General features: G+C 43.5%; 3 protein-coding genes across 4 annotated transcripts in view; 2 read left to right on the top strand and 1 right to left on the bottom strand.

The window, feature by feature from the left end:
* Positions 1–6,493: 6,493 nt before the first annotated feature.
* LOC133139360 (DOMON domain-containing protein FRRS1L) lies at positions 6,494–14,039 on the top strand. Its single transcript, XM_061258842.1, has 5 exons — positions 6,494–6,875; positions 8,320–8,404; positions 10,712–10,850; positions 11,314–11,560; positions 12,177–14,039. The coding sequence occupies exons 1-5, from the start codon at positions 6,665–6,667 to the stop codon at positions 12,347–12,349; spliced, it is 855 nt and encodes a 284-aa protein (XP_061114826.1). The 5' UTR covers positions 6,494–6,664; the 3' UTR covers positions 12,350–14,039.
* A 2,123-nt stretch (positions 14,040–16,162) lies between these two features.
* tmem245 (transmembrane protein 245) lies at positions 16,163–50,229 on the top strand. 2 transcript variants are annotated; one of them, XM_061252691.1, is made up of 18 exons: positions 16,163–16,845; positions 20,644–20,761; positions 22,528–22,626; positions 23,273–23,386; positions 23,803–23,967; positions 24,536–24,705; positions 26,564–26,587; positions 28,630–28,734; positions 29,821–29,903; positions 31,431–31,521; positions 32,111–32,209; positions 33,181–33,312; positions 35,249–35,371; positions 36,001–36,146; positions 39,643–39,743; positions 42,580–42,754; positions 44,623–44,817; positions 46,826–50,229. In XM_061252691.1, exons 1-18 carry the CDS (start codon positions 16,234–16,236, stop codon positions 46,869–46,871), a joined length of 2,598 nt encoding a protein of 865 aa, XP_061108675.1. In that variant the 5' UTR covers positions 16,163–16,233; the 3' UTR covers positions 46,872–50,229. The 2 variants fall into 2 exon arrangements, with proteins under 2 accessions (XP_061108675.1, XP_061108683.1); XM_061252699.1 differs by lacking the exon at positions 26,564–26,587 and having other exon boundaries at positions 16,164–16,845.
* Positions 50,230–59,924: 9,695 nt separating this feature from the next.
* galnt1 (UDP-N-acetyl-alpha-D-galactosamine:polypeptide N-acetylgalactosaminyltransferase 1) overlaps positions 59,925–72,089 on the bottom strand; it is a 180,932-nt gene continuing 168,767 nt past the window's right edge. Inside the window, exons 11-13 of the mRNA XM_061262141.1 lie at positions 71,357–71,455; positions 69,907–70,041; positions 59,925–62,195 (exon numbers count right to left, since the gene is read on the bottom strand). Coding sequence (XP_061118125.1) covers positions 62,049–62,195; positions 69,907–70,041; positions 71,357–71,455 — 381 coding nt within the window. The 3' untranslated portion in view covers positions 59,925–62,048. The remainder of the gene's footprint in view (positions 62,196–69,906; positions 70,042–71,356; positions 71,456–72,089) is intronic.

Raw genomic sequence — 72,089 nt, 5'->3', positions numbered from 1 at the left:
TGTGTCTGTTCACTATGTGATGCCAAGTCGCAAGAACATAATTTCATAAAATTAATGATACATTTTAGTCTTTAGACAGCTTTATTTCTAAAAATCAGTTTCCAAAACAATATACTTGTGCGTGTGTGTGTGTGTGTGTGGTGTGCACATGTGTGAGAGTGGATGTGTCACCTGATTACCAATGTACATACAAGAGTGCTTTAGTGTGTCTACTGGGGCACCACTGTCAGTTTTTCTCTTCCTAGGCACACGGAGAAATAAATGAATGCCAAAAACAATCGGGTTCAATCAGAATTACAGTAAGTGTCAGAACCATCCCCAACCCGGGTAACCATTACCTAGGCAGCTATTTTGGCATGTGAGTTTGAAGCTTGCATGAATTTTAAGCACACTTCACTAGAGAAACTATTTTACCTTCAATATTTTATTTTACCCCTCCAACTTATCCAACCTTCCCAAACACTTGCATGTCACCGCCCTGCTTACTTCCCTCCACTGGCTGCCTGTCATGGCTCGCATCAAATTCAAAACATTGGTGCTAGCCTTCCAAGCAGTTAGGGGGTCAGCTCCAGCTTACCTCCAAAAAATCATCAAACCCTACACCCCTGCCAGACCTCTTCGTTCGGCCACCACAGGCCTCTTGGTGCCTCCCCCTCTCCGAACCTCCACCTCCAGTTCACGAGTACTTTCTGTTCTGGCTCCACAGTGGTGGAACGAACTCCCCGTGGAGGTCAGAACAGCAGAATCTCTTGCCATCTTCAAGTACAGACTGAAGACACACCTCCCTGTCCCTCCCTACCTCCCTGTAAATCTTAATTGTTGTCTTTACCTGTGACATTTACTTGTGTATTAGGATGTTTTATTTGGCTAGGTAAGCATTGTTTGGCTAGGTAAGTGGTTGATACATTGTTCATGCGTTTGCGTGTTGCGGTACTACAATTAAAAAAAATTCTGATGATCAAATAAGCCCTGGTCCTTATCTTCGTTGTGCAGGTAGCACTTGAAATTGTACTTCCCTCTAGGATCTTTCAGCGCACTTATCCCTGGTATGGGTATGCACTTTGCACTTTGTTGTACGTCGCTCTGGATAAGGGCGTCTGCCAAATGCCATTAATGTAATGTAATGTAATGTAATATTGGGACTGCTAAACCAAAAATAGCTGAGATGAGAATTATTACTTTTGTACCTCTAAATAATTGTTTGTCTTAAAACTGTAAAATACTGTAGAGTTGTCAAACTTCTCTGAGCTCAAAGGGGAACATGGGTCTGGACCATAGTGATCATATGACCACAACTCATCCCTTACTGGTCAAACTGATGGTGTTGCAGCTAACCCAATGTTTCAACCCTCCCAAGTCTCCCCGACAGAGGCCATACTGCAAAATGCAATCCAATAGTTTGTTACAAAAACAGGATGGCCAGGTTATACTTTGCAAAGAAGTATCTAATTCATATGAGGAAATGTTTTTTGGCCAGTTCACGTGAATATTTAGGAATTGTGATTTTCCAGTAAAAAGGCTAATTTCACAAGGATTTTTTCATAAGGGAAGAGGCTCCCATCATAAATTGATGTTTGGCTTTCAGGCCCTCAACAGCTGTCACCCTCCTCACTCCTCAGGAATATGCCCCTTCAGACTTCAGGCACACATTTATAATGGCACCCTTGACACTTGACACCAATGGAGAGAATAGCCATATTAACAATGGAACAGTCCAGAGACCATAAATAAAGTTGTATGGAAATGTATCTATATCTAGTAGCACTATAATGAGTTTTATTTTTCCTTTTCATGCAACTAAATTTAATACAGTGTTATTATTTATAGAACTAATAGGCTCATATGGCAAGTGGCCATATTGAAAACCAAAAGGAGTTAGCGGATGGCTAGCTACCTGGTAGTTTGTGGTAATTAGTTACAACTGTGCCTAGCAATAAATAACTAGATGGGTGCATTTCCTGAAGAGAATACAATGTCAGTGGACACCATTCCTAAGCAGTGGCCAGGTCATGTAATTTGACCAATAGGTTCCAAATTGAGTGTGAGATGACCATAATGATTGGCCACACCCCCTTGGACTTATAAGCCATGCCCGCTTTGACTTTTTTTTTGTTTTTTACTAATATGTGTCCCATAATCACGTGTACCTACTTTTGTTTCATTAGGATGTTAGGTTTCCCTAATCTGAATTTTTAGCACCCCCTATTGGATGATTTCAAAATTACTTTACTTGTGGTGTGGGGAGTCAATATTTATCAAGTTTCATGATAAAAAACTGTTCAAACAAGTTCATTGCTCAATACCCATGTTGTCTAACTGGATCCAGTAAAGATATACAGCAAATTTGGTGCACATTGGTCCCAAACAAAAGATGTTTGTTGTGTAGCAAATACAATTTCTTATTTTGAATGCACTGTTTTTAAAAGAAAATAAAGTTGTAATGTGTTCTAAATATGTATAATGCTGTGAAAAAGTATTTGATTTCCTTTATTATTGTATATTTGTCACACTGAATGGTTTGACATTTAGACAAAATATAATTTTAGACAGGCAGCACGGATGGTGCAGTGAGTAGCACTGCCGCCTCACAGCAAGGAGGTCCTGGGTTCGAATCCCGGTCGGCCGGGGCCTCTCTGTGCGGAGTTTGTATGTTCTCCCCGTGTTTGCGTGGGTTTCCTCAGGGTACTCCGGTTTCCTCCCACAGTCCAAAGACATGCAGGTTAGGCTGATTGGAGAGTCTAAATTGCCCGTGGGTATGAGTGTATGAGTATGAGTATGAGTATGAGTATGAGTATGAGTATGAGTATGAGTATGAGTATGTGAGTGTATGGTGTATGGTGTATGTGCCCTGTGATGGACTGGCGACCTGTCCAGGGTGTATTCCTGCCTTTCGCCCAATGTATGCTGGGATAGGCTCCAGCCCCCCTGCGACCCTGTTCAGGATAAGTGGGTTAAGATAATGGATGGATGGATAATATTAGACTCAGGGAACCTGAGTAATCACAAATCGTTTACTAGGTTATCCTGTTATCATTAAACCTTTTTGAATGTATATATTTTTATGTATATATTGTATCTCTGCAATATCATATTCAAAACAAATGCATTTATGTTTATTGTGCAAAATTACAGTGCCATGTAAAAGTATGTGCCCCCTTCCTGATTTCGTCTATTATATTTGTATATTTGTGAATGGTTTCATATCTTTAAACAAAATATAATATTAGTACAAATATAGACCAAAAAAATGTTCAGATAGAATGGCCCAAGACCTGGTGAGAAATGCTCAGAAGAACCCACACATCACTGCAAAGTAGCATACACAGGTCTAGCTGTTCACAGGACAACAATGCAACATGGCAGAGTTGCCACAAAGAACAACCTCAACAGATTTTTTTTTTTGCATACGACTGTATTTAATAAAAAAGTAATTAAACACTGATATCACTCATGAAAACATAATTGCCACCTTAATTACTCAATCAACCAATTCATGTAATTGATCATTTAGATTCAAAGGAGAGAAAAACAAAATACATTGTTATACATATTTTGTATTTATAATCATTTTTTTAATAAAAACCTTTGATCACAAAAAGATAATTTAGATTCAACAGGCTCATAAGGCCCCCATTGGTCACCTGCTTCCTGTAGAGGTTAGACCAGCAGAGACTCTGAACACCTTCAAGACTGAAGACTGAAGATGCACCTCTTCAGACTGCACCTCTCTGCACCCCTCCCTACCGCCCTGTTCTTACTGGCTATGTAAGCTGTTTGTTGTAGTTACCATACTTGTGTATACTTGCTTTATTATTGCTAGCATAATGTTTGCTAAGATGATTTTCTTGCTACTTTAATCTGTTTGTCTCATCAGAGCAATCTACAAGGTCCAAGTTTGTATCTGCAGTATATGGTCACTCCTAACATTTGGAACTGTATTTTCCTCAAGGGTTTTTCAGTGCACTTGTCCCTGATTATGGTTATGGACTTTGTTGTATGTCACTCTGGACCAGGGGTGCACTGGTTTTTGTTCCAACCAATTGCCTTGTTTATAATTTGCTGACAGCTCTATAGATTACCCTGGTTCAAGCCTGTACTTGAGCACAGTTAAATCATTAGGATACCCGTGCAGTCTGCAGCTGTAGCCGGTACTCATACACAAGATATGATTGAGTCAATTAAATAATTGAGACCAGAAGTTGGCGCAAAATCCTGAAATGAATTAACCCTTGTTGTGCACCCCAGCTCTGGATAAAAGACACTGCCAAATGCCTATAATGTATTGATTGCAGCCAGCCCTGTTGAATCTAAGAATTCCAGAAGAGGTGAGAAAAAAGTTGTTGAAATATATCACAGACATTTCTAAGGCTCTGGAACACCCTCAACACCATAATGAAAGCCATTTTCTCCACATGGTGAATGTTCCCAAGAGTGGCCGGCCAGCCAAAGTTTCCCCAAGGGTGTGTGACTTCCCGGCGTAACTATCCGAGAAGTCGTAAAAAATCTCAGAAGAACTGCAGGCCTCTCTAGTCTCAGCTAAGGTCAATGTTCCTGACAATAAGAAAGAAACTGGGCAAAATGGAGAGTAGCAAATCAAGAGAAGCATCAATGCTCGTGTCACCTCGATCTGGATGACTTCCCATTATTGAAGTAACCATGAATTCTGCTCTGTCTGTGAGCTGAAGCTGAAGTGTAATTGGGGTTATGCAGCAAGACAATGTCCAGTTTAGGGGGGTCATATGGTTATTAGAAAACCTTTTTTGTTAGTTAAAGAGTGACCATATACTGAAGATACAAACTTGGACCTTGTAGATTGCTCTGATGAGACAAAAAGATTAAAGTAGCAAGAAAATCATCTTAGCAAACATTATGCTAGCAATAATAAAGCAAGTATACACAAGTACAGCAAACAAAACAGCTTACATAGCCAGTTAGAACAGGGCGGTAGGGAGGGGTGTAGAGAGGTGCAGTCTGAAGAGGTGCGTCTTCAGTCTTCGCTTGAAGGTGTTCAGAGTCTCTGCTGGTCTGACCTCTACAGGAAGCAGGTGACCAATGGGAGCCTTATGAGCCTGTTGAATCTAAATGATCTTTTTGTGATCAAAGGTTTTTATTTTAAAAAATGATTATAAATACAAAATATGTATAACAATGTATTTTGTTTTTCTCTCCTTTGAATCTAAATGATCAATTACATGAATTGGTTGATTGAGTAATTAAGGTGGCAATTATGTTTTCATGAGTGATATGGGTGTTTAATTACTTTTTTATTAAATACAGTCGTATGCAAAATAAAAATCTGTTGAGGTTGTTCTTTGTGGCAACTCTGCCATGTTGCATTGTTGTCCTGTGAACAGCTAGACCTGTGTATGCTACTTTGCAGTGATGTGTGGGTTCTTCTGAGCATTTCTCACCAGGTCTTGGGCCATTCTATCTGAACATTTTCTTGGTCTATATTTGTCTAATATTATATTTCATAGTTTAAAGATATGAAACCATTCACAAATACAGAAATATAATAGACAAAAACAGGAAGGGAGCACATACTTTCATGGCACTGTAATATTGCACAATAAACATAAATGCATTTGTTTTGAATGTGATATTGCAGAGATACAATATATACATAAAAATAAATGTCTTAAAAAAGGATTCATGATAACAGGATAATCTAGTGTACATTAATAATGATCTATGAGAATCATTATGGTACCTTTCTGGGGCCATGCAGGATTAGAGGAATACACACGTTTGGTAAACATACTGCTGCCCAATGCCCATACAAGATTGGGGGAGGGGGCAATTTGGATCTCATCCAAAATAGGCCAACATAATACCGAACAGAAAGCAAACCAGGAGCAATGATGTCTTGTTGCATAGTAACCCATTTATTAGATGTTATATGGGTACATGCATCATGGTTTTAGCAGCACCTAGTAAAATATGGCTCAAATTTTAAATCTCAAATTCTAAAACATTGTATGATTCGCCTCAAGGCTCCAGATTTAGCTTTACACATCACTTTTTATAATTATCGGCAATTATTATCATCGTAGTCATAATAGCCTGCTGAAAAAGCTAACCTTTATTTTTAAAAGAGACGAGTAGATAAAACGTAGGCCTAATTCTAGCGATTAATTGGTTAACCAACGTCTCCTCCTATTGGAACGTTGTCCATCCCGTGTTGGTTGATACGAGTACCGCTACACTACGACACAAGGAGAGGGAAAGGACGAAACCAATGTTTGACACGGATTTATTTACAAAGGAAACGGCACCGCTACAACTGAGATCATCCCGTAATTGGCATAAATAGATGTTGTTAAATAAAAAGCGGGCTTGTCGCTAGATTCCCACGAAGATTAAGAGCTGACCGAAAACAAATGGGTCCTGTCACAAATCCCTCTAATTCCAGATTGGTTTAACCGCATTCGTCTGAATGGATTCGGTGTCTCTGACCCCCTCACGCAGCCCTCATATTGCATTTTGGTGTGAATAAGCTCACTAGTGCTAAATGAGCTGTTTACATTTACCGGGCGGTTTATGCCTAATATAATCTACCAATGAAGTGATGCCTTGCAGAGATAATCAAATGCGACCGTTAATACAATTGTTGGATCTTTCTAAAAAAATATAGACAATTTTCTCGTCACACGCGCATCCTGGCATGTTTGCCATGTTATCATTGTCGAAGCTACCGCAGCTGCTTCTCCTGTTAAACCCGGGCTGTTGGCGAGTTGTTTCCAGCCCCACCGATGACAACGCTGCGCGGGGCGGCCATGGAGACCACGGGGAGCCCGGTCATAAAGAGACCCACCAGGATTCATACAGTACATTTGCCTCAGAATTCCTAGAGTCAAGATATCTCACAGATGAGGGTAAGCTTGATTAATCCGAACAATATTCAGTTTGATCTCATGAATGCTTAGTTAGGTTCGACAGTAAAGAGAAACTGCGTAGCCAATTTCGTCTTTTTATTTACAGTGACAATGTAATACCTAATAAAAAGGATGTAGTTATTTCGCCTATACTGGTTCTATGTTGATGTCAGCAGCCTATGTGTCTGTGATTCTCGTTGCAGTTCAAAGAAAAGGCTAGGAAATTACACGGCACTGCATCTCTCCTTGAATTATGTTTAGCGATTGGTACAGTAGCCTACTCTTAATAAATTACCCTACCTTTTCATTTTTATAGTTTTTCACGACTTCATTTGTTTGTGTTATTTATGTGTCGCACTCCCATTCAGAATGATAGTTGTTATGTTTTGCGCAGCCTTTTGTCAGCACCCTGGCCAGCAACCGGCTGCTTGACATCGACGACTACCCGTTCAGCAGTTACTCCTACGCAGTAGCCAACAGTGTCCATCGCCACATAGCTTTTGGAGTTTGGCTGCGCAACGTTTTAATACGTGATCGAGTGCTCGATTAATGAATGCAAGCATTTTAATCGCAATGCACACGTGCCACATAGGCCTATTACAATGTTCTTGTCCCAAGAATTGTGCAGAATATGGAATAACTAATTTAACCTTATTACTAAGGACATTCAGTGTACTCGAGTACATTAGTCTGGGTTCAATTACACGCACAATACACCGTGTAGTGCATTGGGCGTTAAGGTCTATAACCGTGTTTCTATTCCCATTTGTGACTGTGACTGACTGACTGACTGAGGCTGCGGGAAGATAAAATGTGGTGCTGGTGCCCATCACAGCAGTTGCAGTCCTAGAGTGATGCCATGTTAAGTCCTTTTTTTGGGAGGAAAAATGTTGAATAGCACATTGCGGCTCTTGGGTAACTGCTATAGCCTACCACCTGCACACACACAAGGTGAAGTTTGTAGTCTCATTTAAACACTGGCTTGTGGCAGTTCTTACACAACAAACTGAATAGCATACAAGTCACCAGGTACAGACCAACAGAAGAGAGGCACGTATCTCCCAGTGATGACATCTAGCCTGCATGTACCTGCCGTGAATTTGGGAAAAACCTATGCAGCAGTAACCCTGGTCAGCTTTAACCAATTATACCTCTGTTTTTTCACCATGCAGTCTGCTAAAGACATTTACCCAACTCAAACCTTAGCTTGAGCTTGTGGAATGTGCTGTGACCAAATTTACCATAAAAATAATTGACCTCATAGTTTACACTGAGATAATAAACAACAGTTAAACAATCCATTAGCTGTGAGATCCACCACCAGTTTTCTGAGATAATGTACTGCCAGATAACCCCCATCCCCCGTCATGTAGTCCTGTATTCTGTACCAACTGGATATCACTCCCATGGGGATGTGCTTTGTTGACAGATCTTGTTTTTTCAGGTTATCCCTTCCCTACTGCCCCTCCTGTAGACCCATTTGCCAAAATCAAAGTGAGTGACTGTGGAATAACCAAGGGTTGCATCAGGTAAGATATAAGGTGTCCTGTAAGGATAAAAAATGTGACATGTTTTTATGTGTCTGTGTAATTAGTTTCTCTGGAGTTATTTTTCAAATACTTCAACTGAAAATGTTCAGGAGGATTTAAAGATTAAAAAGATTGAAACTTTTCAAATGTCAATTAGATTTAATTATAACTAAAAGGAATTATAAAAAAAAAAAAGCTATTATAGCAGTTCCATAGCCGTAGCAGTTCTTTAATATCACTTCACAATTTTAAATTAAAAAAAAATATTGCTCTAAAATGAGTTAATTTTTTTTTTTTTTTTACTTGGACATACATTACATTGTTCCTCATGTTAGTGTCAATTTTGAAGATGGTTCACAGAAGATGGTTCACAGTGACCATCGGTGGCACTAAGTGAGAAATGTCCGGGTTGTCTTTTCTACACAGTCTTTCTAAATGCAGTGTCTAAGCGCTGATATTCTGGGCTGCTTCACAGACATCCCCTATAACTTGAGTCACATTGTCCCAGATGTGTCCAAGATGTGCATGCACTACTGGCAAATCATCTGCTGCAGGGGTCCTTCCTGCATCACCACTGAAGCAAACAAAACAGAAGAACTGTCTGGCTCTATCGTGTGTAACTATTAGACTTATCACAGTAGTTTTTCCATGACTGCCACACATGATATTGCACGGCAGAATGTGTTTGCAGTATTTAACTCCACTCATTGCACCCACATAAGCCTCCTCTAATGCATGATGATGTTACCAGGCATTTGTGTTTTATTGACTAAGGATTTTATGTCACATTACTCTGTTGCTGTGGTTTAAAGAGTGCTGTTTGAATGCCCAATTTTTCTTGGAGGAGTACTGCTGCTGTACCCTTGATGAAGGTCTATTCTTAACATGAGTTTCATCAGTAAATATAAAGCTGTTGAAATGGTCAGTGTTAGCTCTGTAAGTCAGCCTGAAGAACACGGTCTCATGAGTTAGCTGCAGACAGACATGTCTTGGAGACAGATGTGCTTTGTAGCGTGACAGCAAGTCATTATTTACTGTATTGTAAATCAAGAGAAGTCTTGGCGTTTTATTGGCTGCAATCCCAGAGCACAATCCCATTATGTGACTGACAGCAGACTAACTACTTGCAGAGGACACTAAAGACATTTAAAGGACCAAACTACTATAGATCTGTCAAAATATCACAAAATAATAGTGATTTTATTCAATCCTAAAACAATGCTACCTAATGCTTTACGTAATTGGTAGCTAAAAAAGCTACCAATATAATAACTATCACTAATGTAAATGTGTTTTCCCATGATGAATTGCAAGGAATAGATGCAGTTTCTCATAGAGAGCATGGTGCAAATACAGGATAATTGGCTGATTTCTTGGTAATAGGAAAATATCCATTGGCCAATAGACATTTAGTATATAATACATGTACAGTGAGCACCATAATGTGACAAATTTTTTTGTTATTTTGGTTTTGTACTCTAGCACTTTGAGTTTGAAAGAATACAAAGATAATGAATTAAATGCAGACTGTCAACTTTAATTTGAGGGTATTTTCATCCATAGCAGATGAACTGTTCAGAAATGACAGGTCCCCATTTTAAGGTACTACAAATATTTCTTGAATTGGCTTCACAGATGTGTTGTGTTCAGCTGTATTAATTTGTGTCGTTAGTGAATGCAGAAGAGTGCTGCTGATGTATAATCTTGATTCTAGACTTTGCGATTGCCTTTGGAGATTGTTGTTGTTGTATGACAACACGAGGAAGACAGCAGTGTCAATGCAAATTAAGCTGGCTGCTCAGAATCAGGAACATTGCAAAAACTGTAAGCATGCCAAAGTCAACAGTTTGGTTCATTATTAACATGAACAAAAACAACTGGTGAACTCAATTATGTCTACCATATGTAGAAGACTACACCAACAGAGGGTGCACTACAAGATGTAAACCACTGATAAGCCTGAAGAACAGAAAGGCAAGATTACGGTTTGCTAAAAAGCGCCTTGAGTCTTGTGGACAGGTGAGACAAAGATTAACTTGTACCAGAGTGATGGAAAGAGGAAAGTTTGGAGAAAAAAGGAAATGGCCATGATCCAAACCATACACATTTGTCCTGCGTTACATGTGTCAACAGTTCCACATAATCACGACAGACAAACATAACGCTGTGTAACACATAAGGTGTGTGGCATTCTGCTTGTTTGCATGCTGGGGTGCTGCTGGGGTGCTGCTGGGGAGGGGAACCAGGGCACTGAGGGGATTATGGGGAACAGAGGCTCAACGTGGCACATGCGCTTCCCTTTTCCAGGTATGGGAAGCCAGGCTGCGATGCGGAGACGTGCGACTACTTCCTCAGCTATCGCAGGATTGGTGCTGACGTGGAGTACGAAATGAGTGCGGACACTGATGGATGGGTGGCCGTGGGGTTCTCCTCAGACAAGAAGATGGTGAGGGGGCTACCAGGGGGCAAAATGATTTTGGTCATATGCCAGAATTTGAGCTGGGTGTCATGTGTATGTGACTGGGACCCGCAAGTTCAGTGGTCCCCCATCCCGGTGTAGCCACAATAAGATCCGCACAGCCGTTGGGTCCTTGAGCAAGGCCCTTAACCCTGCATTGCTCCAGGGGAGGATTGTCTCCTGCTTAGTCTAATCAACTGTACGTTGCTCTGGATAAGGGCGTCTGTCAAATACCATTAATGTAATGTAATCTCAGGGAACAGGGTCAGAGAGCCCTGATTTACACACATAGGGCTTTATTTTGATGTTGATGCACTATTTAACGTTTGTGAAAATGAGATGCTAGACCCAAGTCATTGCTGCATTTCTATTCATGTTATTTGCAGGTAGTGGTCCAAGTACTAAAACTTTCAGCCTGGAATTCTCAGTGTCTTTCTCGTCCTCCATCCAGGGAGGGGATGATGTCATGGGCTGTGTCCATGATGACAATGGGCGAGTTCGAATACACCACTTCTACAACGTGGGCCAGTGGGCCAAGGAGATCAAGAGGAACCCGGCCCGTGACGAGGAGGGCATCTTCGAGAACAATCGGGTGACCTGTCGCTTCAAGCGGCCGCTCTATGTGCCTAGAGAGGAGACGCTGGTGGACCTGCACCTGAGCTGGTACTACCTGTTCGCATGGGGCCCCGCCATCCAAGGTGAGAGTCCACACCAGCATGGGTTTTAGGACCCCTGAGGGTCAGATCATGGACCTCTTTCTCCTATTTTGGAATTGGCAGTTGTATTGTGCTCTCACATCACCTGTATTCTCTCTATATCTGGCTCAAATACTTTTGTGTGCTCGATTGAACTTGCCTGGTGCGATTGAGCTGAGCAAGAGGACCAGAACGTGGGGTTTGCACTCTTTGAGAGTATTTCACAGGTTCCACCGAACAGGAAGCAATGCTGTTGAGACACACACAAACATTCTTCCAATACATATGCCGACAATTGAATGACTATTTTTGCATGGGGAAAAGTTCTGGGGATCCAAAGTACAGATAGATTTTGAGCTTTCAGAAACCATAATGCATATATCCGACATTTTCTGTGAACAGGGATCTCTAAGACAGAAACAAACCAGTTTTCACCAAACTGCAGATTCAAATGCTATCCTGTTCAAATAGTAATACAACCAAAGTGGCAGAGACACAATAGAAAGAGTGACCTAGACTGTGAGACCTGTTGCAAAGGCTTCTAAAAAGTTAATCGACAAAATGTTTTGTTGATGAAGATACTGACCAACCGATACTTCTCTCCTGCTGCTTCAAACAGGATCCATCACCCGGCACGACATTGACTCGCCCCCAGTCTCCGATCACATGATCAGCATCTATAAGTATGAAGACATCTTCATGCCCTCCACCGCCTACCAGACTTTCTCCTCCCCCTTCTGCCTGCTGCTCATTGTAGCGCTCACCTTTTACCTGCTCATGGGAACCCCATAGCCCCTCAAAGTGGAGAGAGTGCTGTTGGAATGAGGGGATCAGCAATAATCAAAGACACTGGGAAACACCAGTGCATCACTGTCAGAGACCACACAAAAAGGGTGCGTCATGCGTAGATATACAGAACACATATAAATCTAAAACTCAAGATGGAGCCTGCACTGCAGATCATTAAGCAAATGATTGTAGTGTTTCACCAAAATCCACTCAATGAAAATGTTGGTTAGCCTTACATCTTACAGTGATTCAGAAACAGGTGTTTCTCAATAGTAGAATTACTATTAGTGTTATATAATTTATGGAGTATTTATTATATTTTAAGATTATGAGCATTAGTAATTAGTTGCCAGAATTGCATGTGCCATTTCAGCCTCCCAGTGAACAGACCTGGGGCCTACACAATGTGAAGAACACTGGAACCAGCCAGTAAGACAAAACTGCACAGTAAAATGTTGTGCCATTGCTTCCAATGGGAGGTTGTTGCTGCTGCCGTGAACAGTGATTATAGACGTACCTGATACTCAGCTCCTAAAGACCTTTTGTCCTCTGCTTTACAGCAGAAGGTTCTGTTTAGTATCAATAGTATCAGTGGTACATTACAGTGCAGAAAATCCATTGCCACATAAGTGAATGTGGTACATTTTCAGAAGATCAATCAAATTACTTTTTATCTTCAAGGACTGGGAGACAGAAATTTCAGTGTTAAGAGCACAGCATTGACCATTTGTTGAGTCTAATAAGTATTCTGTCAGTCAGCCCATACCTTTGCTAGAGCTAGAGAAGTAGGTACTGTATGTTTCACCATGGAAAATGTATGTTGACATAATACTCTATTTCTTACATCATTGCTTCCTTTCTGTTGTTTTAGGAAATGTTCTGGCATCTTGTAAACAAGGGCTGTTTTCTGAAAGAAAGTTAATTTAGTAGTTTAACTGATTTAATTGTCACTTAATTGTCGTTAATCTGAACACCAAAACGAGCCTATAGCTATTATAACGTGAACCCCAGAGAAAGAATTTAGTTAGATATCCCAAATGTACAGCTGGTCAGTGGCCCATAGCTGATTTACCAACGCTTGGCAAGTTGAACAAAATACTTCCCCTGGGGTTTCTTACACAACCGAACAACACTTGGATTCCATTCAATTGTTTCAGCTCTGAAGGAAAGGAAGCATTTCATTACATGGAAAACATCTATTTGCAGTTCTTAAGCCATGTTTTTTTAAGCCTTTTTTCTGCATCAAAATTAAATTAAGTTTGAAGACAATGAATATAAAACTTTCCATCCAGCTTTGATCTGAGTCTTTGATTACAAGGTCAAATCTGTTTATAAATACTGTGAAACCAATGCAGTACACGTAGGGCTGCATGATAATATCGAGGTCGTATCGATGTCAGCCAAGAATATCTTCAAACAAACTTACTGGTATTGACCCATTGCTAAGGTTATGGCCAATATCATGAGGCAACATGCAGCAGAGAGTGTACACATTTGATATGTTGCTGATATTTTAAAGTAAGTAAAAATGTCATGCTCAAAATGTAACCAATTATTCACCTTTGTTATTATCATTCATCATCATTTTCAACGAGCCAAACCCAAAAGCAAAGCTATACAGGGACTCAGTAACTCTTTACTCATGTTATCTGCTTAATAATAAAGTAAGCAAGTTGATATTTTTGGCATAAAACTCAAATTTACATTGACATTTTCTCATCATAAGTTGATTTCTTTGCTCATCTACCTCTTCAATGAATGTGGACATTTGGCTGCAGCTTGCATTTGTACTATAATGTGAAACAAAACAGCATCAGTGTTAGTCCATATGGCCAGACAAATACTGGTACAGATTCTAATTCCATTCAGCAATTTAATTTAAGCATACTGGCCAGAAGAGTTTTAATAAGTTACACTATTATGTGCATGATGGCATTATCACAGTAGTGACAAATGGTAACACGTTAGTTATTTTGTTATGTTTATTTGTCTCCATTAGCAGTGTTCCAGTTTGAGACAAACGTGTCAATCAGATGAATTGAAGTGAAAACATGCACTGCTTGCGTAATACATTCCCCTCTACATCACGTTGTGCATGGAACCTCATTCAAATCAGAGACAAAAACATGGACTTTTCAAGTAGTTGCTTAATCATGAACTTATATTCAAAATAACAACTCCCAGGTACTTAGGAGTGGGGAGGGGAGGGTGAAGATTGAACATTTCCTGGATATCCCCCCAATGTTTGGGAATGAATAGTGATATCAGAGCATTATTTATTTTATCTATTTTATTAAAAGTGCACAGCAGCTCTCTAGACCACAGAGAAATGCATAGATATGTGTGAAAATCTGCACTAAGAGAGAGTGTTGAGAGGTTGCATAAAACAAAGTACTGTACTAGTGGGAGGGGATGATGGACTCCAGCAAGAATGGTAATCAGATGATATGCAACAACACCTATTTATAGGTGAGAAGGAGAAAGCCATTTCTAAGGAGAGAAAGGCAGAGGGGTAAAATATTTTAACAAAAAGGCTTTTTTGTTTTACACTTTCATTGATAAGTTCTGGACTTTCTTCAATGCATCACTCACATGGGCAAAGTTTTTCAAATAATTAACATTTTTTACCCAGACTCTTGCTGTGGGAGACTAATGTAAAGAGCAGTTTGAAAGTGATCACAACCCAAGTTTATCCCTGTATGTACCTGCTCCTTCTGGAACAACACCCCCTCAAACAATGTTATTTACCTTTACTATATGTGTTCTTAATTAAAATGTTATTAAGAAAATAGTTTATTGTATTGTGCTCTCTACCAAATATGCCAAACATATAATACACATAATTATATTATGGAGACATGGTTCACAAGGAGGCCAAGAGTATGGCTTTTCAGACATAGGAACAGAGCCTTGGTCTCCCACTCCACAGTGCACTGACATGATCATTTCCAAATATGATGCCTAGTACTTTATGAGCTAGTATATCGGTACGATTGTGTGTTGTGTAAAGTATTACACAAAGCACAATACATGGATATTCTATTATTTATCACACAAAGTATGCTTAAGAGGGTACAGTAAATAATCGATCTAAACATTAAAAGTAATTAACAGAAAAATACGTCTGGTTAAAATGCTCGGATTGCAATTTTGGTTGAAACAAAAACCAGCATGGACAAGGGGGACGTTGGGAACCACCGCACGAGACCTCTATTACTTTCAATTGCCAGTGGTGATTGTTATACCAGCATTGGAATGTTCAATTAAGAGTAGAAAGAGTATCACCGTATGGAGCTCCTGTGGTGTTCAGCAGCTGCATAGGCCAACCGAGAGCAACCTTCCCTTCGGCATACAGACTCTTATTTTTTCAAATTGAACAATACTAAAACAGTAGCTAGGGCATGTTTTACAGAACGAAATATGTACCTTATTTGTCCTCTAGGTGTTAGCAGAGATCCGCCAGTGTTAAATATGTCCATTCAGCCATGTACAAGCGTTATTACTGTAAAAACGGAGAAAACACGACACGGTAATACAGTCTCTGTGACAGTTCTGAATGTTACCATGTCACAACGCACGAATGTGTTTACATACCACGTTTTGTGAAAATAATTCATTCGTTGAGATTCTCGACAAAAGTACAAACAAAAACAAGCTAAATTAAAGACCTATACGTACTCAGAATAAATTACCACAGGTCACGTGTGCATTTATGAAATAGTCAATCGGTGGAATACTACTGGGGTTCTCGCATTGAACTGTAATGGTTCGTCGCCATACTTCTGGATAAGAACTACGTGTCCCATAACGCTTTGCGTCATCCCTCGATTCTCAACCTCAGTGTGGTGGTGGTGGTGGTAACCACAGAAGCAGAGTAGTCTGTGAAAATGGCAGATGAAGGGGACACCGGGCAGGAGACGCCCATGGATCTAGCTTCATCACCAGATAGCCCGCAAAATGCCCGCCAACCTTTCGTGACTTTCAACGAGACCGTGCACCCGGCGGTGTCAGGCATGGTCAGCCAGCTGTTCGGTCAGCAACCGCTGACCCTCAAATTTGACAAAAACATTAAACAGGCCTTTTACAACACAGGGGCTATGATCTTCGTTGCTATATGCTGTGGAGCTGCCGTGTTGGTTTATTTCATCTTGGAGGCCTTTCTACGCCCGCTTCTTTGGGCCGTTCTTTGTGGCACTTTTCTACACCCTTTCAAATATTCTCTAGCTCGAATCGGTCGTTCATGGCTCAATGGCTTGCAAGATACTGGGACGCCGATAGTGTTGGGCACCTTGTTGCTTCCCGTGTGGTTCGTGAATTACGGTGTAGAGACGCTGGGGGCTTTAGTCATGGAACGTCTCAAGGTGCTGCTGGCGATCGGGGCAGGGGTTCCTCTCCTCTGTTTTGTGTACTACTTCTGGAGCGTTATTGGTATGCAGGTGATAATCGGACACGCCTGTGCTATCATTAGCTACACGCTGGATTACTTCAGTGCTATGTGGGTGAGTACCCGATTGTCACGCCCCCATTTCAGCAAAACAATGGTGTCTATTCAGGAACATAATATAGAAATATCTTCGAATGGTCTTATTACAAGAACGATATTGTTAGTCACCGAACGTTAAGAAGCATATATGTATAGATGTGTATATACTATTGAGTTGTTGACTTGCTTTGTTATCAGCAGTGCTGACAAAACGTTTTGGCTGTGTTATGACGTTAACACACCACAATGTCAGAAAATTCCAAAAGTTCGTGTTGTGGTACATGACGCTTTCTGGTATTACTTTACATACCTCGAAATGTAAACATTTCTAGCGCTTTAAGATTTCTCTAATGCAAACACTTTTGTGACGCATTGTGACTAACTGGAGGTTGTGAGAAAGTATTGAAGCTGAAGTGAAAGATATGTTAAGCGGAACTGGCTAAACTTCGAAAAGGAAGGGATTATTTCAGTCATTCGATCTAGGCCGTTCAGTTGACTAAAAATAGAAAGCGGAGATCACGCTCAACTGTTACTGTAAATTCCGTAATGAGCATAAAAAATAAAATAAATGACAGCTAGTTAACAGTTGCACGAGTCATGGCAACGAACAAAACGCATTCGATTATTTGACCACTTGAAAAGTAGGCCTAGGTTTTTTTGTTAGTTTATTTATGATCTTTTATTGTATTTTTTTTCGAAATACAAAATCTCACAAGAGTCATGCGACCTGTCTGCCTGTCATCATCGTGAAGTCGTTGATTCCTGTAACCCCATAAAATAATAATTTGTGATTCACAGAAAGCAAAATGTTATTTTATATCATATTAATTGCTTGTTTGTGTTGTTTATTTAGCTGAATAATTACTTATGTCTTGATGTTTTGTGATTGAAGGTTTCAATCATTTTAATTTCAAGGCCCCACTGACAGCTTCCTGAGCCCCCCCCTTTTTCAAAGTTTGGCTTAAACAACATGAATCCATGTTGGATCCATTCTTATGTCAACGGTTGAGGTGGGCCTTGGTGGTGCAATGGTGTGGGGAATAGTTTCTTGGAAAATATTAGGCTCCTTAATACAAATAGATCATCATTTAAATGCCACAGCCTATCTGAGTATTGTTGCTGACCATGTACATCCCTTCATGGCCACAATATACCCATCTTCTGAAAGCTATTTCCAGCATCATAATACACCATGTCACAAAGCATGTCATCTCAAATCACGTTCCACAACCAGATCTCAATCCAGTACTGCACCTTTGGGTTGTGGTTGAACGGGACACTCGTAGCATGGATGTACAGCTGACAATTTTGCAGATCTTATCAATATAGACCAGAATCGCTAAGGAATGTTTTCTGCACCTTCAAATCCATGCCATGAATAATTCAAGGTGGAGGGGAGGTCCTACCCAGGACTAGAAAAGTGTGCTTAATAAAGGGGTCACTGAGTATATTTGTGATTTCACACCTAGAACAAGAGAACAAGTTATGAACTGATTGGTCAACCGAAGCTGTGAGACTGTGAGGCAGTCAAAGTCGGCTTTATTGTCAATCCAATATATGTAGACATACAAAGGGCTGAAATTGCGTTTCCCTCTCATCCACGGTGAATAATAAATAAACAGCAAATGACAACATAACACGACAAAAACAATTCAAGATTAAAAAAACAAAACTATATATAAATAATAAATAGGCAGTGATGTAATGATAAAATTGCGGCGGATCGATATATCAAGCCTGTTGAAATTTAGACTATCGAGACTGAAGGAAATTGCAAGCATTCACCAAAATTGGTCACACTTCCATTTATTCAATTCTCAATAGTATGAAGTTTAGACAAATGTGCAATGTTTAATGCTCGGTGGGACATTTGACTTCTGGGAGGATAAAAGGTCAGTGATCATAGGAAACCCCTTCTAAAGTGGTTATAGAAATAAATGTTCTAATGTGATGCTGATTACCCGGTTTTATTAAATATTATTTTAAACTTAAAATGGCTCTACATTCATGCAAGTAATAGCCTCTTTCTATGTAATGAAGGATTGCAGTTCATTTGTGAATATTTTAATGTCACTTTGTAACATTTAATAATTCCTAACCAGCTCTGTTACAGAGCCATTCATATATCGGAGGTTCTATTACAGTATAATCAGTTTGAAGGTTTTTACAGTTTCTGATTAAATGGCCGTCTAATAGTTATAAGAATAAAAGACTCCTTGTGGAGGAGGGCACCTGGAGGAAGAGGATGTTGTAAATTGTGTGTCAAGCCATCACGTTGCTTGGCTGCATTGCACCTTGAAAGTAGGCTACACCTTCTCTCAGAAAATAGAGGTGTTTAAATGGTGTGTTTAATGGCTCTTAATAATGAGATGGCTTTGTTGGGCATTCCTTATAAGGACTTCTATACCTACCTCAGAGTCTCAATGATGTACACTCAGTGAGTTGACTTTATTAGGTATTTATTAGACTCGTTTTTTAGACGTATCTAAAGTCTTCTGCTGCTGTAGCCTATCCACTGAGAGGTTTGATGCATTGTGTCTTCATTGATGCTGTTCTGCATACCTCTGTTGTAATGTGTGGTTATTTGCATAACTGTCGCCTTCCTGTTAGCTTTGACCCATCTGGTCTCCTCGGACCTCTCTCGTTAACAAGACGTTTCTGTCTGCAGAACTGCTGCTCACTGGATGTTTTTCCACACCATTCTCTGCAAAGTCTAGAGGCTGTTATGCATGGAAATCCCAGGAGATCAGCAGTTTCTGAGATACTCAAACCACCCTGTCTGACACCAACAATCTTTCCACAGTCAAAATCACTTTTTATCCCCCTTCTGAGGGTTGATGTGAACATTCACTGAAGCTCCGGACCCGTATCTGCATGATTTTATGCATTGCACTGTTGCCACACAATCGGCTGATTTGATAATCACATTAGCTCTAGCTCCCCAATGGTGGCACTACACATTTTCCACCACTGTCTGAAGACTGATCTCTTCACACTGTACTGCTCTGCAGGAGTACTCTGGTCTATTGCTACTTGTTTCACCTGTGTGGGACTGTTGCAGCTGTATTTGTGTCTGCTATATTGTATTTACATTTGTATTATTTTGCTACTCTGGTTACTGGGCACATTTTTTTACTTACTTGGCCTATTTGCCATGTGTACCGGACTTAATGTTCCTGGGGTTGTTCTGATTCTTTGTGAATTGTATCTTATCCAACCTGTTCTGTAGTTTGTCGCAATGACCATGATGCGGCAAATGACACACTTTTTTGTACATAACTTTGGATAAAAACGTCTACTAAATAAAATGTAATGTCATGTAATAAACATTGTTAATTTGGTTTTGTAAATCTTAAACTGAGCTATGGTCAAAGTTGTGTTTGCCATCTTATTGCCTTTATTTTAAGCAGTTTCTTCATTTTGGAACACGTGTTGTGTGAATGGCAGTTAAAACTGTGAAAGTGTGTGGCTCCTTGCAGAACTGTGAAATTTTTTTTTTCCTGCTGTGACTTTGGTGTCGACTAGCTCTGAGTCGGGACTCAAACATTGTGTGCTTGAGTGTATGCTTTTTAGAAGGATAAATATCCCACATGCAGTGACATTTATTAGCTGCATGAGAAAGGCAACATATCCGGTGAGGTAGGATACTTGAAGACCTAATTTTTCAGAACATGTCTGTGCCATGCAGCCATTGAAGTCCACGTGAGAATTGAAGTGCTTGTGTCATATCCCTCCATTCATTTTCCACCTCTCACCTGGCGCCAGTGCTGACCTGTGATGTTCCTGCATTGTAAACGTATGCTCACTCCCCTAGGTTGGCACTCTCGTCCTGGGCTTTGTGCTGGCGGTGGCTTTCAAATGGACCCCCGGAATGGAGGGCTATCTGCGGGCTATGTCAGTGCCTGTGTGGATCGCACTTCTGTTCTACATGGGTGAGTGAGGGGGGTGGAGCGGTTCACCCATCCTCTTGGCCTGGTGCTATCTGACCACCATCAGCTCTACGTGATCATACTTGGACTAAGCAGAGTGTTGCTCACTCGCTGACTGACCACAGTGGCCATACACTGACCGCGCTCATAGCAACCGCACATTCACATTAACGTTTTACACTAACGTCTAGGCATTTGGCAGATGTTCTTATCCAGAGTGACTCAGAAGTGCGTTCAGGCAGGTTTAGGCAATGAACAGTGCTGATGCAAAGTCATCAGGGTCTCAACTGATAGCAGCTGTCAATACATAGACTGATCTTACACTATAATGTTCGATTTCAGAGTAAGTGCAAGAAGGCTTATCGAGAATAGCGTCATAACAAAGCAAAATCTAAAATGTTCACTAATAACAAAGTTCTCATGCTAAATACTAAAGAGTAAGGAGAAGCTGGAAATGGAGTCCAAGTAGCAAAAATAAAAAAATATGAAAGCCGCATTTTTTTATTTATGTCCTGCTAACAGAATGCATAAAAAGCTCAACTCTGGTAATCTGGTGGGAGCAACCTAAAAGCCTTACTTGCCCTAAATAACAGCATTTTTTCATTTATTTCCTCCAAAGATATTCTGAATGATTTTAGACTCTGGTTGTGCCGATACAGAACACAGACTGTGCCATATGGCAATAGCTCACAACATTACACAACAATCAGAAGCCCCCACACTCTAGCACGTCAGCCACCAGGGTTTAAAGTTCACTGGTCAAAATTCTGCAGGGGGAGCATTCTTTTTATGTACATCTACACCAGACATGATGTTAGAGACGTTAGTGAGCTTTAGCCTTTAGCCAAACCCTGCCAATTCCACGTGTGGGGGCCAGAGACCTCCTGGGATCAAAGGGCACACAGAGTATGAGGCCCCACAAGGGTCCTCTGATAATGGGCTACAGTATCGCTTAAGCACAAGATAACAGGAAAATGAGAGGTACTGGCCTTGTTGCCATTTTAAAAGATAACCTAAATATGGCCTAAATACTTGTGTAGTCTTATGTATACAATTGCTAAGTTGAGCCCTGAGTGTTCTGTGCAGTTCTTAACTTAGCAATTGTATACATAAGACTACACAAGTATTTATGGCCATATTAGGTTATCTTTTAAAATGGCAACAAGGCCAGTACCTCTCATTTTCCTGTTATCTTGTGCTTAAGCGATACTGTAGCCCATTATCAGAGGACCCTTGTGGGGCCTCATACTCTGTGTGCCCTTTGATCCCAGGAGGTCTCTGGCCCCCACACGTGGAATTGGCAGGGTTTGGCTAAAGGCTAAAGCTCACTAACGTCTCTAACATCATGTCTGGTGTAGATGTACATAAAAAGAATGCTCCCCCTGCAGAATTTTGACCAGTGAACCTTAAACCCTGGTGGCTGACGTGCTAGAGTGTGGGGGCTTCTGATTGTTGTGTAATGTTGTGAGCTATTGCCATATGGCACAGTCTGTGTTCTGTATCGGCACAACCAGAGTCTAAAATCATTCAGAATATCTTTGGAAGAAATAAATGAAAAAATGCTGTTATTTAGGGCAAGTAAGGCTTTTAGGTTACTCCCACCAGATTACCAGAGTTGAGCTTTTTATGAATTCTGTTAGCAGGACATAAATAAAAAAATGTGGCTTTCATATCTCCAGCTGGTGTCCTACATCCAAAATGATTTTGTGTCCCTTCCTGCACCTTCCCCTCCCTCCCTTCCCTCTCCTGCTCCCCTGCTCCCTTCACAGTATCTTTGACCGGGTCCTGGAGGGTTCCAGTCTTCGTGGTGGTGGCCAGTCTCCTCATCATCGGCTCCCTGCAGGAGAAACCGCAGGAGACGAGCCAGGGTGAGCTCAGCATCCAATCACTGTCTGCTTTCATAAGAGACATGTATGCACGGTCCTAAGGCCCAGTGCAGTCAAAATCATCATCGTGTTTTGAGATGAGTTGTTATTCTGGAAGTATCCACTACAGGGAGATTTAGTGTATTATGTTCCTGTTTATACATTTGTAAAAAGGTAAGTGTACATCTAGCCCGTACTGCTTAATGAACAGTGTAAATATAAAAAAGTTATTGTGAATTGCCTCAGTACTTCTCTACATAGGAAATGGTGGTGTACCATTTCTCTGGAGGCCACTATGCTGGTTTTTGCTCCTAATGATCCCATAATTAATTCTACTTTGCGATCATGTATTTGTATGCTTTCTTGTTTTGTGTCTTATTCATTCAGCAGAAAGCTACGGCACCGTGTTTCTTTGCCATTCATGTCACAGAGACAGGTAGTACTGTATGCTCCAGTAACCATAAATCCACACTGCCAACCTTTAAGACTCTGTGATTTCGCCCATCAATCAACCAATGAACAAAAAAACTAAGAAATGAACACTAGAGAGTATATAATACGCCCCCCTCTGCAGGCTTCAGTATATAGAGGTATTTAGATGCAGGGAATTGCAGAAGACTGAGTACTCCCTCCTGTCTCCACGTTGTAGGTGAGCTGTCAGGGCAGGTCCTCTCCTTCGCTGCCAACACCATCTACATGGCTATCTCCTGCAGCAACTTCAGACTGGGCCCGGAGCAGCAGGACTCCACAGCGCCATCTAATGGTGAGTTAGCAGAACTACACAATGACATCAGGTGGGAAAAAAGCATGGCCGCAAAAGACAATAGCTGTGATAGGAGCAGGTTTATTTTTTATATAAAAATACACATATTTATTAAGGGTAGTTAAACAAATCATTATACCACTTAAAATTGCTATACCACCAATTTTAACTTTTAAATGTGCATTTTAATGTGAGCATGTGAGCACTGCTCTTTTAAACCCAATTGTAAATGCATCAGTAAACTGTAATTGCAAGTTAACCCTTTAATGTCCACACAAAGAAAAAATAAATTGATGTGCTCTACCGAAGTCGAACAGAACGATAAAGGGTTTTTAAATCAGCGGTAGTGAGTGCGTATCGCTCCGTCCCTAAAACCTGTGTTCAGGCTGTGGAAACGCGTGCCCCCTTTTCCGCAGAGGCAGTTGACGCCCCTAGTGAGAGAACGCGACCGGAGTTTCGCAAGCTGCTGCACAAGGAGAAGGCGAGCGATATCTACTTCGTGCTGCTGGTGTGGGCCATCGTCCTGGTGCAGATCTGGCTCAACCTGTGGATCCTGAAGCTACTACCCATCCCCGTGGCTGGTATTGTGCTTGTAGTACACAAACCCCAAACAGACAAGAATATCTACTCCCTCACTAATGTATGCAAATGCATGCAAACAGACATGCACGCACTCACTCACACCTTTTTTCATTTGGTGGTTTGTTGTTCTTGTTTTTTGTAAAATGTTCTTTTATTTATTCTTTTTAATCAAATAATCAAATATTTATCAAATAGGCCCTGGTCCTTATCTTTGTTGTACTCTTAGCACTTGAAATTGTACTTCCCGCTAGGGTCTTTCAGCGCGCTTGTTCCTGGTGATGGGTATGCACTTTGCATGTTGTTGTACGTCGCTCTGGATAAGAGCGTCTGCCAAATGGCAAAAATGTAATGTACTGTAATGTTATGGATATACTCACACCTGACTATAGAGCATAGTAAACTTATAGGGAAAGTCTACATTAATTTGGTCTTGCCTGAAGACAGGGTGTAGCCACTCGCACGCCTCGCTTTGAAGAACACAAGTGTGCTCCTGCCAAATCGTGTTCAGGATGGTATCTCACACGCCTGTTCTTCAAAAAGTTTCAAACGGCTCTTTGCTGCTTACAGTCTGGATGCTGAAGAAGCTGGTGGTGCGATTCGGCCTCAAGGACTTCGCAGGGAGGACCCTGGCCTCATGGTGGGCCGTCATTGTCCAGTTCTACCGGGAGCGGCAGGAGGCCCTTCTGCCTGGGCCTATCAAAGGCCTGGCCCAGTTCCTGCACAGAGTGGACATCAAGGTAACGACTTTCGACCCTGTCAGCTCTGCCCCAGTCCCTTCTGTCCCGGGTTATTGAAATAAGGCTAAGACAGAATGTGACATGGCTCGCTTTTGGTTTCCAAAACCGAGTAACTCCATCTATTTAAATGGGATTGCATTCTTCTGGCCGGGCACCCATGAGCGGACATGCCACAGTGTGTCTTACCCGTGTGTGAACACTGCTGAGGGTTATGGTGGCCCCTGCACTGCAGCCTGACTCTGGCCCACAGTAACAGCCTGCTTATTCAGCCGCTTGGGTTCTGTCCGTCGGGTGGGAGGCTGACTGGTCTGCTTCACTGGGTAACAGGTAATAGTCTCTTGTATAGTCTCACCGATTAATTAATATCCAGGATCTGGTTTTTGAGCTATTATGGACAAAGACACCCTATATATACCTATTTATACCCATAGAAAGGCCTAGGAATCACAATGCATTTCTACAGTCATGCGTCTTGAAAAACAGTCATATGATCAAATGTAACGCGCAGGTCACATCCGTCTGTTAAGGGAGATGTAACGCGCAGGACACATCCGTCTGTTATGGGAGATGTAACACACAGGTCACATCTGTCTGTTAAGGGAGATGTAACGCGCAGGTCACATCCGTCTGTTAAGGGAAATGTAACATGCAGGTCACATCCGTCTGTTAAGGGAGATTTAACGCGCAGGTCACATCTGTCTGTTAAGGGAGATGTAATGTGCTGGTCGCATCTGCCCCCAAGTGGTTAATTGCAGATTATAGTCCTGGAACCAGTGACACTGGTTTACACCACTTTTCAGCCTGCTGTCCCAAATGCCGGATCTGTGATCGTGATTTGCAGTTATTGTTTGGTTCACGGTTTCGATTATGAAACCCCAGCTCTACGGTTGCCCCTCTTTTGTCTCACGGTTGCCCCACGGTTGCCCCATACCTGTCCCACAGGTTCTGGAATTGAGCACTGTTACACGTGCAGAATTTTTCACTAGCTCCTGAATGTGAATCCGGAGAAGCAATGAGATGCTGGTTCATGCACTGTGTAATACCCCCCAAATCACCCTCCCTCGGCAGCTTATCTGAATTGCACCGCTGTTCTGCACAAAGGAGTGTGAGGAGGTACAATATTATAGCACTGCATCAAAAATAGCTATACTAGTATATTGAGTCAGTAAATTATGTAGGGAGACTGCACAGTGAACGTGGCACTTTGATGGGAAGATGCCCCTTCTCTGACACAACCGAAAACGATCTCGGTTTCAATCAGTCGTATGCTCTTGATTTTGAAATGTGTTTTTTTTATTATGTTTCTGTTCAGATGGACTGAAATGACTGAAGTAAAAGTGCTGTTGCTTGCTTCTGCCTTTCGATGTGCAGAACAGTGGTTGTTGTCCACTCACACGTCTCTCCGTTCTGATTAATTTAGTTCTGCTTCTCTCTCTACCTCTTTATGGGCCGAGAAGCAGTCACAGGTTTACAATCGCTGGCTGAACCACAGGTTTTTCCTACGACGAGGTGCTGTCATTTTAAGAAAAGTTGACCAGCTTTGAATAATATATTCTTGTTTTTTTCCCTCCTCTTTCTCTACCCCTCAGACCATTACATTGTTAGCAAAAAAAACAAGAAACATTTATCTTTTTTTGAGGTTTTCTAGTTCATGTGTAGTTTGAGTACTTATGAGTTTTCACTCTTTCACACTCCAGATTACCCCTCCCTCCACTTCCCCTCCCACCTTTGTCTCCCACTCCCATACAAGCAGTCGGCCATCTTGTGTCCCGGAAAACGTGATGATTTGCTTCTTACTTGCACTCATGTTTGTTCTCTCCAATAATCCCCCGATGTCTTCTTGTCTTCCTCCCAAAAGCTGTGGCATTGGCTTAACAAGCAGGTAATGATCTGGTGCTTGTAGTCTGCAGTAACGGCGCAAGAGCGAGCGAATGAACGAGTGACAGTTTGCGCACCCACTAGAGGCTTTGAGTGAGGCTGCATCCATCCACTGTCATCTTCTTCACCCCTTCAGAACCGCTGCTAAAACCATGGGCTTTCCCGCTTCTTTTAGTTCGGCCAGCATTAGCGCTGCAAGCTATCGAAGGTTGTTCTTTCTCTCAGTCGAACCACTTTATTGATAACATCTCTTCCTCCTCCAAACCGTAATGTTCCGAGCAACAAAATCCTTCTTTTTTTGGACAAATCCGACGTTTAGGTCTTTGCTCTTTCACAGTTACACGGAAATGGTAGACGATCCTGCAATGCCTGCTGCTCATGCTCCCTTTTGTTTTTTACACAAATCTTTTCACTCTTTCTAGAACCTTCCATAGCTTCCGCCCTCTGTATGAAAGCTGGTTGGCTTTGTGCGGCTGAAATGCATGTGGCGATCGGATGCCTTTTTAGAGTGGAGTTTGGGTTGGGGAGGTTGGTGGCCAAGACACCGGACCCCTGGGTGACGAGCATTGTTCTTTGCTGTTTTCCTGTATTGAGTTTTGATTGGAGGAGGCCTCTCAGTGATGAAGGGCAGGGGGCCTCCCCCTTAACCCCTTTCCCAATGCATGACCGGGGGAAACAGCACTTTTGTTTTCACTTCATGTTGTACCGATTAATAACTTACTCTTAATGCTGTTGGCAGTGCAGAGAAAACCGTGTGAGCTTTTGTTTATGAGCTGTGTTTATGCCTAGGTAATGTTAAAATGGCTTGATAGTATATGCAAATCAGGTAAATAGGTTGTATCCATAAGTAGGTTTATAGTGACTTGAAATGGATATTGGGAAAGTAGGATATTGGATATTGTGTAAATCACTGTATAATAAATAGCCGTGAGTTTTATCTGCATGGGAAGCAGGCCCTTGTATAGTAAATTAGATAGTGTTAATGAATTATCCATATCTATCTGTCTGTCATATCTATCATTTTTTAGTTACCTTTTGAAGAGCTTTTATTGCTGGAATTGGTATTACAGGCACTCAGGAGTGAAAGATTCAGACAGCCTCTGTAGATGTTGCTCTGTTGCAGGATGGGAACAGTTTTAGAATGCAGAACATTTCACACTGTTAATTTTTACACATACAGGAAAACAGGAATTTCTGGGGCTGCTACTAATACTACCTGTGACATCCCCACCCTTGGTAACAACTGGTAATCCACTTACAGTGCTTAAAAACTGTCCATAACTAAAAGTGGGCATGCAAGTGGGACTTCAAGAGAGTTTGTGATGCTGCCAGTCATAGAGAAACCTGGGTTGTACAAGCAGTCTATCGCAAAAGACTGTCGTACATCTGAAGGATATAAACAGAAAGTAGAACATACAATTTCTCCTAATTTTGTCTACCGGTGATTTGGAATTCTGTGTTTAATATCATTTTTGAATTGTCACTAATGCAGTTCCAAAAAAAACAGCAACCTAAATTCAGTTTAATAAGGATGCAACTTTAAATTCACTTAAGGAGGGTTGGGGGAAAGACAAAGAGTGAGAGGGCTAATTTTGCTAGCTTTACCACAGACAGTGTGTTGTTCAGATAGCAGGTTTGCAGCTGGTGTTTCCCAGACATAATGGGAGAAGTGGGACCCTGGTTTCTGTATGAGTCCAGCAGCACTTGCAGGTCTGACTGTATCTTAGCTTAGTGTGGGGTACTGACATCCCTCTCCCTCTTCGGTCCATTTCCCTTTTCTTTCCTCTCCCTCTTCCCCTTTTATCTCTCCTTTTTTTCTCCTTTTTCTTTTTCCACTTTACCCTCCAACCTATTTCTCTCCCCCCCTGTCTCTCTCTCTCTCTCTCTCTCTCTCTCTCTCTCTCTCTCTCTCTCTCTCTCCCCTTCCCTCTCTCTCTCTCTCTCTCTCTCTCTCTATCCCCCTCTCCCCTTCCCTCTCTCTCTTTCCCCCTCTCCCCTCTCCCCTTCTCTCTCTCTCTCTCTCTCTCTCTCTCTTTCTCTCCACAGATGGTCGTTTGGTTGGAGCGTTCTCTTGACAAGCTCATCAGCATCTTCATCATCTTCCTGCTTGTGACGGGTACCTTGCTCATGGCTCTGCTCCTAACTGCTATGGTACTGTGCCCCACCCAGAGCCACACGTAGTTCACCACAGCTTACTTTAGCACAGCACTGCACAGTGTAGCACAGTGTAGCACAGTGTAGCACGGTGTAGCACGGTGTAGCACGGTGTAGCACGGTGTAGCACGGTGTAGCTCGATGTAGCACGGTGTAGCACATTACCATGAAGGCAGTGAGAGTCACACACAGCAAACTACTGAACAAACCACATGGTAATACCCATAGTTCCCTTTAAAAATGCTGAATTTCTACTATAGAACGAGTCATACATGTGGGAATGGGTATTACTATGGATAGTGCTATGCAGGGCTTATGAGAAGCCTGCTTTTAGGAAAACATTTTAGTTACGGCATCTGATTGCACTGAAACTGTTATTAGTCCTCAGAATATCCACAGTGACTCTTTTGACATCTGTGACCACATTTCCATAACCATTTGAATATTCAAATAGATGGTAACCTCTCCCTCCTCCTGTATGTATTTTCATTCCAGTTTTGTATTGCAGATGAAATGTACAAGAAATATCCAACCACAAGTGGCTTTGTTCTTAACCTGCAGTTACACATTCCTACCCCAGGTTAAGAACAACGCCCTTTATGGTTACATATTTCTTCTGTGGTTAGATGTCTTGTGTTTTGTCTATACAAGTAAAGCAATGAGAATTTTATAGTCCCTGCAGGGGAAATGTATCTGGCAGAATCGCAAGAAAATCAAAGAATACAACATAGATACAGCACAACAAATCGGCACATACCCTATCCACACAAGTCCCATGTTTTATAACCTGCTGGATCCAGCTTAAAAGGTTGCATCTATTTGATATTCACAAGTTACATTTAAATAAATAAAAATATGAGTTTTGTGGCCATTGAAAATATTTGGCTCTTTTAATCAGACAAAGAGACTCGACACATGTTTACAGATGTTATGGGAAATATAGAGGGTGATGCTCTTTGTGGTGAGATGGAATCCAGGCTTTAGTTCCTGAAGTGCAGGTACAATCTAAGCCGTCTTCTGTGAAATTGTGCTTTGAACAGGTCATTGAACAGATACTCTCTGCTGCTTTGTCTGGTTTTGCAGGTTCACCATGAAAGCGTCCACATCATTGAAGTCACCAGTAACCTGATCAATGAGACCGTCTCTAACCACCCAGAGTGGGCCAAGTAAGACACGGGCTCCTCCTCCTACGTGCTCCCCATACCAGGAGAATGTCTTCCCTGCAGCATACTGTATCAGATCATATTCCATATGACTCCTGAGTTCTTACTGGTGGACTGGCTGTTTTGTGACTCAGAACCTATGACTATTCCTTTAAAGAGGTTGTGTACCTTAGTTAAACCCAATTATGTGTTTTTAATTGGAGCTTGGCATTAATACGAGATGTCTAAGAGGAAAAGGTCAATAAGGTGTGAAAATCGACCACGGAAATTGCGCTTAGCGCTTAGCATGCAACGCACAAGCACAAAGTAAATGGCCCTTCACAGTTTACATGCCTGGTACGTTGAACCGACCATTTTCCCCCGGTTTGATGTGGTCTCAGATCAACTTTAGGCCCTGCCGTGGTCCCCGTGGCTGCGCTGTAAAACCCCATCTGCCGAGTGACATTTAGGCCTTAAAGCTCTTTTTTGGCAGTGTGAGAAGGTTCCACTTTATGGGCTGCTTTTGGCACTTCTTGACTGAGCGATGACGGAGCGCTTGGTAGAGTATTAATAGCAGGACCCGGGTGTCCGATGGTCAAACGGGCGAGGTTGTGGCATTTGGAGCCGCTCGGAGTCTGTAAATGCCGTGCCCTACACGTGGCATGAGCTATCGAATCCAGAGAGTGGAAACCGCCCCTTTAATGTGAAACAATGTGGCAACTGCAGTAACCCAATCGCATGACTATCTGGCCTTGATATCCGCAAAATGTAGCCATTTGCTCTGCTCTTTAATTCAATTGGCCGGCGCAAAGCCTGAGGGGCGTGTTATGGATTCTATGACATTATAGAGGCCTGTGTATAGAGTGACGCCAAGGGATGTGTCCATAAACAAACTCAGACGTAGAGGTTTTGACTGGGGCACTTTTGAACAGACTGAACGCTATAATGATAGCATAGATACACCAGGGACCGTTCTGTCACAGTATTCCATGTCCTCTTCAAGGACAGAGAGGTTCTCAAAAATCAGTCCTGGGTCTGTCTGTGTATGCTTTCACTTAGGTTCAGCCTGTCTCTTGAAAACTTTGTTTATGTTTTTCAACAATATTTTCTATAAACAGTTTTTGTACACAATGCAGGTTATGCTCATTGCCACTGTCATTTAATTTGTTGTTTATTAGTTAATGATGTAAAACTACATAAAACGAATCTGATATAAATAGCACATTGTAAAAATGAAATAATGAAATCATTATTTGACTGAGAACTTAGCTAACTGATTAAAAGGCCCTGAATTAATTTGAGATATTCATTCTTGGTAATTAATGCTGTTTCTTTACAGATATCAAGAGAGTAAATCGTCCCTCATTAGGTATTACATGTGTAATCAAGACTTGATTATACTCAGTACACCTCGTAATTTATGGTGATGTCCGGAACAAAAAGCAGTGCCAAGGCTGGGCTAGGGAACGGCTGCTGTCACTGTTACAGATTATATTTTTGTGTCTTTGTGTCAGAGTTCTTATGCATTCACCCTCCTTTCCCCTGCTACAGCTGGCTTCCAGAGGCCCGTGTGGTCCAGAATGCCCTCAACTCTGCTGCCACTAATGTATATCAGCATGGGAGAGAGTGGATAACACATAAGGTTGGTGTTCACTTGCCTTCAAGTTTGGTTGCTCCAAGACCCTCCTCATTCACTTGGAACACTTTCTAATTCTATCCATAAGTGGGTTAAAAGCCGGTAATATTACCATCTTTCCGCTAATGTACCTTGCATATGTTGTATATGTTGCAGGCGATTAATATGAGTGAGGCATTGCTAATTGTTATATTAATGGATGTAACGACCATATGCTATCACTAACTGATTTGCATTAGCAAGTTAAAAGTCTCTTTCAGTCTACTTGATAAAACGTATTAAGCACCAAGTAGTAACACAGTAAACATGGGATTAAGATGTACATGGGACTAGGAATGCGAGGCTGATGAAAATTCCTGAAAACCATCACAAATTGGCAAATACCTGTATAGATATTTTTATTGTGAAACCAGGCAGCATTGTACAGTAGAGATGAGCTTAGGGTGCTACGGAATTGTCATTGTCAGACATTTTGTGTCTCTAAAACCACATAACATACTTGAACTGGACCCGTGGGAAGGCCTGCTGTGTGACATGAACCTGAGATACAAGGGCTTAGTTTCTGAGAGCTGTGGCTTCCCCTTGTCTGTTGCAGTTGCACAAGATGCTGGGCGATAAAGTTAACCACACCGCCGTCATCGAGAAGCAGGTCCTAGAGCTCTGGGACCGGCTCTACCACTCCTGGTTCGTCAAGGTCGGTTCCCCACAGCACAGGGACAGCTGAATGTGGCCCCCCTGAACCTCCTCCCCTGGTTCTATAGCCCATTTGGAACTGCTGGCTGCAGGGAACAGTGCAGCTGTTGAATAATTTGCATGCTACAGGCCGCAAAGTACTACAGGAGAGCTAGTGCTGATTGGTATTGTCGTCTAACATTAATCAGCGGTATGTGGGGCACCTGGGGAGTTGTTGGGAGAAACAAATGCAGCCTTAACTGTGAATATTGAATTCTTGTCAAACTGGTATTGTGCATGGGTCATAAATGAGCTTCACTTCCTGTTTTCAGTTAAGAGAGCTAAGGCAGATTATGAGCACGCTAAATGCAGATTATCAGTGCACAGTTGTCAACGCAGCACTGATTTTATCTCACATACTGAAAGTGAGGGGAAAGAAAGAATGTGATTAAGGTTTCAGACTGAATCAGAAGTTTGCTTAGTTTTGTCAAGTTTGACATCAGAAATCAGGGGGTAAGAGTCCCCCCATCGTCTTTTGGAGATGGCACAGTCAAGTTTGACATTAAATATCAGATGATATACTAGCAGCCATACCATCATGCACCCTGCTCCTGCCAAATGACTGAAGCTAAGTTGATGGGGACCCTGTGCTGTAGGAGATGCTGTCTTTTTGATGAGATGTTTAACCAAGGCCCTGACTCACTGTGGTCATTAAAGCTGCCACCTAATCATCCGCTGATTCAGTTTGCAAAAACACTCCCTCCACCTCAGCTAGTGGCAGCTGAATGGTAGCCATGCATCACCCTGTTGGGTGCTACACGTTGGTGGTGGTTGAGGCAAGTTTTCCCCTCATCTCTGAAAAGTGCTTTGAAGCACTGTAAAGATCTATCTATCAATCATCCATCTATAGATCATAACCACTTGAAGCTGTGGGAAGGGCATAGCATTCATGGATATTAATGTAGCGGGTGTCTGTCCCGGGCTGTTGTGCAGAACGCGACCCACACTGGCCGTCACCGAATACTCAGGCTCCACCCGCACCGTCAGACCAGCTGGCTGGGGGACATGCTGGACTGGCAGGACATCGCCTCCTTTGTGCAGGAGAACATCGAGACGCTGATCTCGGTGAGCTGCGCCTCCACCAAACTACTGTCCGAATGGAACTGTGAACGAACGTGTTGCCTAGTCCTTCCAGGTTCATATGGTGCTCATTTTATATGTATTTTACTTATGTTTACTTACTATTATGCCCTTTATTTAAGCAGGTAGTCTTGTTGAGATGAAAAGCCCTTTTTTGAGAGATACCTGCTTACAGTCAGGTGTAAAACATGTATACAAACACCATATTTCAGACATTAACATTAACATTAGCATTAACCCTATGTTTTTATGAAGTGTGCCCAAAGTGTCCAAAAAGCTCTCCAAAAAGGATTACTTGCATTAAATGCTTTCTCACCAAGCTGCATCACATTTTACAATGTAAATTTATTTCAAAATTAGGTTAACCAGAGCCCCGGTTGCCTTGTTAGCCACTACAATTAACGTTACAGATTTATGTATAGCAAGTTGCATATTTACACACTCTGCTTATTAATTCTGCTATGTGAATGCAGCCATATTTCTAAACTGTCCGTAACCTGTATATGACACTTTATACCTTGTTGGAAAGGGTAGGAAACCCCGTACAAGAAGCTTGCCATGTTTTACATTGGTTTGGGACTGAAATTACCTAGCAAGTATTTACGCAACACCACGAAGCAGTTCAAGAAGACATTTGTTTAGGTATAGTCCCGACAAAAATATAGTTTTCTAGAAAATGGCTAACGTTTACGTTTATTTCGTAATCCGTTCAGTTAGAAAACAGTTATACCTTCATAACCAGGTTGGATGTTTGGTTCAATAAATATGTCTATCAAATAATTGAACTTATAAAAAACATTTTTTTATTTCTACCAAACCAGAAATATGTCTGCCGGACGTACAATAGAAGTGAGCTAAGAAAAAAAAGACAATGTGTTTACCCATGTGACTTCTAAATTGTATATTTTTGTTCTTGTATTGGAACATGATTATAGAGAAATGGTATCAAGGATTGTTAGAATATGCCTTTTATTGCCTGAGTCTGTGGCGACCTCATGGTTGTAAACCGTGATAGTGGAGAGGGGGAGGCTGGGGTTTCATCGCCCTGCTTTTCAAATTAGAGCCAATTAACAACACATAATTTGATCAAGCAGAAGGGGGTGAAGTGGATAGGGTTAAAAAGATTACCGTTTAGGGCTTTAACATTCTAGTGGAATCAAATTCTCATTTTAACGTCTTTTGTAATTAATTTCATTTGTAGGGGGCATAGTAATAAAATAATTTAGTAATAGTATATAAAGTAATTTGTTTTGCCTAGCTCAATATTTACATGTGGAACATTAAGGTACATGACTGGGACCCGCAAGGTCGGTGGTTCCCCAGTGTAGCCACAATAAGATCCGCACAGCCGTTGGGCCATTGAGCAAGGCCCTTAACCCTGCATTGCACCAGGGGAGGGTTGTCTCCTGCTTAGTCTAATCAACTGTACGTCGCTCTGGATAAGAGCATCTGCCAAATTCCATTAATGTAATGTAAGTGTTTGGTAATGTGTTGCTGGTTGGTGGTAGTGTGTTGTGTTTGGCTGCAGTGTGGTAATGTATGTTGTGGTGTGTTGTATTTGGCTGCAGTGTGGTAATGTATGGTGGTAGTGTGTTGTGTTTGGCTGCAGTGTGGTAATGTATGGTGTGGTGTTTTGTGTTTGGTGGCTGGATGGTAATGTATGTTGTGGTGTTTTGTGTTTGGTGGCAGGATGGTAATGTATGGTGGTAGTGTGTTGTGTTTGGTGGCAGGATTGTAATGTATGGTGGTAGTGTGTTGTGTTTGGTGGCAGGATGGTGATGCATGTTGGTAGTGTGTTGTGTTTGGTAGCAGGATGGTAATGTATGTTGGTAGTGTGTTGTGTTTGGTGGCAGGATGGTAATGTATGGTGGTAGTGTGTTGTGTTTGGTGGTTTGCTAATGCATTACTGATGATGGTGCAGATCCTGGAGTCCCTGTGGGTGGTGATGAGCCGTAACGTGGGCCTGCTGATCTCCACCACCACCACACTGCTCACCGTGCTCTTCCACAGCGGCACGGCCCTGCTCAACTTCGTCCTGTCTCTGGTGAGATCTCTCTCTCGCTCCGCGTGCTGCAGCCTGCTCTGGGTGTGTCTGTAATCCCCTTTCACTCTGTGTGCCACTCGCTGTCCTGGGTCTGTTTCTCCTGATTTGTGACTGTACTATTCCTTCCTTTTGCTCTGTGTCTCTGTCTCTGTCTCTCTGTCTCTCTCTCTCTCCCTCTCTCTCTCTCTCTCTCCCCCTCTCTCTCTCGCGCGCGCGCGCTCTCGCTCTCTCTCTCACTCTCTCTCTCTTTCTCTCTGTATCTATCTAAAATTATTAGTGCATTCAAATCATTCTAGTGAGCATGACAAGATCTTGTGTTGCCAAACAGGCTTGAACAATCATTTTTCAAACCAGCCTCCCCATAATGAGTAAATGCCAGTTGTCACAATCCTTTCCTCTAGCTCCTTCTGTTTGTGTGTAACTGGCCATGGTAGACTGCTGCCTACACTTCTCACAAGTTTGCCCATGTGACTTCCTGTGTAGATTAAGTTGGCCGGCCCATTGTTTCGCCAGAGCAGACTGTATGGGGTTTGTCTCCCCCATGTGGACCAGAATAAGACATTTCCGTGGTATCCCCAGCTCTGCAGCAGGGTCAGCCGTTGGCTCTGACTCTCTCTTTCCTGTTACAGGTGATCTTTCTCACCACCCTCTTCTACCTGCTGAGCTCCAGTGGAGAGTACTATAAGCCGGTCAAGTGGGTGATCAGCCTGACACCCCTGTCCCAGTCCGGACCCTCTTCAAACATCGTGGGCCAGTCTGTGGAAGAGGCCATAAGGTTAGTTCAGCGAAGCACACACATTACATTACATTACTTATTTGGCAGATGCTTTGGTAACCACATCTTTCGTAGCCTGTTAATTAGATACGGCAAGTGTAAGTATATTTTACAGCCAGTACTTGCGTCTGAAATCTAAGTAGTTCCTGGTATTTAATTACAAGTACTATGTAATTAACAGGCTTTAAAATAGTGATACGGACACTTATATCCAAAGCAATGTACAATAAGTGCATACCGTAGGTCATTGAACACCTACAGAATGCTGATCACATCTGTGCTTTCATTCGCACTCCCTAGCAGTAGTGCCGGGAACGGGGTTTATTACCAATAATAACAAGGCGACTGCTATGACCTTGAGACATTTTCCTTAAATCCAACTGCAAAAAGGTTTCGCAGTGATTTTTACAAGCCATACATATGTAAACCACACAAGTTGCTTTTTACAGGATATCTGAATGGCAGCCAATTCATTTTTTGAAGAAGGTGAAAGTAAGGGAGTGGGCAGGATTAACAAAGGTGATATTGGGGCTGGGAGCTTTTGTGCGAAGCTACTGCAATTTCAGCCGCCGATCTAGAGCTTAGAAATCAGGGTTATACTGTAAATGGAGATGCATCGATACCATTTCTCCTTTGCTCATTACCAAGTATGGGAACTAATGTTTTTTAAGGAGAAATGTACAGCTTTGCACAATGTAGTGCATATTTATACAGGTCTATAATGCTGTACCACCCCATTATATTCTCAGCCTGGCTGTCTACCATCTGTCAGCTCTCTGAGCTGATCAAATGTGTGCAAATTATTTCAAACCTTTGTGTACCACCAGCAAATAAATACAGAAGGGGAAATTGTGACAGAGTAACGCTAACTAATGCTTCTACCTGCCTGAAGAAAATACATTTAAAAAAATGTAATTATTAATCTAACAATACCAACACTTTGAAAAGATTGTTTGCATGAGATAAGTGGCTTAACTTTCATGTTTCGAATCAAAAGAAGTGTCACGCAAAACAGGTAAAAAGTGTTTTTGCTCTAACGGAATGTGTTCAGACTACTGGCGATGTTCTTTGTGCCAATGTCTTCCTTGACCACCTGAAACCACAAATTATGTTGAAGCATAGCTTTCCTGAAGGCCCATTGTAATCCCTTTTTCTGGCCTGTAGAGGGTGCTGTTGACATACTCTCGAGGAGCGAGTTTGATTTTACAGATCCCTCCACTGGAATATATATTTGTAATCGGTTGAAGCTTTTAAGCAGGGCTGGCTCAGCCAAGCAAAGGTTTAATTAGGGAATTTCGCAGTTGACTTTCGCCAGGTGTTGCCGGGGGAGGAGGACAGCCATAGTTTCTCGAAAGGCTAAGGAGTTGCACCAGTCGCTACCCCTGCGCTTGTTTAAATAAATCACATCAACAGAATCGCTATGACAGAGGAGGCAGTCGCTCGTGAGCAGGGTTGGAACAAAGATTGTAAAGATTCAAGGCTTACTCCCGACGAGGGTATCTCGGGTCACACTGGATAGATTAGCAATCCTGATTCAGCCACACGGACATGTTCTACATCCCAGAGTGTATTTTAAGGCTTTGCAACCATTTTTATTCCAGATAAGCGCACTCAACATCAACAACAGAGAAATTAATCGCACTTCATTTCATTTTTACACATAAAATGAATTGTTGTTTTTATTTTAATCAGTCTCCTCTAGGACTTGTTTTCCTCACTGAAATTTTACAGAGGTTTTTTTATTTTCTGTGTAGGGGAGGAGATGGTGGTGTGCAAGACACGTTGATTCAGAGGTGTTACTTCCCGGGCGTAATAATGCCGTTTCTGTTCTCTCCATACCCCCTCCTTACGAGCTGGGCTCTCGCTGAGATTCGGCAGGAAGTGTTTAATATAGAACGAGCACGGTGCCAGGATGAGCCTCTATTGGCGGGTTTGAGGGTCACGCTGTAGCCCTGCGGCGCTTTTGACTGACGGGGATACGCTAACTCGCCACACCCGGGAGGACAGAGGCTCACACTGCGCTCCGTAATTGAAAAGCGCGCTGGGGAGTCCGTCGCCCCCCTCTTCTCCCCTCAGCGTGCCTGCACCCGGCCTCTCCTACGATCGATTCGAGTGCCCACGGGACACAGCTGCAGTTGAATTGACCACCTTTTATTAAAGATGAGCTGCAGACATCGCCAAGGAGAGAAAGGAGGAGGGAGCGAGGGAGGGGGGAGGAGGGAAATGAACTGAGAGAGGAGAGGCTGCCAGTGACACAGTAGGATTTTTTTTTTAAGTCATCTACCTGAAATTAGTCTCCAGCGAAAAAAAAAAACGGTCTAAGTAAACATTCAGGCACATACTGTGCCGGGTCTGCTCTGGCAAGGATTTTTAAACGCATTTCATCAGACAGCGTGTCATGTGTTTAATGGAATGAAGCCGGCATTGTTTAGTGCTCACTTCACAAGCAGGTTGCACAGAGGAGCTGAGCTCATTCCTCAATTCTGCCTTCCCATCTCTCTTTCTGTCTCTGTCTTTCTCCTTTTCTTTCTCTCTCTCTCTTTCCATCGCTTTTTTCTTTCCCCCCTCTCTTTCTTTGTCTTTCTCCCATCTCTCTTTCTCCTCTCTCTCTCTCTCTCTCATCTCTCTTTCTCCTCTCTCTCTCATCTCTCTCTCCTTCCTTTTTTTTTATTTCTCAGCGTCTTAATCATTCTCTCTCTTCCTCCCTCTCTCCGTCTCCCCATACGTTTTCCTCCGAGCCGTATGTCTTGACTGTAGGCAGCTCTGCTTGGCAGCGAGAGCGGAGCATTTGGCAGCGCGCGGGGCTGTGTTTAGGAAGATGTGATGGTGACACTTCTGTGTATCTGTTCCGTGTCTGAAACCAAAACAAATCACAAATGGAAAAAGGCCTGTTAGCCGTATTATTTTCCTCCTTCAGTTTAAATCTGCTGTTCAGTACATCAAAAAAATGTCACAGAAAGTAAAGTTAAGTAAAAACAGCAACCGTGTTCTGCGATGGCCGTCTCAGTCTCCAGACATAAATCTCATGAAAAACCTGTGGTCTGAACTGAAGAGGGGGGTATCCCAAGGATATCAATGATGTTGAAAGGTCAAAAATCCCTGTTTTTGTCACAAATTATGGGAAAAGACTCATGGCTGTCTTCTTTGCTAGGGGTGTTTGCACAAAGTCTTAAACCAGGGATTCCAATAATTGTGGAAAGTAAGTAATAGCTTATGTCAATAACTGTATTATTTTTTTAGTTTACAGCAGTTTTTTGTGCATATTTATCTTGGGTGCCAATAATTCTGGAGCCCTCTGCACGTGACGAGGTAGAAGTAGCATACCTCCATCTTAGCGCTCGCTTACTGCTTACATATGGGTTTGCGTATGTGTACGTCCGCAAGCGCACGCTAGTTGGCCTGCGTGTATGTGCCTGTGTTTGTGCAGCTGCTGTATGTGTGTTTGTGTGTGGTACTGTCAGCCCGCACGTGTACATGCATGTGTTTTTCCCCACAGAGGTGTGTTTGACGCCTCTCTGAAGATGGCCGGGTTCTACGGCCTCTACACCTGGCTGACGCACACCATTTTCGGCATCAACATCGTCTTCATCCCCTCAGGTGAGCGTCTGGATACGGTTTCCGCTGTTTAAACTTCAGAGTCCACTCGTCTCAAGGTTTTGCTGAAATAACATCAGTCGGAGGTGCAACTGAAGTCAAACTAAAGTTTTACTGGAGGATCTCAGAACTGTGTTTGAAAAACATTTTCTTGGAAATGCTGGTGTAATGTAACAGCTCAAATAGGCAGTGGGAAAGGGTTGAAATTTAGCCCAGTTGATGTTGCATATATTAATTGTGCCATCTATAATCTGCAAATATCCAAAATATTAACTGTAATAGTCAGTATTAACCCTTCCTTTATAAACACAATAACCAAATTATTCACTGTTGTAACTATGCTGGGGTCATTAGCCTGCAACCACAACACACAGAATCTGCTCTTAATAAATCATAATTAAGTTTCCACCTCTCGGCAAAAGACTTGTTGCCAAAAAGAAATTGTATTATCATTACTGTACAATATAAAAGTGCCAGGGCCTATGTTGTACAGTACTGTCTTCTCAGGGAACTTTTAAAAATATTGAGGGAATATTTTACATGCTGTAGCTGTTAATGTGTCTTTCGTGTCTTCAGTGTGAATGAAACAAGAGAATACAGGGGTGTGAATTGCAGAGACGAGTGAGACCTAAAATGGAGAAAAGGAGAATCAGAAAGTCTGAGGGTGTTTGCAAAAGGTAAACACCAGGACACGGAAGAGAGCTTCTTAAAGAGGCTGTATCTCTTTCCTCCATTTTAACCAGAGCTGTGCAGTTTGGGACCAACGGTTATCAGACCGAGGGTGAGTGCCATTACTGGCAGCTTCTCACAGAGCACTAAATACGGTCCTCAGGCAGCAGAAAGGAGGAAGAGACTGTTCTTTGGACCTTGAAATGGGGGATTTTGCTATATCACTCAAACTGTTGGCTTCCATTCAGTTGCCCTAGTTTGAACAGATTTATATAATTACGTCTGTGGGATGTAGAACATGAATTAAAAATGGCTCGGTATGTACCCATAATTTCAAACTATGTCAATATGTGATATGCTTCCTTGGCCGATGGTTTCTTGGCTGCAGATGTGAAACGTATCTGGTGGGGAGGGCCACGTGAGTGGACCGTTATCATTTCGGTCACATATGGAACATGGGTGGTTTTGACCTTCAGAGGGCAGGGGCTTGAGCTGTGGTGTCCGGGGGGATATTTAATAAAGAGCACCTGTGGAGTGGGAGAGCTTGCATTCTGCTGAATCCCAGCAACGGCGCCTAATCCAATGAGGGGGAGTCGGGAGCAGCAGGCGGGCTTTGCAGGGAAGCGGACATTTTGTCTGAGCAGCCCTCTAGTTTCCCTCCCTCTTATTGAATCCCAGCAAGGCCTCCCACTATCCCTCCGGGTCTCACGTGCTCTCCTCCACCGCAACGGTCTGGCTGGGCCTGGAGCCCCGCCGATAATCTCCCTTCCCACAGAGACTGGGTACAGATCGGTCGCCCGTACCTGAGCCCTAGGGAACCCCACGCCACCCCCCCCCCCCTCTCCCTTTCTCGGTACTGACCCAGGCCGTGGCTGTGATCCAAGTTGCCAGCGATGGCCCCTCTAGGCCCCAATGGTGACATAACCGGTGCTTCCCTGAAGAGACTGCTTTTGTTCGTCCGCCCTGTTATTTTCAAAGATGGAGGTGGTTACGGGCTGAGGCTTTTGTTCTCCAACGGGAGCCAGGAGGAGCAGGTAGTGAGGCTGCTACCTGAAACGCCGATGGTCGCCCCGTACCCCAGCTCCGTGGATCTCCCTTGGTTAACCGTTCTGCCATCTGCTCGCACTCGTGCCGCGTCCATGGCGACCGCCCCCCTCCCTCTCGGGGGAGGTGGCCATCTGTTCCGGGGTTGGCGGTCTGCGCGGGGAGGGTACAGAGGTCTCGCGTGGCGACCGGCAGGGTGACTCCCAGCAGGGGGCAGCGTCTGCTCCACACGCGCCGGGCGGAGGAGGTCCTGACCCCTGACCCCTGACCCCTGACCCCGGGGAGCCGGCCAGCCTGCGCACGGTCCGGTACTGCTCCCGCTGTTGTCCTGCAGCTCTTAAACAATATGAGAGCAGGAACGGGTATCGAAAGCAACGACGAGTGCCATGGCAACCTCTGCGGATCTCACAACGGTAGCGCTGGGGAAATGGGCGGCCTGTAGCGTAGTGGTTAAGGTAAATGACTGGGAGGCGCAAGGTCGGTGGTTCTAATCCCGGTGTAGCCACAATAAGATCCGCACAGCCATTGGGCTCTTGAGCAAGGCCCTTAACCCTGCATTGCTCCAGGGGTGGATTGTCTCCTGCTTAGTCTAATCAACTGTACGTCGCTCTGGATAAGATGCCAATAATGTAATGTAATATAATGGAAATAGCCTGGAATGTTGTGGTGGGTTTGTATTTAGAGTATTGCTTTGCAAAACATGACCTCTTAATAAGCATTTTAGTCTTGTAATAAGATCTATTTTTTCTCTCAAGTAGAAAATGCTTGTTCCTCTAATTGTTTTAAGCTATGATATGCATGACAAGTGACATTTTGGTAACACTTTGTTTGAAGGCTCAAACATGATGACATACAACTCATTCATAAGCATCATATAGTACATTCGCTAAGAAATACCATTTTAAGTCTCAACATACGACTAAAATACTTGTTTTTTGGTCTTTACTACTGTGTGTTACCGTGTTGCTTGTTTGTTCCTCTCCGAGCCACTCACGTTTCCTCTGGCGTGCAGGAGCCATCTTCCCACTTATCTCCTGCAACTTCTCACACCTTCCCCTCCCTCCCTCTCTCTCTCTCTCTCTCTCTCTCTCTCTCTCTCTCTCTCTCTCTCTCTCTCTCCCCACAGCCATGGCGGCCATTTTGGGTGCAGTGCCCTTCCTGGGCACGTACTGGGCGGCACTGCCGGCGGTGTTGGACCTGTGGCTGGCACAGGGCGAGAGCGTGAAGGCCGTGCTGCTACTCATCTGCCACCTCCTGCCCACATACTTTGTGGACACGGCCATATACTCTGACATTTCAGGGTGAGAAGCTCTTAGGCGTGTGTGTGTGCAGCTTTGTGTACATCTTGGAGTGACAAAGTGTATGGTGTAAGGTGTCACTGTCACCCAATTCTCGGGAGATGGAAACTACAAAAAAAATAAATGGACAAATCTGAGGTGGAGAGGAGATTCTATATATTGACCGTTTCGTTACCTCCACCCCCCCCCCCCCCCCAACACCCCACACCAGAGGGACCCTCACAGCCTCCCCCACCCCCATTTGGCCTTCTGAGATGAGGAGATAAGTTACATCAGGGGAAGTAATGGGTGTTGATGGAGCGCCTGAGATATCAGAGACAGAGATGTTATTATTAGCAAGGTCAGCCAGGATAGCCGCGGTTCAAAAAAACCATTAAGGGAGAGAAGGAAGAAGAAAAGAAGAGGATAAATGAGTTGAAGCAAGTGATGTCTGTGTGAAAATGAGGGCACACGAAAAAAGAGAGGGACAAGAGTAATGGCAAAAGGGGTGGAAAAAGGGGTCCGTCTTTATATTAATAGGCTGTGCTCTGTACACGGGCTGCCTCAGCTTCTATAAAGTAGGCTTGTGTTCTCCGGTCTGGGGGGGAACCAGACAAGCTGAGCTGTGGAGGTTTTTTTATTGAAGCATTTCCAAATTCTATTTGGGTTGTGTTGTCCGTTCCCGAGTCATAAAAAGTTATTTAGTAGCAATGTTTAAGCTGATTAAAAATTAAACCCTGCATATAATTAGAATGGAGACCTGAACAACCCCCAAGCAAAACTGCTGAATGGCATTTTGAAATGGATGTAGAACACCATACTACCAAATGCACACTAATAAGTTTTGTCACATTGAAAATGGGTAATAACTAATGAGTAGCTTTGTGTATTGGGGAATATTCTTTTTCATACTTATTTGACTGGGCAAGTACTACAGCGAATAACAATTTGCTCTGCAATGACCAAGCATTTGGGTTATCGCCAGAGGAAAGGTAAAATACCGCCTCACAGGGTAGAGCAGCTATCCTCACCTGCAACCCTCTGCATTACAGTACATTACATTAGTTATGTAGCTGATGCTTTTATCCACAGCAACTTACAATTGATTAGACTAAGCAGGGGCCAATCCCCCCTGGAGAAATGTGGGGTTAAAGGCCTTGTTCAAGGGTCTAACACAGGGATGCGCAACACCAGTCCTGGAGGGCCGGTGTGTATGCAGGATTTCCCTGCCACCTGTTACCCTGGCTCAGTCAGCTAATTACCAATGTGCACCATGACCGATTCACTCGTAAATTAGCGCACAATAAAATGCTACAAGACAAGAACATTTATCAGCTGCTGTTTATATTACAGAATGTGGCTATAAATGACAGATCATGTAAATTGGGCTAATTAAATCATTAAGAGCAGAAGTTTGTCTGAAATCCAGAAATGGATACGGCCCGCCTTGCCCATCCGTGGTCTAACAGCTGCGCAGATCTTCTTGTGGCTACTCCAGGGCTTGAACCAACAGGTAGTTCTCAGGCACTAGGCCAGGAATGCACAGCAAGGGCTGATCCACTTCAGGATTTTGTGCCTACTTGAATTATTTAATTAGCTAAATAATGTCTTGATCAGACATTTGTATATGCACCCGCTACAGCTTCAGACTGCTACGGTATCCTAAAGACTGCACTGTGCTCAAGTACAGGACTGAACCAGCATAATTTCTAGAGCTGTCAGAAAAATAAATTATGGTAACTGGTTGGAACGAAAACCAGTTTGCACATCGGCCCTCCAGGACCGGAGTTGTGCACCCTGCACTAGGCTACAGATATTATTAGAGCAGTCAGTGTTGCTGTTATTGGTTTTTGGGTGTTGTTGACTGACTCTGCGACATGTGTCCCTCTCAGAGGCGGGCACCCTTACCTGACAGGCCTGGCGGTGGCCGGAGGAGCCTACTACCTGGGCCTGGAGGGGGCCATCATCGGACCCATCCTGCTCTGCATCCTGGTGGTGGCCTCCAACATCTACAGTGCCATGCTGATGAGCCCCAGCAGTGCCCAGCCCACGCCTGTGACCACCACCTGGCCCCCGCACATCTCCAGGTCAGCCGGGCCCGCTCGGCCCATCCGCTACGTCCCGCTCACTTCTGGCAGCGCGGTGGGGTAGCGGTTAGCGCTGTCGCCTAGAAAATCCCAGCCAACCAGATCCTCTCTGCGTGGAGTTTGCAATTTCTCCCCATGTTCACATGGGTTTACTCTGGGTGCTCCAGTTTCCTTCCACATTGAAAGACATGCCTTTCAGGTTAGGTGTGCTCCTGCTGTTGCCCTTGACCAAGGCACTGGTCTCAGAACTGGAGTCAGTCCACTAGCGCTGCACTGTGGCTGCCCACTGCTCCTAAGTAACTAGGATAGGTGAATTGCAGAGGAGAAATCGCCCCATGGGGTTCAATAAAGTATATCTTAAGCTCAGACTCTGCTGGGGATGCAAGTCCCCCCTCCTGTGTGCTGAAGCCCCACTTTGTGGTGTGAAAGCAGTCCACTGTCACGGTTAAAAGGGTTAAAGGGATTCACTTTCGGGCATTTTTGATAATCTTCCAGTTTTAGTGTCGATGTTCAATTGGCCCGGACAGTTTTATGTGCAGTGTGGGATACTGGAGATGCATGCGGAAGTTTCTAATGACCACTTGGCTTTACAATGTCTGGTGAAGAGACTTTCGGGGGTTTGTGGTCTAAAGCAAGAAAGTACTCTTAAAGTTTACTATGGCAGGGTTATGTTTCCTATACATATGGACATATATTTTTTATAGTGTTTATAGCTGGCAGGCCATCAGAAACTTCTGTAAATGTCTGAAATATCCCACACAAAACTGCCTGAAGCAATAAAACTTGAAACGATATCAAAAACTCCATAAAGCTCCTCCCCTACTTTTTGCTTGTCCACCTGCTCACAGTAACCTGGCTGCGGTGGCAGCTTATTTTCACCAATCGTAGAGCAAGCTGAGGTAACCACATCTTTGTGCAGTGAGATGTTTATTGGGAGCTTCCCATTAGCATGTAGCATTTAACACCATTTCAGTGAGGTGTAGTCAGAATGACAGAGTGAAGATAAGGTTGAATGTAATCTCTAACAAGTCTGTGGCTAATATTCTGCTTTAGATGCGTGTAAATGCACTGCCACTGCGGCAAAGACAAATGCAACACTTTTAACCTCGCACCTAAAAATGTCAGCTAATGTTTATAATTACTGTTCCACTCCGTGTTTACTACCCGTTTTACATTCCTCCTAAATCTGTAGACACTCATACTTACACATTATTCAGCACATTGAGAACCTGAAGCCATTTAAGTGTCTGTAATTAAATAGTAATGGCCAACAGGAGGCCAGATCTAGAGATAAATGATTTGTCCACCTGTATCTTATGCAGGATAGTTGAATATGAGAGGCAAAATTGTGAGTTCCTCCTCCTCAGTAGCCCAAGTCAAGCAGCCTCCAAGTACTTGCTCTGACGTTGCTCAGACTTCCTCTTTAATTCTTCGATATCTCGGCGGAGGCCCACATTTCACAAGTTGATCTGTGGAAATGACAGATTTAATAAGGGCACCAGTACAGTTCCTTATTATATCGGTGTATTAATAGCATGTGCTAATGGCAAAGGCTCAGAACAAACTTGCCCTTGCGTGACTCACAGCAGGCTGTAGTTTAGCCTGCGCCATTTGGAACTCCTTTTAACTGTTCAAATGCAAGCCCCTTCATTTTCTCTCTGCGGTTTCTATGGTTTTTTAGGTTTCATGTGAATGCACTCGCTCATTGGTGTTGAAGCTTGTCCTCCATCAACTGCCTTGCACCCATCTAGACCCTGCTTGAAAAAACAGCTCAAGCTAGGTTTTGAAACGGTTGGTACATGGTTGACTAGTTCAGACCAGCTCCATACTCAACATGGTTTGACCAGCTCAAGCTATGTTTAGAAACCGCTGGTAGCTGGTCATAGCTGGATTTTACACCAGGGGAGGCTGGCTTCTCTGAGGTGGTTTGCATCAAACACAGCTTGCTACACTAGTGAGCAGATGAATGAGGTCACCCTTCCTCCTCCCTTTCCCTTTGCTCTTTCAGGTCGTTCCTGGACTCGCCCACCATGCCAAAGAGGGAGACTGAGTGAGGGCAGCGTTGGCATCCTATTGGCTGTCTCTCTCTCTCTCTCGGCCTCAATGATTGGAGCCGGCGGTTGCCTCCGCTCGGTTGCCTCCACCGCCAAGGCTGTCGTGTTTTTCCCGTTTCTTTGCCACCGCCGGTTCCTCTGCCCACACCTCCACAGCCAATGGGAATCCCTCGCCGGAGAAGGGGCTGCGGCGCCCGGCTGCTTCCCGTGGTGTCCCCAGGCCTTCACCAGAACCTCCCGATGGAAACCCCTGGAGCCACCTGCTCAACCCACAGACATCGCAAAGCCTCTCAGAGCCGGTGTCTGCATCGTCCCAGCAAGCAGGCCAGGAGCTCTGTGGCTACTTACCAAAAAGACTTGGTTGGGTTTTACTCCTATACCGTGACGCTATACAGGGTCCTTTTACATTTTAAACCAGGGCCACCCAACCCTAGACCTGCAGGGCCACAGCTTTGCCGGGTTTTTACTTTCACCCTGTAATCAGACCCTAGAAAGCAGGTGAGGCGAGTTAACTGTGTGACCAACTGCTACCATTTATCACTGCCCTCCAGGACCAGGGTTAAGGAGCCCTGCTTTAAACTGAACCACCTTCTGATTTGCCATACTTAATGTGATATCGTGATTTTATTTTCAGCCAGTTTAATTCAGACTGGGTGTAGCCTTCCATGTTATGGGTATTAGAATTATTGCTAACAACCAATGGTGTGCATGTTAAGTAATTATCTGAAATTAGCACTTTGAACACAATATCCTCCATGTTGTAACAGAGTTGATGCTCCTTGTGTGCCCGGTTAGGAACGGTATGTTTGGCAGTGCAGGCAGAGACGGCCCGGGAGCACAGCTCAGAAGTGGAAATATTGGCTTTGCATTCCCTAGGGGAGACACTGTCCTCCTTTCTTTGTCTACTGTATATAGTTTCATATCACTTAATGTATTTCGTATGGCTGTTCTCTTTATCTGTGTGTTCTCACATAATATTAATTTAAAGTTTTGCAAACTTTGTGTCTCACCTTGGCACACTCACCTGAAAGTTTGCCTTTTTGGCACTACATTGGGATATGACTCTTCCGGTTTTATTACACTTGCCCAGCTACTAATATGTGCTAATGATATCATTGGCTAGATGCCTCAACTCAATGGTTTACCTCAGTTCTCGTGGCCGGATGTGCTTGTAGTGGGTTTAGTAGATGGACTTCAGTCATGTTTTCCTTTCTGGTGTTAGAAATACACAAAAAGTGTGGTCAGTAGTTTACATTTAAATGTCACTCTTCCTAGAAGGCTTGCTGTAGGCTATGTATAGAAACACTATGGAGTGGGTCTACAACAGAGTTGAAAATGTTTGCTTCCTCTCATGCTTAATGCACATGCGTATAGTATACTACTGATAAACTACTATCAGCAAAGAAACCACTGTTCTCAGTTCTCCTTTGAGGCTATTGAATCTGCTGTATGGACATTTTGTTACATTTCTGTTTATCAAACGCTTGCCCTCACAGGGCTGACTCAGCTAGATGGTATCACCAGTGTAGAGACCACAAACCAGGGCCACCTCCGGCAGTGTCTCTAAACGTGTCTCTAAACGTGTCTCTGCCCGCCGTCTCACTGCAGTTTTAGGGCACAGTCAGTGAGAGGGGCTTGGCTAGAGCTGAGCCAGCAAATCAGCCTGGAGATTTATAGCACTTGCTCATCCCAGAGACAGAGCGGTCACGTCCTTGTCCTAAAACTTGTTTCCCCCCTAGTTTTTAAAGGAGAAAATAGCACGGGGTGGCTTTATGAGGAAACGGACCGTTGGGAGAGCATTGGTTTGGCGATTAACGATATCAGTGTCGCTGCAGGCTGGGAATCCCACTACAGTCCGAGAGGAGAGAGGTCTTGGGTCCGGTCGACCTCAGGCTGTTAGAAACGTGCGTCATATATTGAATGTGGCATTCTGCTTTCTCTGCAATTTTGTCATCAGCATTGTCGTTGACAAGTGAATGTTTGTTACTCCTAAACCCAAGCCATATTGAAATGGCTGTAGCCTTCAGAAATCCATGGTGCACCCTGGTGAGAGGGAAGGATTACGGGCAGGCTTTGCCTCTCATTGTGGATCAGCCCGCTGTGTGAGCCACTTCCTGTTTTTATCATCGCTGGCCGTTCCTTTCGAAGCGTACTGCACGATAATCACATCATTTTTTGTGCAGTCACGGCTGCCGATTTTATCAACGACATCTTTTTTTTTTTTTTTTTCAAGGGTGTCGAGACGGCCATTTTCAGTCAGGGCCATGACTTCTAAGTGAGCTGCCCCACAGTCGACGGAAAGCAGTATTAACACTTTAGCTCGAACACTTCATCGCTATTCATTCTACCTGCTCCCATGTAGACTGATTGTGCATTCCCCTCACATTCGGTGGCTGGAGTTGTGCGTTTACAGCCTGGCCTTGCTGCTTTCACTCAGAAGAGAGAAAAAGGATCTCTGACTATGAAATAAAATGGCAACCGGTCCGATTCAGATACTCATTTATTTAATGTATAAATACAGCTGCTGTTTATGCACTTTCAAAGTGTCATTCTCTTTAAAAGCGAGTATGTTAGTGTCTTTGATACATGCCCTTACCTAATATTTTTACACAGGTGTAAAAAAAATGCGATAAAGGATCATAAGAATTAAACAGGAAATGAGGTCATCACCTTCAGCTCATTACTCCTGGCAGTAACTTGATACAAGCTGCAGTGAAGCTCCAGAACGAGATGTCTGCTGTGTTTTAAGGGCCTTAACAGATGGCCTGCCAACGGATTTGAATTCAATTATGCAAAGTGGCATGTTTGGAACTAGGTGCCTGGATATTTATCTTTTTTATTGTTATTATTTTAGGAATAAGACACCATTCAAGGATAACTTTAAACTAGATCATTAAGTTTCCTTACTGTAAAACTTTTGCTTGAAACTTTAGATAAACGGACTTCTCCATGTAGCCAAAGTGTGGCAAAGTGAATTCAATGCAGTAACATTGATATGATAACATTTTGTCTACCAGGTTGATCAGTCTTCAGCTGAGTAGCATATAAAGATAATCCATGTTCGATTTAAGTTTTAGTTATACCTCTGCCACAGCCACTCATCACAGCACTTTGAAATATGCTTCAATAGGAACTGAAACTGTCCAGTCCAATTAATTTGTGCACATCAGTAATGTATAAATTGACACTGTTGAGTGGTTGAACTGTGACAATCTCATGATTGAGAAAACGAGTGCTTTCCTTGTTTGAGGCAGTATTCAGTATTAAATAGCTTGGTGTACTGTTGACTGTTATCACATGAAAAAAGTAATGTATTTTCTACTTAAAACACATTAAGAGAATAAAACTTTGGGATACATTCTGTGTTATTGTGTTCATTTCAGTGCTGGAAAGAAACAATACAAGTTAGCAGATACAGTGGGCTCCAGAATTATTGGCACCCTTAATAAAATAGAAAAAATATGTCAATACATTTACATTTGCATGTTTCAATGTTTTTTATTTAGTAATGTCTTTTGTAATCTTTTGACTGAGAGTATAAAAATGCAATGCAAACGCATGCAATGCAACGCATGCAAATTCCCTTTGTCACCCATCAGCATGGGGAAAGCCAAAGAACAGTCAATTCAGAAGACAGACGCCACAAGTCAGGTAATGGTTACAAAAAAAATGTGTACAAAATCAAACGGTTAAACATACAGTCAGGTCCATAAATATTGGGACATCGACACAATTCTTACCTTTTTGGCACTATACACCACCACAATGGATTTGAAATGAAACGAACAAGATGTGTTTTAACTGCAGACTTTCAGCTTTAATTTGAGGGTATTTACATCCAAATCAGGTGAACCGTGTAGGAATTACAACAGTTTGTATATGTGCCTCCCACTTTTTAAGGGACCAAAAGTAATGGGACACACTAACAATCATAAATCAAACTTTCACTTTTTAATACTTGGTTGCAAATCCTTTGCAGTCAATTACAGCCTGAAGTCTGGAACGCATAGACATCACCAGACTCTGGGTTTCATCCCTGGTGATGCTCTGCCAGGCCTCTACTGCAACTGTCTTCAGTTCCTGCTTGTTCTTGGGGCATTTTCCCTTCAATTTTGTCTTCAGCAAGTGAAATGCATGTTCAATCGGATTCAGGTCAGGTGATTGACTTGGCCATTGCATAACATTCCACTTCTTTGCCTTAAAAAACTCATTGGTTGCTTTCGCAGTATGCTTCGGGTCATTGTCCATCTGCACTGTGAAGCGCCTTCCAATGAGTTCTGAAGCATTTGGCTGAATATGAGCAGATAATATTGCCCGAAACACTTCAGAATTCATCCTGCTGCTTTTGTCAGCAGTCACATCATCAATAAATACAAGGGAACCAGTTCCATTGGCAGCCATACATGCCCACGCCATGACACTACCACCACCATGCTTCACTGATGAGGGGGTATGTTTTGAATCATGAGCAGTTCCTTTTCTTCTCCATACTCTTCTCTTCCCATCATTCTGGTACAAGTTGATCTTTGTCTCATCTGTCCATAGGATGTTGTTCCAGAACTGTAAAGGCTTTTTTATGATGTTGTTTGGCAAACTCTAATCTGGTCTTCCTGTTTTTGAGACTCACCAATGGTTTATATCTTGTGGTGAACCCTCTGTATTCACTCTGGTGAAGTCTTCTCTTGATTGTTGACTTTGACACACATACACCTACCTCCTGGAGAGTGTTCTTGATCTGGTCAACAGGGAAATAATTCTTCTGTCATCCACCACAGTTGTTTTCCGTGGTCTTCCGGTGTTTGGTGTTGCTGAGCTCACTTTTTGCATTCTTTATTTTTAAGAATGTTCCAAACAGTTGATTTGGCCACACCTACTGTTTTCGCTATCTCTCTGATGGGTTTGTTTAGATTTTTCAGCCTAATGATGGCTTGCTTCACTGATAGTGACAGCTCTTTGGATCTCATATTGAGAGTTGACAGCAACAGATTCCAAATGCAAATAGCACACTTGAAATGAACTCTAGACCTTCTATCTGCTCCTTGTAAATGAGATAATGAGGGAATAACACACACCTGGCCATGGAACAGCTGAGCAGCCAATTGTCCCATTAATTTTGGTCCCTTAAAAAGTGGGAGGCACATATAGAAACTGTTGTAATTCCTACACCGTTCACCTGATTTGGATGTAAATACCCTCAAATTAAAGCTGAAAGTCAAGCATATCTTGTTCGTTTCATTTCAAATCCATTGTGGTGGTGTACAGAGCCAAAAAGAGGAGAATAGTGTCGATGTCCCAATATTTATGGACCTGACTGTACCACTTAGCACTGCAATAATAAAAAGGCGTAAAATTTATGGAACGGTTGCAAACTTGACAGGAAGAGGATGCAGTGCATTTTATCCCCACGGCCGGTAAGGAAAATGGCGAGGGAGGCCATGAGTAACACAAGGATCACAGTTTAAGAATTGCAGAGATTGGTTGTGTCGGGTTCGAAAATAAACAAAATGGCAGGGTGGCACAAAGACAGCCCTTACTGAGCACAATAAACAAATCCAAGCTTCTGGAGTATGCCAAACCTCATTGGAATTATGAATGGAAGTGTGTACTATGGTCAGATTCAATAAGCCATATTGAAATGGCAGTACCCTTCAACATTCTTGGTGGCAAAATTCTCTAACCATATCACAAATTATAAGACTCATGGCTGTCACCTTATGCCAGGTATATCACACTACAAATAACACATTACAACAGTGGTATGCAGAAGAGCATCTCTAAACACACATCAATCTTCAAAGTGGATAGGGTTAGGGTTAGGGTTAGAGCAGCAAAAGATCTAATAGTCTAAAACATACGTCTAATAAATACCTAATAAAGTGAGAATCGGAAGGCGAGATTACAATCAGCAAAGAAGTACAGACATGAGCCACAAAAGTTCTGGAACAAAGCTTTATGGACTGATGAGACCAAGAGTAACCCGTACCAATGTGATGGAAAGGCCAAAGTGTGGAGAAAGGAGGGATCTGCTCATGATCCAAAACATACGAGCTCAAGCACGGTGAAGGAAGTGTTATGGCTTGGGCCATTGATGATGTAACTCATGATGTAACACCCCCCCCACCCCCCCCCCCCCCCACCCCTAAATTTGCACTTACAATGATTGTATTTTTGTTTAGAACAGCGTTTCATGTGTATTTTACTTGCTATGGATGTTATGCTTTAGCTTGTGGAAGAACCTATGCACTTGTAAATCGCTTTCGATTAAAAGTGTCTGCCAAATGACTAAAATGTAGATGTAAAATGTTGGTAGCAGGAGGATGAATTCAGAAAGATATACAAGCATTCTGTCTGCCAACTAAGAGAAATGTGTTCAAACTAATTGGTAGGAAATTCATCATGCAGTAAAACAATGACCCAAAACACACTGCCCACACAACAAAGGACTTTATTAGGGAGAAAAAGTGGAAGGTTTTAGACTGGCCAAGTCAATCACCAGACCTTAACCCAATTGAGCATGCATTTCATTATCTGAAGAGGAGATTGAAGGGGAAAAATAAGAATGGGTCACAGGCTAGAAACAATTATTGCAAGCAAGGTATATGCTACCAAATATTAAGCGTTATTTATTTTCATTTACTTAAATACTTAAATACTACTTCATTTGTACAGTTGCACACTTTTGAACAGCCTGTATGGTTGGAAATTGAGATTCAGGTACAAATTATTTTTAGTCTGAGAATGACATGTATTTTATTTCTATGTTAAGACTGTGCCTGCGTTTGCTTTGCAAACTGTTCTCTGTTCAGTGACATTTACACAGTTGTTAAGACTCAGGTATGAATTTGGATGATCAGTAGGGATGTTTTGTTGGATTCAAAGATCAGTGATCATACCTTTTCATGTGTTTCTGCAGAATTTTAACAAGCAGTTAATTTAGCTTAATTAGGTGCTTCATGTTTAAAGGGGATATGTAAGCCACATTATGTCAGATATAGCTACGTATGCATGCCATGAAGAATAAAATTCCCAAGTTCATATTGTGGCTATTGTGCTGTATTGCAAACAACTGCATGAAAGTAAATTGTTAAATGATCAAATTAAATAAGCTACTAATTGTAGGTGTTGACCACTGGCAACTAAAGCTAACCATGAGGAAGATAATGAAAAAAATCCAGATAAAGAAAAAGATAAAGAGCTGTATGGCATTAATTATTAATGAAATAAAACAATAACCTAAATAGGAGCATATTGCAATATAGCATCATATGAATTTGGGAATATCTATCTCTCATCACTACCCTGCTGAAAATTTCACCTTAAACCAACCTAAACTGGTCAAGCTTGTTTAACCAGCCACAGACAAGCTATGACCAGCTTGAAGTGTCCAAAACACAGCTTAAACCGGCTTACTAAACCCAGCTGGTCCTGGTCTTAGCTGATATTTTCGGCAGGGTACTGAGTGAGAGGGGTAGCAGAGGTGAGGGAATTAAAAGAATTTCAGTTTTAGCCAGTTTGAGTTTTAGGTGATGAACTGTATGCACCTATTGTGGAGCTCAGTGTGTTGTGGGTTCATATACAACTCATCGTGACACTGTCTCTTGCCAAAGCATGTCGCCAACATGTTGCCAAAACCTTTGTATGTGCTTTTATAAGATTTCTTAGTCGACATTTAAAAATGAGTTAGTGTCATAAATATGTTTATATGTATACAAAATACTGTTTAAAAGTATGAAGAAACATCAAATTTAAAAGTTGTATCTACTTGGAGCCCATTCACTTTGGAATCTTTGAAGCTCAATATCTCAAATCTCCCAGAATGCAGATAGAACCTACAAATTCTCAGCTCACGAATTGCTGTGGCTTAGTGCAAAATGGCTAAACGTACATTTGAATGCATTCATTTCTGAACGATTTGAAGAAATTGTCCTCACGTTTTCAGCATCTCTCCATGGCGGATGAGCCAATGCAAAAAAAAAAAATCTCACTTGGCAATCATCTGTGTGTTATCTCCGCTCTGCAGTGCTCCGGGAACAGTCGGTGTAATGAATAAAAATTTGTACTTGAAAGGCAACCCAAGGTCACACGCTGTGATTTCCTGCTCCACCGGTATATTTCTGGATTTCGCCGGCGGCCTCCCTGGACCTCGCCGCGGTTGCGCCGTACGCATAGCACTTCTCCTCGGAGGGGGAACACCAGACCTCCCCGCTTCCTCTGCGTGTGAGCAGATGCGCTCCTCGCCGCACAACAGTGATGCCCACGATTCTGAAGCGCCCCCCGGCCCCACCCGCCACGCGCGACGGTGAAACGAGGAATTGAAATCGATATCCACTCGCGCTCCCAATTATCACATATCGACTCCCGCCTCTGTGCTTATGCCAGGCAGCGCCCTGTGAGAGGGGTGCAGTACGGACCGGAGGCTCAGAGCCGCTCATCGTGCTCCAGAGCCTGATTACTTCATTAAGGCTTTCTCTTCATTAACCTGGCTGATAACTCGGGCAACGCCGTCCTGACTGTAAAGTGCTCTGCTGCGTAGGCCTTCGAGCTATGCTCAAGGACAGAAAGGCTTGTTTATACCTGTGGGGCTTTCCCCCGTTTGAACTTTTTATCTATGACATCGCCCGCCCTGGGTCAAATATGTAATAGTTTTGGATTCAGATACTTTTCTGTGTTCGACTGATCTTGCCTGGTGCAATTGAGCCAACCAAAAGGACCAGAAGGTGGGGTTTGGACTTTTTTTTGTAGGATGTAGGTTTTTTTGTAGGTCTTACTGCAGGTTTTGTAGGTTCTGATACAGGTTCCAATACACCCAACAACTCTCTAAAAGCATTGAAAAGTATTTGCATCCAAAACAGTTACATATTTGACCCAGGTCTGGTGATAACCCAGACATCAATGTTGATCTACTGTTTGACGTGAAAATATTCAACAATAAATCAAGTTCAATACAGTTTAAATGAGTCCAAGAAGGATATAATCTACTCTAGCAGCGTAAAATGCCCTCCATCAGGGCTGGTTTTTCATTTGAGAGAAAGCAGGGACCTATGGAAACACTATGTGTTGGTTTGTGCATTCTGCGGTACCCTGGACTCAGATAGCAGATGACATCTAGACAAGGAAGAGATCAGAGGTCAATGCAGGCAGGAGGCAGCTGACAGCTGTTCTGCTGATTAGGTGAGTCATCCAAACTCAGTTAAGTTTCTTCTAGGGAAATACAGACTTGGAAGAATAAAATGATTTGCACAGGCTTGGAATAATGCCTGCAAAAGAAACAAATTAATTCACCTAATGATTCAGCAACGACTTAGGTTTTTAAACAGGTTAATAGCCGTGAACAGAATGCATAGAAACGGCAGGATAATAGGTGCCTTCTATGCAAACTAGATTCGTTTTAAACCTCTGTTCAATTAATAGTAATCCTTACAAATTGCCTAGGAGAAATACCAAAACAATCTGTATTGTGTACACTTTTCAGGAGAAATGAATGCCGGCATTTAAAGTGCAGCTTTGTATATTCCACTCACAAAAAAATGTGAGAGGAATATTCAGTACCAAGTACTTTCCTCTAAGCCAGTGGTCACCAACCCTGTTCCTGGAGATCCTATAGGTTTTCACTCCAACCCAAATGAAGCACGCCTCATTCAACAGCTTCAGATCTCATTGAGCTGATAATTAGTAGAATCAGGTGTGCCAAATTAGGGTGGAAGTGAAAACCTTCAGGACGGTAGATCTCCAGGAACAGGTTTGGTGACCCCTGCTCTAAGTAAACAACTGTATTCAGCTACATGTACAGCACACACATATTACTCCAGATCTATGCCTGTTACTTGCCCGTTTGAACTCCTGGAGGGGCTTGGACAAGACCTGAAAACGTGCAACTGTCACTGTCAGAGCATTCCAGTGTCACCCTGCAACCAAGTGCGAGCAACCAAGAGTGTCTTCCAACACATCTGGCCTGGATATTCTAGAACAATTCTGTGAATGTGGTTTCAATTAACAGTTTCTATTCTAATGATGCAAATATTACGTAGGTTTTTAAAAGCAGACAGAACAGATGGAGAAGAGACCACAACTGATAAAGTGTCAACGGAAGGGATCGAACCCTCGTCTGTGTGGGGAACTCAAATAAGGCTGGAGAGTAGGCCGCCCTGCAGGCTGCAGCGCACGTGACCTGTACGGCTTTTCTTCTCATCTTTATCAAGCGTGCCACGTTTGGTGGCAACTATATATACACACATGTGTGTATTTATAGGAATAAAGACCATATTCTTCTGTCAGGTTGATGGAATAAACACTGTCAGAAGCGATGCGGTTTTCTTGAAAACATACCGCAATGAGGTGAAAAGAGGAAAGGCAGAGGGTAAACAGTTTGGAGTGGCATCGTCTGCTTTTTCCTGTTGGTCTTGGGGGCTCTTCCTGTTTCCCATCTCACCGCTGGTGCCGTGTGTGTGTTTGTGTGCCCACTTATCTACAAGCACTTCCCCTTCCACAGCTCCGAGTTTGTTTGCATTTTCAAATCGCATCAAAGCGAGAGTGTAAAACAGAGGTGGGAGGGAGACATTCCTCTAAGAAAGATAAGGTAAGACTGACACCCTTCTCTAGGGATGTTACCGTGTACTCGAGGTGCACACATCTTTAGTGCCTCTAGGACTTCTCGCAGACACACACACACACACACACACACACACACACACACGCACATATTCCCCAAGGATAGGGTATGAAATAGACTGGCTGTTGCCATCTTACATCATTTAAGAAGCTTCACCATTCAAAGCAACTTCCCTGGCATCTTGGGATTTCATTTCACTATGTAGATAGATCAGTGCAAGTTTCTCTTCACATGGACTTAACTAGAAAACTATTCAATAATATTGTAGTGACTTTTTACATTAACAGACACGGCTTGTAAGTGAATTTTTGCCATAACTGAGCACAATGCCTTTACATAGATGTTGTTAGCAGGGATGGCCAGTGGTACCTGCTGACAGTGGTCCCCATCATGGTAAATTGGTATAAGGATACGACTGTTAATCTCCCGCATATGAAGCAAATACTGTATAATATAGTATAAGCTAACACTAACACACACACAAACACACACAGACACACCAGAAGGAATGGCAATGGCTCACAACAAAGAATGCTGAAGAACACACCAGCAAAGCAAACCAGACCATAAACTCTGCAACAGTTGAATTACAAACTCTGACCAGCAGGGGGCAAACTAGAGGCGCTCATTAAAAGACGCGGGTGGAAGCGTTCAGTCACAAAGGCACTGACTATGCATTCGGTCTTGTGGGTGCCAGCCAGAGAGAGAAATGCAGCCGGCTAACCCACCTCACAGCAATCCTCCTAGGTTCCTTCTCACATCACCACGCTTTTAGCCACAGCAAGCAGAGGTGACCAGAAGTGCATCTAGAGGTGCACAGGTACACAGCTTGTATTACAGTTAATGTATGCAATATCACACTGGGATTTATACAATTTCTGCTGTGAATCATGAAATGCACACGGTGTCAGTGATAGAGCCTGGGTTCAGATTCTACCGGATGTCAAATCCGCAGGATGCAGACATGAAATCCTGATTTCCCCTCTCCTAAACTCTTTTATTAGACCTCCAGAATCACATGGAACGGCACACCGTGCACCCCCTCAATGTCACAATTAAGGTTGCCCTTACTCTCCACTATAATCACCTCATTCATTAATCAAATGGGAAGAGATTTAACCTGGACAATCGTGTACGGGTCAAAAGAGGGGTTTAGAAATAATAACAGTAATAAAAAATGGATTCTGCACATTCGCTGGCGATTCTCTTTCATCTCAGTTAAAAAAAAAAAAAATAGCAAACAAACAAAAACGAAGATCGCCGCCGCATCGATGGGCCAGTGCTCGAACAGACAAGCCTCGCAGTCGCTTAAGCCCCTCTCTGCGCTAGTCTCCATCGTTCTGTGAAGAGCTGAAATGAAAACATCAATTTGAATGCAACATTGAAGGCTGACACTAATGTGTCTGTTATGCAGATGCAGCGGAGACAGAGAGGCTTATAGTCTAGCGCGGAGAGAAGCGCCGCACTCCCCGTCATTATGCTGTCCGTGACCAGACTGACGGCTTCATTTTAATCACAGACCCCCAAAGCCACTCTGGAAGTAGGCTCACCTAAAACCCTCGGCTAACACACCGTTCTAACATTTTTGTATATTTACTTACTATGCTGTTTGCAAAAGTATGTAGGCCGACATACGTACATAGTTTACATAGCAAAATATTATGAAGTAAAATATTATATTTTCTTTATAATAGCTTATTTGACCCGCTCTATCATAATCAGTCGTAAGTTGCGACGGCCATTTTCTCATAAATTGATACTTACATAAACATTTTCATTTTTGGCTGTTTTAGGCTTCATCTTCATTTTGTAGTACACTATCTTATCTTTCACAATCTGCATGTCTTAATGCCACATTTAGAGTAAAAATATAGTTTTTAAGGTTTTAAACACAAGATGTCAAATTCAAAGTAACACCAGAGTTGTGCATTGTTTGGAGGCTAGCCAGCTTGTCATCATTCACCAGTCACATACAACCACATCAGCTGCGTTTGTGGCTACATGTTAATGCATTTGCTTTCATGGTCTGTATGTGTTATTGTTAAGAGTAAATGTTCAGAGTTAAAATATAGTTTTAAAGGGTCTATACATAAAATGACAAGTTATAGCCCTAGAGTTTCGTTAGCCCATTGCCGGTATTCTCCCAGCCTCATGTAATTCTAGGACACAACTCCCTTGTTATCTGGAGTCGAGAGATAACTTTGGTATGGTTAGAAAGCTTACAGTCCTCCTTTGACTAGTTCCTGAAACTCAAAATATTTTCCGGTCAATGGGACTGATTTTGATAGAGCGGGTCACATATTTTTATTGGTGGAAAAATAAAATGCTGTGAGCTGAAGTGAACCAACTTCACCGACTGTATGGCTCTCTATCTCTCTCGCACGCCCGTGCGCGCACACACACGCGCGCGCACACACACACACAAAGGTAATATAAGTACTGTAAACACTTTCTCACTCTTTATTTCCCCCCTTGTAGACCAGCTCCTTTGGGAGCCCTTAAAATACAGTCATACGAATCATCAAACCCTTCAAGATTCAGTCTTAGTCTCGGAAACATGAAATAAAAAGTACAAATGAACAGACATTTATTTTAAAAAATGTGTGTAAACACCCTCTTTTCCTGCTTAAAAAGGAAACTGAAATGTATGGACTTTACCGAAAACTTCAGATAAAGTATTATATGTAGGAACTTGATGATGTTGGTCGTTAACATCCATATTAAACGTGAATTAATCATGATGATAAAAGCAATATGATAAGAAAAATGATATCCAGAATTCTGGTTGTTGATAGGATGGCCCGTGTGTGCCTTCAGACAAGAAAACTCCATAATATCAGTCAGTGATTCATCTGTTTTATCATCTAAAACCCTTACGGGGGATTCCATATCACACCTGTTCATTTGCCCCACAGTTAATAATCTCCAGTCTGTAAAGGTCTCTTTTGGTCTGTTAATCCAGAAAAGATATGATAATGCAGTTTTTTTTTCATGTTCCTTTGTATCTACAGAAAATAAAAAGATGAAATGCAGTTGATGTGTGGGCGTGTCCATTGTCCACTTTTTGTCGCCATTGGAGGAAGTGAGGGCGAGGGGGGCCTTCAGCGGGTTAGAAGAGTCCGATGTGGAAACGGGCTTGAGCGCAAGGTGACGTCACTCCGTCACCTGGAGAACTCCTGAAGTGAAGTCAACATCAAGCATTTCCAAAGCGCACCCCCTCTGGGACCAAGCAAGGTGCGCGATAGCTGCAATGAAACGTAGCGATGACATAGACGTGCGCTCATCACACGAAAAAGGGAAAGGGCCCTAGGAGGGTCACTTGGGGAACTGTCAAAGGGTGACACACGACAGTAGATAAGCGTGGAAGCACAACTCTCTCCTTCAAACTGAAATGGAAAGACCACCATTACGGAGCAAACAGCAAGATTAGATCATCAAGGTCAGTCACAAAATGACCAAGAAGGCAACAGTTCTGGGATATACAGAGACCTAGATGTATACATGTTAGCTCTATATTAACACCTTATTTAAAGACAAACAGACAAACAAACAAAAAAGGGTCCAATTTAAATTTTAAAAATAAACTCAAATCACTTTTTTTGTGGCACTCACAAAACTGTAAAAACAAACAAAAAATTATGTTTACGATTCATGTAAAAAAATCCTACATAAAAATCGAAGATATCACAAACTGATTATTTTGTCTTTTGAACCTATAGGAATTAAAGTCAACCCTGTTTTTTATGATTGCTTCATTGTTCTCTTCTCAATTTGAGTTTGTGAGACTCCTTTCTCTGTTGAGCTTTTCCACAGTATGTAGTCCTTCGACTCAACTGGCCTAAAATATCTGTGGACAAAGAGTTTCAGCAGCTGTGACTTGCTTGGCCAGGCCGTGTCATGTGTGGCTTGTCCTTTTCCTTCCAAAGCCATAACCTCGCTGATAACCCACACACACACACACGCGCACACACGCGCACACACGCGCACACACACACACACACACACACACACGCACACACACACACACTGATATTAGTAGGCCTCCTCCCCAGGCGACACCCTGTAGGCTCATATTCTGCTGAATCACAGGCGTGCCCTTTCATCACACCTTCACTGATTTTTGTACTTCCATATAAAAAAATTAAATAAAACAAAAGCGAGGCAATGCCCCTTTTGGAGGGAAAACACACATACACTCACACTCACACACACACTCACCCACATACACGCACATGCACGCACACGCAAAAATAAAAAAAAACAGAGGCAGTCACGTAAACAACCGATATGCAAGCGGTACTGGGACGACTGCCTCTTCTAGGAAAGGCAAGTGCACATGAATCAAGTTTTTTTCCCTCCAGCGCCCAAGTCTTTTCTCTCTCTCTGTCTCTCACAGAGTAAAGGGGAGTTATTTATTTCTCTTTTGCAGCCACCGTGAGGGCAGAGAAGTTTGCCGAGGTAGCCCGGTCGAAAAATATTTTCCCGCTCGTTCCTCGCTCTCTCTTCGAATGTTTGTGTGACTGCAGCCCCTTCCTCTCTCGATTGCCCTCCGTCTGTCTCCATTGTGTTTAGAATATCTCGGGCAACGTGACGTTCCTCAGGAGCCACTGCTGGGACCGGCTGCCATTGCAGTCTCTGACGCTGGGCACCTGGCTGTCCTCCTCCGTGGCCTTGTCCAGACACTGGTTGCTGTTGACGTGCACTAATGTCAGTTTCTGCAAGAAAAGGAGGAGACACGGAATTAGGGATCTAATCCATGACCTTGTCCTTGACCTAATAAACATTTTCTCACATACATTTTGTGATGGGAAACATTAGAATACATATAAAGCATATTTGAAAATTGCAGTTATGTTTATTTAACCCCTTATGGGCAATGTGACCTGCGCGTTACATCTCCCTTAACAGACGGATGCGATGCCAGCGTTGTATTTCATCATATGACCGTTTTTCAAGACACATGACCCCTGAAAAGCATTGTGTCAATATTCATTCATTCATTACCCTAACTTGCTTATCCTAAACAGGGTCGCAGGGGGGCTGGAGCCTATCCCAGCATACATTAGGCAAAAGGCAGGAATACACCCTGGACAGGTCGGCAGTCCATCGCAGGGCACATACACCATTCACTCACACACTCATACCTACAGGCAATTTAGACTCTCCAATCAGCCTAACCTGCATATCTTTGGACTGTGGGAGGAAACCCACGCAAACACAGGGAGAACATGCAAACTCCACACAGAAAGGCCCCGACCAACCAGGATTCGAACCTAGGACCTCCTTGCTGTGAGGCGGCAGTGCTACCCACTGCACCATCCGTGCCACCTCTGGTACTCAATATGAAAAACAAAATGGAGGATGGTCCCCACCCTGCACATGCAGGCCTTCTCTCAGTGAGCTAGTCTTCATGCACGCTACGCCTCCGCCTGTTGAGTTTTAATGGTCCAGGGCGAAGCTGAGCTTTTAAGACCCCCTTCACGAACAGCAAGCAGAGCGACCGCTTAAACGGTCTGCTCCCTCACTCCCCCAACACCAGGGATCCCAGACGCTCCGACAGACTGCAGGCAGTAGGAGCACCAGCTGGCACCACGAGAGAAAGCGGGAAGGAAAGGGCTAGGAAAGAGAGCGTAACTCGCCGGGTAGAGACCGGGTGGGGACGGCCCCAGTGCGGGGGGAGAGGGGCGTTTAACCGGCTTTACTGGGCTCTTTGAGACGGGCGTCACAGGTGCCCTTAAACCCAAAACGTCCTCAGATCAATCCGCCTCAGCTGGCAGCGTGCGCCGAGCGGGGTTAATGGCTCGTTAATGCCGGTTACTTACCTTTCTAATCCTCCCGACTCTCTCTCTCTCGGACCCTGATGCTTCCTGTAACTCTATAGCGTGCACCTCAGCTCGGCGCATTACTGCTGTAAACGCATTACCTAAGGCAATCTCCTCGGCCCGGCCCCATCTGCAGACCTGCACCCCGCCGACTTCCCATCAGCTCTCTGGAGAGTAACCGTGTGCCCGGGAAGTGTTCAGCTGGGCTCGGGTGTCAGATGTCCTTAATCCAATGAGCCCCGCTTTCAGAGCTCTCTGCCCTGCCCTGCACTGTTCCTCTGCACCCAGCCAGCTGAGACCCTCCACCCTAATCTCTTCACCTACATCTCTACACCCTCATCTCTACACTCTTATCTCTACACCTACATCTCTACACCCTCATCTCTACACTCTTATCTCTACACCCTCATCTCTACACTCTTATCTCTACACCCTCATCTCTACACCCTTATCTCTACACTCTTATCTCTACACCCTCATCTCTACACTCTTATCTCTACACTCTTATCTCTACACCCTCATCTCTACACCCTCATCTCTACACTCTTATCTCTACACCCTTATCTCTTCACTCTTATCCCTCTACCCTCCACCCTAACTTCCATCCCTCCACCCTAACCCTCATCACTCTACCATAACCGTTATCCCTTCACCAGCTCATTGGCTCCCACTATAAATTCTGAAATCTCTGGAGAATGAGAGCATGTGCAAGGAGTGAGGTGAAAGCTGAAGGGTTTTCATGCAGTTAGGCATTACTGTATGTCACAGTAATGGGTCTTTGGCTCCACACCACTGCTGAATGCGGGCCCATAAGCACAGCACTCTGCCAGCCCAGCAGACAGCCATGTGTCACCACAGCACTGAAGGCTTGTGGACCGCTTCCCTTAAGATGCGGTCAGGAAAACAATTTTTACACTAAAAGTGAGTGTATACTAAAAGCTGGCGGACAAGAGGTGTACCGCACGAACATTAAAAAAACTTGCCAACTAAAGATTATAAGGAGGAAGGGGTTTGTAGCGAGTATTTATTTTTTCTGCATGTAAGCATGAGCACTGGAGTGGGGCGTGCAACTAATTCATGAAACACGGAGCAGAGTGATGATAAAAGATTCAGAGAGACGTGTGGCACTGCTCTCTTTGCACAAACACGGTGAGCAGCTGCCTGACTAAACAGAGCCTAAAGAGAACGGGGGCCTTTTCTCACTGCTCTAACACTCATTGTATGCTTCCACGGGTGGAATTTGTTTGGGTGTAAAAACACCCCAGCTTTACTTTGGGAATGAATCCTTCCGGAAGTTTCCAGTCAGCAGGGTGCTGTCCAGGTTGGGGGAAGGGCAGAGGGGATCAGGGCGCAAGGCACCGATCGTGCATCATCGGGTCTCCATCCACCGCGCCCATTAGCTGAAGAGCGAGGTGTTTCTTCTCCATCCTTTGATTCACAGTGTGATTTTATACATCATTCGGGCTGTGAAAACAGGCCCTCTGCCCCCTGCTCTGATCTCTAGACGGGGGGCCGACAGGGCGATAATGGCAAGCTCGCTCCCTCGTGGAGAAACTCGGCCCGTGCCTTGCCGGGAGGCTCACGCCTCAAGCATCCGCGACGGCACTACCGACCGACCCAACGCTCCCCGCCAGCACGAAGGTTCTCGCATTGGGAAGCTGTAAATTACAGTTACGGGAACTGTAATTAAAACGCTCGCTTTTGTGTGTGTATGAACTAGCATTTAGCCAACAGAATGAAAGCGAATTTAAAGGTGTTGGGAATAGGGGGGCGGGGGGGGTAGGAGAACTTAAGCCCTTCCACGGCAGTGACAAAATGGACGGTCCTGTGGTGTGGGACAAAGCTGTAAAAGCAGGACACTGCTCTCGTCGGCGACACTCAAAAACATTTTTTTCCGGAGCGCTTCAAAGGGGGAACTGTGTCTTAATTGCTTGTGGCAGGTTTCTGAGTCGTGTCTTCTCCTCTTTAATCAGAAAGTTCAGCGTTTTTACTGGTCTGGCTCGGTTCCCGTCCGCACTCCCGAGCACAAAGGATAAAGTTTCGGACGCCGTGTCAGCTAATAACGTCTGCCTCTCGCCAGCCTTTCCTCCTCGTGTCATCATCTCGCGCAGCAATCCTCATCTGCAGTGATGAAGCACCAGCGCAGGAAACACAAGAAGAGGCAGGAAACACAAGCAGCCACCAGAGACAGGGGTTTCAGCGTCCAGTCTGAGGAGGACTGCAGCCGCTCAAACCCTCAAGCAACATTCACAACTAACCTCCACCTGCACTGATGTGTAAATCAGACCTGGGACAATTATGTCATTATATTGGATTCAAATACTTTCACTGAGCTTGTCTGGTGTGTTGGAACCTATGAGATACTCTCAAAAAGTGCAAACCCCACCTTATGGTCCTCTTGGTTGGCTCAATTGCACCAGGCAAGATCAATTCAGCTGAACAAGAGGACCATAAGGAGGGGTTTCCATTTGCTAAGAGTATCTCATAGGTTCCAATACACCAGACAAGCTCAGTAAAAGTGTAGAAAAGTATTTGAATCCAAAACAATTATGCATTTGACCCAGGTCTGAATAATAATAAAAAAACAGTACTGTGTACATACCAGCACACTAAGACCGTGGAACTTAACAATACATGAGTCTTTGGACTTGAGAATAATCACCGAGGGGCCAAAACTGATGAAGCAACTTCAGCAGCCTTACCCTGTACAAACTGCTCAACACCACAAGCTGAATAATGAATGACTCACTGAGCCTAAAATGAAGTGGAGACAGTAGAGCAGCCAAAATATCCTGCAGTCTGAATACTGATATCTGACAGCGAAAATAAAGTCACTGATTTGACGGTTCAAAGTGAACCGACATACGCAAATATACAGTCAACGTAGTTTGAAACACAAGTAGCTAATAAGGAGATAAGAAGCAGAGATATTTTCAGAAAACAAACACAAGATAAGTTAAGAGGTAAAGTAAAGACGTCATAACTAACAAGTTGCTGGAATAGCAATGTATATTTGCCCGCTGGTTAGCCGTGAGGTTACCGCTTCTGTGCTGTGACATCATTAGCTAATGCGAATCTGATTAGCCAATTGCCAGGCTGTAATTTGAAAAGGGGTCTTCGTGTGCTCATGGAAACCATTAACATACTGTATATTCATCTAATAAGTTTCAACTTCCTGTTAGGGGTCACTGGATGCACGAGTGCAGCAGCTTGCCATTTGTTGTTTGTGTGCTGATAATTAAATGCAGAGCTCCAGACGGTATACAGGCTTGTTCTGCTTATTCTGGGGGCTGAAGACTCACTATCTCTGATCCGGACTGTGCAATCAGTGCTCATATACAGATTAAGGGAAAGGGCCTTTTTAAAGGGCAGCAGACAGTCTGCCTTCCGTGTTTTCCACTTCATTCAGACAGATGGAATCAGCTCAGTTAGAGACGGATCACAGTGCAGTGGGTATCAGGGGAAGGAACGACGACTTGTATGTGCATTGCAAGAAATAACATTTTTAGTCTTGTATTAAGACTCAAGATCTTTTTTTTCTCTCAAGTAGAAAATATTACCTTGTTTTAAGTTAAGTTTGTCTCATTTAGCAAAAGAAAAGATTTTAAGTCTATATATAAGACTAAGATACTTATTTTCTGCAGTGTTGGCTGAGGGGTAGCAGCCCTAGAGACTACGCCATAAGCCAAAACTCCCTCAGGAAAATATGTTAATTCTGTCCACACTGAATTATGGGATTGCTTACAGTGATAAACCTTAAAATGGGGTGTTCTTGTAACGTTCTGTCGATCATAGACCTGAATGGGATGCATTTGCATGAAGCCAGCTTTCCTGGGGAACTCCTTCAGATATACACACACACAGATACTCGCACACACACACACACACACACACACACACACACACACACATTAATATTAACCCTCTTCCCTATCCAGAAATTCCAGTTTGTTTTGCAAATTATTCGATACATATTTATGGAACCAAATATCCCACCAACTTATTAAGCTTTCTGACTGACAGTGGAAGTTTATTTCCTAATCCGTTCAGCCATTTTCGGGATTTTTTTTTTTTTTTGCCGGGACTAATGCAAATGCCATTTGAGCAAATGCCATCTTGAACTTGAACTATTATATTATTGTTGTATAAATTCATTGCTATGTCATTTCAGTACCAAACTCATGTAAAACATGGCATGCACCGGCTTTCGTACCCTTTCCAACAAGGTATAATGTGTCATATTCATGAGACGGACAGTTAGGGAATATCACTCCGTTCGCATAGCAGAATTAATATACAGACGTGTGTAATTACAGTATTTGGACAGTATAGATAAACCGTTCATTATACTGATAAACAGGGCTCTGGTTAATCTAATTTTGAAATAAATCTAAATTTTAAATGTGATGCAGTTTGGTTAGAAAGCATTGGGGAGTAATTCTATTTTTTTGGATACTTTGGGCATGCTTACAAACATACTCTCATATATGTGACGGTTCATTTTGTTTACATTTTGTATAAACAAATCTGTGTTAGAAAATAAGCTTTTCTGATCATTCATGTGTCTGGACAAAAAGATATGCAGATGTTTTCTATTTGGAGAGATTTGGGGACACTTGAGGACATCTGGGTGGGGTTTTGGAATGCCAGTCAATATTTTTACCATATTTTGTACACAAGATAACATCAAATGCGCATGAATATAAAGTAGTTCTGTGTTGGTCCTTAGAAATTGAGATATACAGTGCTAACTATACAAACATAAGGTGTTTTGTCATTTTGTTTGTATTTTAGTATACACTGTATGTACATGCTCTGACATAAATTTGTCTCAAATTTCTGAATGGTACAAGTCTCTTCTTTAATTTAAGTCTTCAATCATAGTTTTTGAGATATTGACACTTTTATATGACCAGTACAAAATAGGTGGAAATTGCCCTCTAGGAGGGGCATAGTGGAAAGGGTTAAATAAGAGGCAGTAGATATGTGTCAGTTTGATGACGTGACATTTGGGATTGACGGATTGCCGGTGACCTGGCATTCCCGTGTGAACTGCGGTGATTCCTCCTGTGCAGGGAGGACAGTTATAACTGACAGCATCCGCTTATCCAGATCCCCACATAAGGTCGTTAAAAGGGCAGGCCTCATCCCAAGGTCGCCAGATGCGCCCTGGTAACTTAACTGGGAGTTCCTGCCTCTTGGCCCTGTAGTGTTGCCGGGTGCGATTCCTTCCCCAATATTTTTCCAAACGCAAAAAATGTTAAATGAACTCCCATTCAGATTTTCAAAACTTGGTTCTTCAATTTAAAGAACACATCAAATCGTTGTAAAAATTTGTGCCAGCCACAGTGACTCCGCTCAAGGAAGTCACAGATTCCCACAAAAACCCGCCACCCCACGTAAAGGAGTCCGTGTGCACTCCAGTACCTGAACCCAACACGCCGCTCCATAGCCTAGCTACATGTCATTTCCTGAATCCCCTACAATTTAGAGGAAGGAAACCTCATTCTGGAAACCGTACACTGGAGTTTGTAATGCAATGAAAGTACACGCTGAGCCAGACGAAATCATTCACTGAAACTGAAATAATAACAGTAATATAAAGCCCAGAGAGCGAGCTGTCCACTAGCTGCAGTCTGCAGCGGCTGTGTTGACCTGGCAGAGAGGCGTTTGACCGCGCGCTCATCGTGAGGCCGAAGCTTCGCGCCCGGGCGGTGTGCCAGGGCTCAGTCTGACAGTGACTGAGTGCGGAGGCACTCGGCAGGGCTGGGACCGGGGAGGGCAGGCAGCGCCTTGTGAATACGTGAACACATGCTGAATTGTGAGGGAGTGAGGCGAGGGAGCGGGCTGAATTTGGTGGGTGGGGGCTAGTGACACGTGGGTGCACTCGCTTTGCTATCACCGCCCATAAAAGGCAATGTCAACAAACCCCAGCATTCGCCTCTAAGAGCCACTGGATTGGACCCTTGAAACTGTCATGGTCTCTGTGTACCATTGCCCCCGCCCCTTACCCCTCCTCTCTCCCCCCTCCCAGGAACCCCTGAGGAGGGAACCAAGGGCGCCCTGAGTCAGCCAAACCTGGAGGTCTGAGCTCTGTACAACTGAGGTAGGGGGAAGGGCCAGGCCATGCAGGGGCTGAATCAAATTCTTCATCTGAGGCTAACCGGAGCCAGAAGCAGAAGAGAAAAGCTATCTGAATAAGTAGGTGTTTTACCACCAGAACGTCACGAACGTTACCCCCTCCAGGTTCTTACCTTGTCTCTTGGGGCCTTTAAACTTACTGAAATCTCCTAAATGCTCACCAACCCTTGCTCCTCGCACATTTCGGTATTCACTGTGATTAACGCTTACCAGATTGTTCATTAGCGCCTGAGATGCGACAGTAACACTTTTTTCCCTGTAGGGGTGGCTTCTGTCTGAGAGGAAACTGTCCTGGGAAACCTTCGCAGCTAACTGACGCATTTCAGATGAAAGCAATCCGCTATGCAAGCGACGCGTAACGTCAGAGGGGAAAGTACAGGAACAGGGTGACAGGACCAATCAGAAACCTGCTTTTCCCCGGGAGTCCTCTTTCCGAGTCGCTAGCCTCCGCCCACTCACTCACCATGGGGTCGTACTCCCATAACTGGTTCCCTTTCAGGTGGTGACACTTCAGCATCATGACCGGGCCGCTCAGCTTGGACACGTCCAGGCAGAGGTCGTCAGTGCGGATCTCCTTATTGGCTGTGTAGGAGAAAACCTGCAGGGAAGGGGAGGGGGGGTGAAGAGGAGCCCAAAATGGGAGTCAGAACACCACCGCTTTCAACACACAAAGGCTTACGGTTCTTCAAAAAAATCAAATAAATAAATAAAAGAATGAAACAGCCCTTCATCTCTTTCAGTCACTTGAGGTCTTAACCGTTCAGAAGTGCCCGAGTTGTCAAATATGTATGAAAAACTGTGAGGGAGAAGAAATAAAGCCCCGTTTTTTTCTGGTTAAATAAGCTGAGTTTAGATCAAAAGCTCAGACTACAGGACCTCAACAGCCTCAGAACCCAGTCAGACAAATACACCCCTGGGTGCCCTGTCTGAGTGTGAGCGTGAGCCTCAGAGCTGCGGGGTTGAGAGGCTGCTTCATTATTTATCCGCTGTAAAGGCAGGGCTCTAAGTGCAGCGGGGATCCTGGGAGGGCCGGGCTCTCGCGACAGTGCAAGCTCATTACAGCCCAATAAGCCACGGGCGGCGCTTACCCGTCCAATTACCACCCTCCGCCTGCAACTTTGGATAGGGGCAGGAGGGAGTCGAGTCCGGGCATGGTAAAGAGCCGACGGCGTTTGCCACTGCTCTAATTTACAGCTCGGAAGGACAAGAGAGGGTGCCACCATACCATCCGGCTCTCTATGCCGGTGGAGGGATTTTTTTTTCCTTTTTGCGAAGGACTTCATTTACCCAGACGACTAATTCTTCCCTGAAAGAGCTCATTCAGACGAGCGTGACTAAGAGCTAGCAGTGGTGTTCACCTCGGCCTGTCATACAAAGAGTGAGCCGGGGAATTAAGATATGTGCCACCCGGCAAAGTATGAAAAAATGAAATGAGAAGGAAGCCACTTCCTGCTCAGCCACGAGGCACTTATTCCTGGCCTGTGTCGAATGAAGGGGGCCGCAGAACTACTTCATTAAAACGGCAGGGACTTAGAGCCAGTGTTAATACAAGAGGGTTAAGAAGACCAGTTGTGATGTATCCACATGTTGATACTAAACTAAAAGTAAGTTAGCCACTTAAATGCATTCTGTAGGTCACATGGTTCAGCAGGAAAGTGTGTCCATGTGATTACCCTGCACCCACAACCCTGCTTGCAACGGAAAGCTAGAAATTACAATCATGTCTGAGAACCTGCTCTGTTGCACTGGACTAGATCTAGGCCCAAACTGACAGTAAAACTCCAGCAGTGAATGTCTGCACAAAGTTAAATAACCTATGAGGGGGAAATGTAGGGATACCAGTACGTTTTGAAGTCGGGGATAAAAGTAAGAGGCGTGCGTGAGAGAGGAGTCTGGTAGAGGAGGAAACTCACCTGGTTTCCACCCATGCCGTGGCAGTTGAATATCCCCACTTTCTCGTTCTCTTTCCTGGCCATGTTATCCAGGCACTGGTTGGTCTCCACATTGCGGATCTAAAGGCAACAGCAGAAAACACTCCTTTCAGAACCCGAGCAGAGAGCACAACCACAAAACAAATTTCCTTCCTTCCTTCTAATTTCAGCCAACGCTGCCCGATCGCTGTCCGCCGGGTCTTTCACCACGCTTTTATTCAGCCGAAAGCTGAAAGCTTTTATTCAGCCGAAAGCTGAAAGCTTTTATTCAGCCGAAAGCTGAACGCTTTTATTTAGGCGTTATCAGTGATCTGAGACAGTTCCGTTGGTTCTCCGCTGGGGTGAGAGCTGCGTCTTTATTTCGGTTGCTCTTTTCGTAGAAGAGCGTGAGACTGAGACGCAGGGGACATGTTACTGACACCAGTTTGGAGGCAGCGAGTTGTGCCTCCGAGGTTGACGAGGCGACGGAGACGTGGGTGTGAAGGCCGCCCCCCCGCGGGTCCCAGAGTCGCCCTGCTCCGCTGGCCCCCCCCGCCCACCACTTCCATTGCCATGACAACCGTGGTTCGTCAGCGTTAGCCGCGGCGGCGTTAGCTGCACCCGCCGGGCTCTTCCTTTTGTTGCCCTCCCTCCCCAGGAGCGACACTGCTACATCGCAACGAGGCACATCACGCCCCATACGCCCATACTGCGATTCGGCTCAAACTCAAATATT

The sequence above is a fragment of the Conger conger genome, chromosome 1 (genome assembly GCF_963514075.1).
Source record: "Conger conger chromosome 1, fConCon1.1, whole genome shotgun sequence".
Taxonomy (NCBI): Eukaryota; Metazoa; Chordata; class Actinopteri; order Anguilliformes; family Congridae; genus Conger; species Conger conger.
The sequence above is the reverse complement of the archived record's forward strand: the minus strand, read 5'-3'. Positions and strand labels throughout refer to the sequence as shown.

Bases quoted from the DNA above. Each gene is read 5' to 3' on its own strand.
- LOC133139360 (XM_061258842.1), top strand. From the start codon at position 6,665: ATGTTTGCCATGTTATCATTGTCGAAGCTACCGCAGCTGCTTCTCCTG. The intron at 8,405-10,711 runs GTAAGATATAAG...TCCCTTTTCCAG, and splicing joins ATAACCAAGGGTTGCATCAG to GTATGGGAAGCCAGGCTGCG. The intron at 11,561-12,176 runs GTGAGAGTCCAC...TGCTTCAAACAG, and splicing joins ATGGGGCCCCGCCATCCAAG to GATCCATCACCCGGCACGAC.
- tmem245 (XM_061252691.1), top strand. From the start codon at position 16,234: ATGGCAGATGAAGGGGACACCGGGCAGGAGACGCCCATGGATCTAGCT. The intron at 26,588-28,629 runs GTAATGATCTGG...TTCTCTCCACAG, and splicing joins GGCATTGGCTTAACAAGCAG to ATGGTCGTTTGGTTGGAGCG. The intron at 32,210-33,180 runs GTCGGTTCCCCA...GCTGTTGTGCAG, and splicing joins ACCACTCCTGGTTCGTCAAG to AACGCGACCCACACTGGCCG.